The sequence below is a fragment of the Salvelinus namaycush genome, chromosome 5 (genome assembly GCF_016432855.1).
Source record: "Salvelinus namaycush isolate Seneca chromosome 5, SaNama_1.0, whole genome shotgun sequence".
Lineage (NCBI taxonomy): Eukaryota > Metazoa > Chordata > Actinopteri > Salmoniformes > Salmonidae > Salvelinus > Salvelinus namaycush.
Genome location: NC_052311.1, coordinates 30,496,076 through 30,553,266, shown reverse-complemented (window position 1 = coordinate 30,553,266; position 57,191 = coordinate 30,496,076). Strand labels below are relative to the sequence as shown.

Sequence of the window (57,191 nt, the reverse complement as noted above, 5' to 3'; positions counted from 1 at the left end):
TTTATAAAATAACAATAGCTGTAGTAAATCATAAAAATACTAAAAATAAATAATACGCAAATGGATACAAAACATATTAACTTTATAAAAAAGAGTGTGCTTGATTGACAATGACGCCAATGGACTTGGCAAGAGCACAAACAGATCAGGAAACAAGACTCCCTGTAGATATGCCTACTTTCGAACAAAAATGTTAAAGCCTTTAACAAAAATTATATAATAGTGGTTACAAAAAAACAACTATGCCAATACTATAGTAGTCTAAAATAACTGTAACGCTTATAATTATTAGTCGAGTAATTGGCGTAACACTTGACTTTGGCGAGCTCTCTTCATCTAAATGACCCTCTGCTAGAACGTCAATTCTCGTGCGAAATTGCAAAGCCAATATATTCAGCTGGCATTCTTTCTCTGGAGAGATTTGCTCCAGTCCAAAGAAAATGGAACAAAAGACTGAAAGCGTGCGATTTGTTTGAGAAATTACCACTTGATCTGCATAATCGAGGTTCGGGCTCGTGGCACCCGCGGGCTCCATTTTTATTGCACGAGTCTCCACTGTTATCAATTTCACGAGCGGGCTTCTGTCTCTCTTAGGGAAGTGATCGTCCTCTTTTGAATAATGAATGACGCGTTTTTCTGTCGTCACTAAAGTGCCGGTGATGTTAGAATATGAAAAGGCAGCCGTAAGTAATAGTGCATTTAAAGAGGATCTACAAATGTTTTATTATGATATGTAGAAAGAGAGGGAAAACGGGGAGATGAGTGTGGGATAGGAAGGAGAGAGGGACTAGAGAGATGTGTTTTATTGCAATAGAAGCGACAGTGGTAGAGGACGAGATTGCCTCGCAGCCAAATGGAGTTGCTAATGAAACTTTACCGCTCCTAACGATTCGTTTCCTGCCGTCCTCATGAAATATTTAAAGTGTTTAATATACATATTAAGCTCCAAGACATTGGTGCGGGCTATTGGGCAACAGGCCGCTATAGCAATCAATTAAGCTTGAGTCATACAACATTTATTGGGGCTATTTCACATTAGCCTACAATGCTTGACAGAATAAATCTCTGTTTACAATGAAAGAGAAAGATCATGTTTTCTCTTTTCCGTGCTCAGTGTATGGCGTTCCCAGTGTGTGAACTGTGTTGCATGCTGAAATGCTCAGTGGGATGATTCAATAGGTCGGAGATGGGTGGAACGGGATTTTCAGTCTCTTTGGGGACGAGGATAACCCTGCCGGTGACTTACACTGTGTTAGAGCATGAAACACAGGACTATGGGGTGGAAGTGGGTACAGGGCATGCACAAAGTCCTTAGTAGGCTACTATTGGCTAAACTAGTTTTGGAAGACAAAGCCCAATCACAGAAAATGTTTGTTTTATTGTATATATTTTGAGCGTTTATTTTGAGATATTTGTTGAGTATTGTGTTCTTGGTTTGTAAAAACAAAGGGAAGGATTGGGGTTTGGCTGGGATCAAGTGTGTGAGTGTGTGTGTGTGTGTGTGTGTGTGTGTGTGTGTGTGTGTGAGTGTGTGTGTGTGTTTGTGTGCGGAACATTTGTTCTGATGGTTGAATGCACTCTGCCTCTTCATGCTGGTTAGACAGAGACAGCGAGAAAGAAAGAGAAAGGGGGAGGGAGAGGAGGAGGGGGGCAGGAAGGTAACCACACAATCTTGAATTAAAGGGATGGATGGAGAGGAAAAGGATGGACCAGATTGAGATGTAAGAGAATCGGCATTAACACATTAATGAGTATCACATGGCTTTGGTTAGAGTTGTCTGTCTGTCTGTCTGTCTGTCTGTCTGTCTGTCTGTCTGTCTGTCTGTCTGTCTGTCTGTCTGTCTGTCTGTATTGCTACATGTCTACCTGACTGCCTCTCTGTCCGCATGACTGTCTGTCTCTCTGCATCCCTGCCTGTCTATCTGTCAACCAATCTTTCTGTCTGTCTGTCTGTCTGTCTGTCTGTCTGTCTGTCTGTCTGTCTGTCTGTCTGTCTGTCTGTCTCTCATAGTTTTTAGACCCAGACACCCCAATGTTTAAAAAAGCATCACATTTCGAAACGCGTTTGGCTGTCCTTGACAAATGACTAATGAAATTAATTAGTGAGCACGTTAGCGAGTGTGTAGATGTGTCAGACTTGATTTGTGTGTGTGTGTGTGTGTGTTTGTGTGTGAGCAGCTGAGGCGACCTGCAGGCCCCTTGGTCCTGTGTTAATGTGTTAATTCATTAGTGTTCATCTCAGTATCATTGTGTCAGAGCAGCGCTTACCAGCCCTCTCTGTTCTCTGCGCTTCATAAAAGCCGATTATCCTGCGTGTCGCCGTTCTGCCCATTCTTCTGCCTTTTGACCTACTCACCCCTCCTGTTGCCTACCCGCGGGGTGCTGGTGGAGGGGAGAAGGGAGGGGGGGGGGAAGGGACCAGCTGCCACCAGCCGTAGTGCTCCCCTCCCTGATAGAGGAGATACTCCAGTCCCCTGCTTCGCCTGGCCTGCACTGCCACCAGTCCCACCTGTCCTGCCCCAGGCTGCAGTCTGACACACACACACACACACACACACACACACACACACACACACACACACACACACACACACACACACACACACACACACACACACACACACACACACAACACACAAACTTTCATATATTTCCCTGCACACACGTGCTGGTCTGAGGTGTGACTGAGTGAGTGAAAGGTAGTGTGTTAGTGAGTGAGAGAGAGGTAGTATGTTAGCGAGAGAGCGGTAGTATGTAAGTGAGTGAGTGAGAGGTAGTATGTTAGTGAGCGTGAGGTAGTATCTTTGTGAGCGAGAGGTAGTATATAAGTGAGTGAGTGAGAGAGAGGTAGTATGTTAGCGAGAGAGATAGTATGTTAGTGAGTGAGGGAGAGATAGTATGTAAGTGAGTGAGTGAGAGGTAGTATGTTAGTGAGCGAGAGGTAGTATATAAGTGAGTGAGTGAGAGAGAGGTAGTATGTTAGCGAGAGAGATAGTATGTTAGTGAGTGAGGGAGAGATAGTATGTAAGTGAGTGAGTGAGAGGTAGTATGTTAGTGAGCGAGAGGTAGTATATAAGTGAGTGAGTGAGAGAGAGGTAGTATGTTAGCGAGAGAGATAGTATGTTAATGAGTGAGAGAGATAGTATGTTAGTGAGTGAGAGCGAGGTAGTATGTTAGCGAGAGAGATAGTATGTTAGTGAGTGAGAGATAGTATGTTAGTGAGTGAGAGCGAGGTAGTATGTTAGCGAGCACGGAGCTCTGTTTCTCTATTGATTTCCCATTATTTATCAGAGGTAGTCCCTGGTGCGTCATTAGTGTGTATCAGAGAGAGAAGGAGAAACTAATACCAGTCACTCACACCAGCACAGGGCTATCAGCTTACCCTCCCTCAGGGCAGGGAGGAGGAGAGTGTGTGTGTGTGTGTATCTGTGTAGAATGGGTTAACAGATGGGTCTGGATACTGTCGGTAGTGGAGCGGTGGAGAGAATCAGTTTTCTGTTGAACCACACACTTTTCTCCTCTTTTGACTTCTCATTCCATTCTAGTTCTTTGCCGTCTGCCTTTTTAACCATGTAAAGAGAGAGAGAGGGAGAGAGAGAGAGAGAGAGAGAGAGAGAGAGAGAGAGAGAAAGAGAGACAGAGAGAGAGAGAGAGAGAGAGACAGAGAGAGAGAGAGAGAGAGAGAGAGAGAGAGAGAGAGAGAGAGAGAGAGAGAGAGAGAGAGAGAGAGAGAGAGAGAGAGAGAGAGAGGGAGAGGGAGAGGGAGAGAGAGAGAGAGAGAGAGAGAGAGAGAGAGGGAGAGAGAGAGAGAGAGAGAGAGAGAGAGAGAGAGAGAGAGAGAGAGAGAGAGAGAGAGAGAGAGAGAGAGAGAGAGAGAGAGAGAGAGAGAGAGAAAGAGGGAGAGAGAGAGAAAGAGAGAGAGAAAGAGGGAGAGAGAGAGAGAGAGAAAGAGAGAGAGAAAGAGGGAGAGAGAGAGAGAGAGAGAGAAAGAGGGAGAGAGAGAGAGAGAGAAAGAGAGAGAGAGAAAGAGGGAGAGAGAGAGGGGAGAGAGAGAGAGAGAAAGAGAGAGAGAAAGAGGGAGAGAGAGAGAGATAAAGAGAGAGAGAGAGAGAGATAAAGAGAGAGAGAGAGAGAAAGAGGGAGAAAGAAAGGGAGAGGTAAGTAGGTTTCCTAGTCTCACCTGGACCAGTGGGATTTCCCTTCTCTCTCCCTGTGGATTCAAAAGGATGGCTGTATAAGTTAATTTGGAGTGAACATCATTTATCATATTCATTTTACACCCATGTGATTATAGTACCCCCTCTCTCTCCACACACACACACACACGGATGGGGTTGACCCAGGCCTGCCTCCCCTGCTGACCCCCAATCTGTTCCCCAACCTCTCACCACCAGAGACCGGGGCACACCAGGAGAGTGAGATACACACACACACACACACACACACACACACACACACACACACACACACACACACACACACACACACACACACACACACACACACACACACACACACACACACACACACACACACACACAAGCTTATGAGCATGTGTAATTCTGTGTGTGTGTGTGGTTTTTGGCATACAACACGTGTGTGCGTTCTGATGGATATTTTCTCGGACAGGACCATGTGTGTGGACAGAGTGTGTGTGTGGACGGGGAGTCTGTGTGTGCGTGTGTGTCCGTACCCTCTGCCCCCTCCCACTGGTGTTAATTGATTCTCAGTGCACTCTGCTGATTGGTGTGAGGACCCCTAGGGGTGGGGAGAGTATCCAGCTGCCCCCTCCCCATCTCTGTGACCCCCCCCCCCCCCCCACTCACACACACACACCACACACCCTCAATCATTGATACTGTACACACATTGAAACACAGTCTTCAATGGGGATCTCCCACTGCAGTGAAAAGGAGGTTGGCTGACACAGTTCAGCAGATTGTGCTACAAACTGAGAGAGAGAGAGAGAGAGAGAGAGAGAGAGAGAGAGAGAGAGAGAGAGAGAGAGAGAGAGAGAGAGAGAGAGAGAGAGAGAGAGAGAGAGAGAGAGAGAGAGAGAGAGAGAGAGAGAGAGAGAGAGAGAGAGAGAGAGAGAGAGAGAGAGAGAGAGAGAGAGAGAGATTGTATTGCACCATTCAGGTTCTTCATGAATAACTTACCAGAGATGTGTGTGCTCTCACCTGTTTGTGTGTGTGTTTGTGAAGATGCATGTGTGGTTATTAATTTCCAGCAGTGCCCTCTGGGTGAGATGTTATTATAAGTCTGATTACCACTAATCTCTTATTAATTGCCATCAGCTATTACACAATGGCCATATATCCGTCTGATTTGTGTAATGAATTTAGCAATGTGCATTTTTTAATCGCTGCAGGTGGCTCATCAGTCTGTATGCTAATGCAAAAGTTTTGTGTTTGTGTGTCTGTGTGTCTGTCCGTTAGGCTTGGGCGGTATACTGTATATACCGTATACCAGGGTATTTGGAAATAGTTTTTCAATACCGTCAATACTGTTGAAACTATTTTTTTTTTAATATAAATGTGAATATTTGTAGCCACTTTTTAAGTAAACACCTGCAGTCCACTTGTGCAATGCTGTATTCCTCATTTCACCTGTCACATCATTTTGAATAATGAAGCTTACTAGTTGTTCCCAGTCATGTGGTGTTTGTTTACAAGAACACAACAACAAGAGACCAGAGCCTTGTGAGTCACTCACTGTTGTGCAGCGGTCGCCAGGTGATCTAGTTACTGTATGGAATTCAGAACTAAATCTTTGCCGGCTAGATATCTTATAACTATTTAGTTAACTGTCTAAAATGTGCTAAATGCTCTGCAGTTGTGCATTTGGTCTGCTAATTTAGTAGCTAGTTAGCTACCTAGCTAGTGGTTAGCTTCTTTCAAAATCATGCTTCGCTTGGTATCAGCAGAGAATCCCCTCCTGGATCAAGAGCCTTTCTGTCTAATAATGTTTTGTGCGTGCAGAAAACTGTTAGTAGCATTTTTGAGTAAATTGTATAACTTTATGAGCTGGGATGTCTGTCCTGCAAATAGTTTAGGTCAGACAGTATAAAATGTTCACAATGCACTTGATAGCATTTAGTTAGCATTCTCTATGGGATTTTATATGTACTTTTTAACATTGCTAACCTTTGGATTACAGAGGCTCAGTGGGGTTTGAAAATAGTGCCCCTTGTGTTCAGGGTCTGTATTACTGAAAATCCCGGGATGGCACAAGGTCAGTATGACAATCTGGGTACCACCCAAGCCTAGTCTCTGTGTGTGTGTGTTTGTGTTTGTGTTTGTTTGTATGTGTGAGTGTGTGTAGCCTACGTGTGTGAGAGGAAGGGGACATTCAAGAACAAGTATAAAGACACTAAACTTGTTTTCTTTGTTTTTTAAAGTCTTGACTTTAAACATGGTTGAAATGACCAGTGTTGCTGGATAATGCAGAATCCCAATCTCCAACACAGAGAAGCCCTCTGGACAGTGATAGCTCATCGTTCCAGTGATTTAATCACACGCTGGAATGTATGAGTAGAATAAAGACAAAGAGAGAAAAGGAGAGAGAGGGAGAGAGGGAGAGAGAACGAGAGAGAGGAATGTGCAGAGAGATAGTTGAGAGAGAGAGAGAGAGAGAGAGAGAGGAATGTGCAGAGAGATAGTTGTGAGAGAGAGAACGGGAGGGAAGAAGAGAGAACAAGAGAAAGATGGATAAGTAGAGAGATAGAGTGTGAGAGAGAGAGAATGGGAGAGAGATAGTGAGAGAGGAAGATATAGGCTTGGCTTTGCTGTGATAAATAGCCCAGGCTCTCTCTATTGCATTAGCCCGGCTAACCGATAGATTGCAGTCCGAATGGGCAGAGACACATACAATAGGTTTCTCATATAAAGTTGCATATTAAATTCCTTCACAGGACTGCACCCTGTAAGCATGTTTCAGGGAAAAAGGGAAAGAGAGACAGATAATAGTGGAAAAAGAGGGGGAGAGGGAAAAAGAGAGAGGAAAAAAGAAAGGAAGACTGAGATAGAGAGACTGAGATAGAGAAGCACAGGGTGGGAGGGTGAGGGGAGAAAATATTCTGTCTGTAACTTTCTTTCTTTCTACATCTTGTACATACCGGTATGTGTGTTTGTGTTCTCTCTAAACACCTATGTGTGTTCCGAGCTGTTCTGTGTTATTGCTAACAACCTCTTAATTGCTTTCTAACTCATTAAGATGCTGATGTTTTAATAGTAATTAATCCATCATTTGTCCGTATGCAAATATGGACCATAGAGAGTTCTTCTCCAAACAGTATCTCTCCCATAATCCAGTGTTAATGCAGAACCCTAGTGGAAGGAGACAATGTGAAGCTGCTTCACTGTTAATTGCTTACTAACTACATTTAATTACAAGGCTATGACTGTGGGAGTTGGCTCATCAGAAAATAGCTTCTTGAAGTTGATTGGAGTTAAACTAAACAAACCATCCTTCTAAATCTTTCAAGGGAATCCATCCGAAATGTTTTGGAAGATATCTTGGTGTTTGTAAATGTTCAACAAATGATGGAGGCAAGTGTGAACTGTGCTACATAACTCCACTATCTGATCTCTGCCTATGTCCCAATCTATCTTTTTGTCTGGTCTCCTTTCTTTCTCTCTCTCCCTCCGTCCTCCCATGCTCTCCACCCCTCCTCTCTCCAGATCTTATTAACTCATTAACTTTTTTCATTATTTTTAATAAAAGATGAGTTATGACTCCAGCCTCTCTGGGGCGCCGTATCCTTCCTCTTTCGCTGTCTTTCACTTCTACTGCTCTCCTCCTCTCGTCCCACTCTTCTCCTGCTCTCCTCCCCTCTTCCCACTCTTCTCCTGGTCTCATCTGCTTCTTCCTCTAAGGCCTAGATTCAATCAGATCAAGCATTAACCGGCGATAGCAGACACCCGTATAGCGGATGTTTTTGGCGGTGTCAGAGGTGGAATTGCGTTGGAGTCGTCAAATCGGTGAGCAGTTGCTCTTGGGCCGTCACCAGTTACCACAGCCACAAAGTCATAAACCCCGCCTATTTCCACAATTTCTCTTTTTTATAGGGGAACTGCACCCACTGATTTGGCCTTTTTTGTTGTTGTGTTTCTCCTCATGAAATGCTGACGGCCATGACAGAAGCCAAACTAGAGTTGGTACAGCCAAGAGGCACCCATCTGTTAGAACGTTGCCCTCAGCTGTTTCCCCCCACTCAATCACAACAAACAATCACAACAAACACGTTCAATAACTACAGGCAGATGTATGGCGATGTGCTGGCGGAAGCTTTCAACGGGTCAGTATCCTACAGAGTAATATGAGAAGAATGCAATTGCTGAATTTATGTAGGTATTCTAAACTACGTGATTCGATAGTTTTCAAATGTAGTAACAGGTCCATGTAGGATAAACAACCCTTTACATAATACCATGGAAGCAGGGTTGTGCTAATAGAACTAATGTGCACCTTTCCCATTTCATTGACATTCCCAGCTAGCTAGTTAGGTAGTTAGCTAGCTAGTTAGGTAATGTCAGCTATGCTAGCAATGATAGTGATAATGATGATGAAAATATACAAAAGCAGACACTTAATCAGCAGTCTATGGTCTAGCTACCAGTATACTCACCACCATTAGGGACCAATGGATTCCAACCACCTATTCCGTCCGCATGGTAGGGTACTAGGGTCCTTCCGCAGGGCATGCAAGCCAGAGTTGGCTGTGGTCAAGCCCTATAGGGCTTTTCAGTCTCAAGCGGCCGTGATCCTTTGGGGGCAGATGAAACAAAGGAGCCCCAATCATGAGGCGAAGCAAAGGGGCCCGAGGTGCGATTTGCACATGGAGGTTGGCAAAAGGGGGTATGAATTGTTGACATAATTGTAATCCCAACCTTAATTTACTCATTACTCCAAACTTCCGACAAGACTGACTTAATGACCAAAAATGATCCTATTTACACTTTGTAGTCAATTTTGGCATTAGAAAAAATTATTCTGACTCATATCGATGCCACATAGGCTGTTTTTAAAGGGATTAGTTGGATTTTAGGGTCAGTCGCTCTTTAAAAATCAGATTTTAAACCGATCCCTAACCTTAACCCTAACGTTAACCACACTACTAACCTTATGCCGAACCCTAATCTTTAAAAAAATAAACCATGCATTTTTACGATTATAGTCAATTTTGACTTTGTGGCTGTGGTAACTAGTGACATGGCTCTGGAGATCATTGTCACAGAAGCCACACCCGCCCCACTCTCGTTAGAAGTTCAGAACAACAAAGTGTAGGCTATATAGAAATGATTAGGGAGTGAATGTTATTTACAGTATTATAAGGGTTACATGGAGAATATCGGACCTCTCTGAAATGAAAATGGATGACCCTCCCGTATACCCCAAATAATAATTAAAACATAAAGTGGATAGCAGAGAACATGTCTACTGTTTACCCTCACTTCTTGGACAGACCAGGGCCTAGGATATGCCATTTTAGAAACTGTTCTTCGTCCTGTAAGCATTTCATGACAATGCAGGAGTTTTTATAGCACTCGTGGCTGCGGGCCAGAAGGTTGTGGGTTTGCAGACCACCGTGGACAAGAGTAGGGGTGGAAATATCTCCTTTATAGTAAAAGCATTGCATGAATCTATCATTGTATTTGCAGGTCCGAGAAAAAAATGGCTTTTCATTAACATTCTATGTAATTTTACGTATTAGTGGAATCTTTTTTAATACCACACAAATGACTGAAATCACAGAGAGATAGGCCTATGTGTTCATCTATTCATGTTTCTCCGATGCCAAATCTGTGTGTCTTGTTTGCAACGAAACGGTCCCTGTTTGCAAATAACAAAATCTGAGACATCATTAGGAATCTGAGCGTGGTCATTTCAAAAGTTAGGCCTACCTTTCCACCTCAGACAGAGTAAGCCTACCAACGCAGAAAAACGTAAGCTTTAATTATCTACTGGCTACTCTTCTTCAGTGGTTTAACCCAACGAGAGAAGGTCACACGTGTTTCCCTAAAAGCTGTCTGGGTTTAAACATCTTCTACTGTACAGAAAGTGAATAACTTAATCAATTGACAGTGAGAGAATTAGATTACTTCCCAAGCAAAGTCATGTTTTTGTCTCCTCGGCTATTGAACGTTGTAGCTCAGCCTCTGAATGCCAAAGAAATTAAACAGTGATATTCCCATATACACTGGAGTCACAACAGCTTGTTTTTAGCATAAAGCATCGCGGACCGAAGCGCTGTTATAAATCACTTTATATTTTCGGATCCGTTTTATTTTCTTTAAAAAATTAAGCTGACAAGGGGTAGGTAGGTCTGTACAGGTCTATGGCATACCTTCTCATACTCCAACAATTCCAGTCTTGGTTTTCACTTAATAACAGCCTAATTTCGTCTGTCAAACAGGTTATGTTCTTCCTTATGTTCTTAAATAGGAAGAAATAGGCTCCAACACAAAGCCCTCCTGTTGTTCGTAAAGTCTAAAATAAAGACGGTTGAAATGCCTTCTCAGCACCATGAGCTGTCCATTTCTGATTGAAGTTTCAGCACCATGAGCTGTCCATTTCTGATTGATTGTGCCGCGGCTGCTTCTTCAAGTTTCAGCACCACAATGTAAATTACTCAAATCTGACTTTTTGGGAGGTCAATAACTCTGATAAATAATCCCACATCATGGGAAAGAATCACACATCGATATATAGCCTTATAAGCAACTCCTTCTAAAACACTGAGACATATTAACATCTCATCAATTACAAATGACATGACCCTCCCCTGGACTAGATAAAATACTAAACCCTCCTCTTTAACACTCCTGAGTGGCGCAGCGGTCTCTGGTTTGAATCCAGGCTGCATCACATCCGGCCGTGATTGGGAGTCCCATAGGGCGGCACACAATTGGCCCAGCGTCGTCCGGGTTTGGCCGGAGAGGCCGTCATTGTAAATAAGAATTTGTTCTTAACTGACTTGCCTAGTTAAATAAAGGTTCCATAAAAAAAAACATCTAAATTGACTGAAATTGAAAAATCATGACCCTCCCCCATTTTCCTCCGGGTACCCATTATGTACATTTCAATCCATCTCTTACTCAAATCCTAATGAGGTGTACATTACAACTCAAGTTCCGGTGTTGAAACTTGTAAACAAGGCTGCATGGGATTTCTGTTAATGCAACTCCGTGCAGACGTTGGCAATGTTCACTTTAGGTGTAATGCCGGGAGCCACTTGTGGATTTGACAGCTCTAAAGCAGTTCCACCTTTGACACACCAAAACAACTGTTATGCGGGTGTTGGCTAAAGCGGATCTGATTGAATAAAGCTCTAAGACCCAAACTGACCTCCATATTGTAGGTGAGAACAGACACTCGTATCTGCCCATTCTCCGCACTTGCCTCTATATCAGTAAGCATTCTTTAGATAGGATTCATGTGCTTTGTTGACTCGATGGATGGATTGTGGAAATGGAGAACACTGACTGTAGCCTGCTGTGGTTAGAAAGGAGATGACACATATCAGATTCCAAGACAGTTTCTGCCTCATCAGAACGCTTGTAAACACATCTCACTCACAAGTCTCCTCCTTGGGACAGTCATTAAGGTTGATCGAGTGCCCGGTTTCTTTCCTTGAGTTTTGTAGGCCTAACATTGATTTTAGTTTCAGTTATCGTATATTTCTACAGACTGGGCGAGAGGGGGGGAGGGGGGGGGGCAATTTAGTTAGAATTTTCAATATAACTTAGTTTATTCTAATCAAGAATGGTCTATTTTATTTTTTGGTAAATGATATTTGCTATGTAAAATTATCCTTACTGTATAGCTGCCTCTGTAGACCTAGCTATGAGGTTAGCACTAGCCTACTAGCATACCCGCTAATTCTTAAACAGTGTATTTCTTAAAGGTATTTCAGTGCCAGCTCAATGCTGCTTCTGTAAGCGACGGGAGGTTAATGTGTGCAGACCGGTGTGGCGGTAGGCTACGGATGGTTTCTTGGAACTGATGGCTTTTATGGTTGTCTGTGAATGGAGTACAACTCCATCGAGTTGTCGCGTCGGGGACAACTGTAGCATTTGAGCTTTTCCTAACCTTATTCCAATTCTCCTAACCTGCTATTTTAAATTTCCTAACCTGCTGCGTTAGTTCTCATAACCTGCTGCGTAAAGTCACTTTCATCTAACCACAACCGTATAAGCCATCAGTTGTGAGAAACCATTAGTACCACCACACACACACGCAGGTGGGCCTAAGCGACTGGCTGTTGATGTGTGCAGACCAGCAATATGCTACATTTCTTTACAAACTAAAAACCTCTGTTAATTTGTCCTAAATAACAAGTTATGTCCTTTTTTTTCAAGAACTTTACTTTTATTTTTCATCATTTTTGTACAAAGTTCTGATTAGGCTACCATGACAGAGCTCCTGAAGCAAATACATGCTATACTATTATTAGAATCCTTGACTACTGGTAAATACCATTTATTGCACCGCTCCACCACCGGCATTCAGTACCATCCCTGGATGTAGGGGGCATACCTTCACAACCTTACAAGAACAGAGTGGTTAGAAATGACAAATATTGGATTCCAAGACCTTCTGAGGCATGTTTCAGTCCAGTACGTGTACACATACAATACATCTATAACAACATCACAGAGGACCCATATACAGTAGCTGCACAATCAAGCAATTCCTCATAAAGATCAAACACTGTCAAAGATAGTTTTTATTTTTCTCTCAGAAGACTGATTATTTTGATATAAATTAAATAATTGCTAAGCGTCTAGTCTCCTTGTCAGATTGTGGTATCATATTCCATTGCTTGGGGGCAAAGTATCTGCTACATTGGAAGGTTACACTCAGGTTCATATGAATAACACCAGTGGTTAGAGTCCACTACCAGTCTGGGGAGAGAGTTTTAGTCTTTCTGTCTCTCTGTCCATCCCGTGATATTTCTTTCCAGGTATCAGTGTTCGAGAACAAAGTGACTCGTGTCTTTCCCCAGTCACTGCTCATTGGTTGAAGGGATAAATGTTTTTTTGGTTGAAAGTCCTCTGTATCCTTGTTCTGGATTGCCTGTGATATTTTGGATGAGTTCCTTCACATCCGTAGCCTGCTCTCCTTTCTGGAGATGGCCAAATAGTCCCTGTGTCCTGGAGGAGAACATAGAGTAGTGGTTCGTTTTTTATGAACATTTTATTGGAAAGGAAAAAGGCGCCACGTTTTCTCACCGTAATAAAACATCTTATGTTATTTGTGTAACTATTACAAGATTGAAGTTTTAGCTTTCATCAATGGCCTTCTTAGGAACTCATGAATAACTTCAGGGTGTGTCTTACTTGTCAGCGATGTGATTGACCCCTGGGCTAGGTGTGTGGGTCAGGCTGGCTGGGCTCAGCGTTCATGACTGGTGGGACACTGAATCCTCCTCACAGTTAGACGCAGGGTCAGCAGGATCTGACACACAGGACACATAATGGTATAAGGTATCAACTGTGTTATAATACAGATTATTATACAGATCATTTGGTACTTTTTGTTTAGCTCAGTAGTGATCTCTCATTACCTGTCGTTGCCGTTGGCGACAGCGGCCCCATTGCTGTGCTGAGGAGACAGCGTGGCCGTTCCTCTGCTGACTTCCTGTAGCGTCATACCTGTCTCACTTGGCCCCGCCCTGCAGGAAGAGGTGTGTCCACACAGCAGATCCACCTCCCCTCCACATACTTTCCCCCCACCTGAGAGGGATACAAGACCAGAAGACAAGAATTGTATATTTTGTCCACACAGTCTCACCATTGACCGAGTCTGTAATAAATGAAATGGATTTTTATTTGGATTTCATGTAATGGACATACACAAAATAGTCCAAATTGGTGAAGTGAAAATAATTATTTGTTTCAAAAAATGTGAAAAAAATTTAAACGGAAAAGTGGTGTGCCCATATGTATTCACCCCCTTTGCTATGAAGCCCCTAAATAAGATCTGGTGCAACCAATTACCTTCAGAAGTCATATAATTAGTTAAATAAAGTCCACCTGTGTGCAATCTAAGTGTCACATGATCTCAGTATATATACATCTGTTCTGAAAGGCCCCAGAGTCTGCAACACCACTAAGCAAAGGTCACCAACAAGCAAGCGGCACCATGAAGACCAAAGAGCTCTCCAAACAGGTCAGGGACAAAGTTGTGGAGAAGTACAGATCAGGATTGGGTTATACATTTTTTTCTTAAACTTTGAACATCCCACGGGGCACCATTAAATCCATTATTAAAAAATGGAAAGAACATTGCACCACAGCAAACCTGCCAAGAGATGGCTGCCCACCAAAACTCATGGACCAGGCAAGGAGGGCATTAATCTGAGAGGCAAGAAAGAGACCAAAGATAACCCTGAAGGAGCTGCAAAACTCCACAGCGGAGATTGGAGTATCTGTCCATAGGACCACTTTAAGCCGTACACTCCACAGAGCTGGGCTTTACGGAAGAGTGGCCAGAAAAAAGCCATTGCTTAAAGAAAAGAATAAGCAAACACGTTTGGTGTTCACCAAAAGGCATGTGGGAGACTCCCCAAACATATGGAAGAAGGTACTCTGGTCAGATAAGACTAAAATGGAGCTTTATGGTCATCAAGGAAAACGCTGTCTGGTGCAAACCCAACACGTCGCATCACCCCGAGAACACCATCCCCACAGTGAATATTGGCGGTGGCAGCATCATTAAGTGGGGATGTTTTTCATCGGCAGGGACTGTGAAATTGGTCAGAATTGAAGGAATGATGGATGGCGCTAAATACAGGGAAATTCTTGAGGGAAACCTGTTTCAGTCTTCCAGAGATTTGAGACTGGGACAGAGGTTCACCTTCCAGCAGGACAATGACCCTAAGCATACTGCTAAAGCAACACTCGAGTGGTTTAAGGGGAAACACTTACATGTCTTGGAATGGCCTAGTCAAAGCCGAGACCTCAATCCAATTGAAAATCTGTGGTATGACTTAAAGATTGCTGTATACCAGCGGAACCCATCCAACTTGAAGGAGCTGGAGCAGTTTTGCCTTGAGGAATAGGCAAAAATCCCAGTGGCTAGATGTGCCAAGCTTATAGAGACATACCCCAAGAAACTTGCAGCTGGAATTGCTGCAAAAGGTGGCTCTACAAAGTATTGACTTTGGGGGGGTGAATAGTTATGCAAGCTCAAGTTTTCTGTTCTTGTTTGTGTCACCATAAAAAATATTTTGCATCTTCAAAGTGGTAGGCATGTTGTGTAAATTAAATGATACAAACCCCCCAAAAATCTATTTTAATTTCAGGTTGTAAGGCAACAAAATAGGAAAAATGCCAAGGGAGGTGAATACTTTTGCAAGCCACTGTAGCACTCTCGTCGGTAGTCATGAACTTCTTTGAAAGGCTGGTCATGGCTCACATCAACACCATCATCCCGGAAACCCTAGACCCACTCCAATTCGTGTACCGCCCCAACAGATCTACAGATGACGCAATCTGAAATACACTCCACACCGCCCTATCCCAACTGGACAAAAGGAACACCTATGTGAGAATGCTGTTCATTGACTACAGCTCCTCGTTCAACACCATAGTGCCCACGAAGCTCATCACTAAGCTGGGACTAAACACCCCCCTCTGCAACTAGATCCTGGACTTCCTAACAGACCGCCCCCAGGTGGTAAGGGTAGATAACAACACGTCTGCCATGCTGATCCTCAACACTGGGGCCCCTCAGGGGTGTGTAATTAGTCTCCTCCTGTACTCCCTGTTCACCCATGACTGCGTGGCCAAACAAGACTCCAAAACCATCATTAAGTTTGCTGACGACAACGGAGTGGTAGGCCTGATCACCGACAACGATGAGAAAGCCTATAGGGAGGAGGTTAGATACCTGGCAGTGTGGTGCCAGGACAACAACCTCTCCCTCAATGTGAGCAAGACAAAGAAGACAAACCCCATTAATATCGACGGGGCTGAAGTGGAGCGGGTAGAGAGTTTCAAGCTCCTTGGTGTCCACATCATCAATGAACTATCATGGTCCAAACACACCAAGACAGTCATGAAGAGGGCACGACAAAACCTTTTCCCCCTCAGGAGACTGAAAAGATTTGGTATGGGTCGCCAGATCCTCAAAAAGTTCTACAGCTGCACCATCGAGAGCATCCTGACTGGTTGTTTCACCGCATGGTCTGGCAACTGCTCGGCATCTGACCATAAGGTGCTAAAGAGGGTAGTGTGTATTGCCCAGTACATCACTGGGGCCAAGCTTCCTGCCATCCAGGACCTATATAATAGGCGATGTCAGAGGAAAGCCCATAAAATTGTCAGAGACCCCAGTTACCTAAGTCATATACTGTTCTCTCTGCTACCACACTGCAAGCGGAACTGGAGCGCCAAGTCTGGGACCAAAAGGCTCCTTAACAGCTTCTAACCCCAAGACATAAGACTACTGAACAATTAATCAAATGGCCACCGGACTATTTACATTGACCTGAACCCCCCCCCCCCCCCCCCCCATTTGTTTTGTACACTGCTGCTACTCAGTGTTTATTATCTATTCATAGTCACTTCACCCCTACCTACATGTACAAATTACCTCAACTAACTTGTACCCCCGCACACTGACTCGGTACCTGTACCCCCTATATATAGCCTCGTTATTGTTATTTTATTGTGTTACTTTTTATTATTCTTTTTTACTTTAGTTTATTTAGTAAATATTTTCTTAACTCTTCTTGAACTGCACTGTTGGTTAAGGGCTTGTAAGTAAGCATTTCACGGTAAGGTCTGCACTTGTATTCGGCTCATGTGACAAATAAAGTTTGATGTGATTTGATTTGATTAGACCCCAGAAAAAAAGGATTTTGGAGTTAAGAGTTATTGTGTATGTTCCTTCCCAGTGTATGTTGTCTTTTCCCTTGTTCCTTTTACCTGTCATGAATGAGTTGGGGGATGGTGGCCGGCCCCTCCCCCTGCCGTATCCGTAGTAACCACAGCGCAGCAGGCGGGCGTAGGCGGACCTAAAGTCTCTGTTTAGGGCAGCGTAGAGCAAAGGGTTCAGAGCAGAGTTGATGTACCCCAGCCACTGCACCACGGGGTAGGCTGCTGGGTAGTTCTGCTTCTTCAGACCCATAATGGTAAACAGGGTGAAGTAGGGCAGCCAGCACACCACGAACACCCCGATCACTGCAGCTAGAGTCACTGTGGCTTTGTGTTCCCGTAGAGCCACCGCTGTTACTGAGGTCAGCTGACGAGGGGCTGACGAGGAGCTGTTGTTGTTGTTAAGTCTGGGGTGTGCGCGGATGATGCGCCTTGCCTGCGCCCGGGCGATGCGAAGAATACGGTGGTAGGTCCAGCACATGATCAGCAGGGGGAGGTAGAAGGTTAAGGAGGAGTCCACAACAGCGTACGATGGGTTCAGCTCAAAGTTACACTCTGTCATGTTGTCCCCCTGGCCGCGATTCTGCACGTTGCCGTCCACAGTGTTCCATCCCAGGTGGATTGGCAGGAATGACACGGCTAGCGACACCGCCCACACCAACGCCATAGCAAAGGCAACTCGCCTCGGCAACACCAGTGAGGAGTATCTAAGGGGCGCGGTCACGGCCAGGTAGCGGTCCAGGCTGATGGCCAATAGCGTGAGGATGGAGGCGGTGCATAACATAACATCCAATGAGATGTAGATGTTGCAGATGGTCGGCCCCAGAGGCCAATCGCTGAGCTGGAGGAGGGCGGAGAAAGGCAGGACAAGCATGCCAAGCAGCAGGTCAGTGATGGCGAGGGAGACGATGAAACAGTTGGTGAGGCAGCGGAGACGTCGTGTGGCGCAGACGGCCAGACAAACCAGGACGTTACCACACACTGTCAGCAGGATGAGCAGGGACAGGAAAACACCGAGTATCACCATAGACAGCATCCTCGCTGGTGTCCCAGTCCCAACCCTAACCCCTGTTCTACACCCAGTCCCGACACTTACCTCTGCCCTACACCACTGTGGAGTCCCAGTCACAACCCTAACCCCTGCCCTACAACAACTCAGTCCAGACTAGTGGATAAATCCCTTAGAGAAGATTCATCTTGGTGTGGCTGTATCCATACTGATGTACGTGGATGGACATTCATCTGTGTGTTTGAGCTATTTTCCTTGGTATGTTTGTGTATATTTGATATATGTATATATCCGATTGTATTGGTTTCTGGATGGAGAGGTCAGTGTATCACAGGTCCTCTGAGAGAAGGGGCGATGAGGAGTCCGATGGTTGGTCCAGTATGTGGTGATGGGCTGTAGAACACCGCCCTCTGTTGGTGACTGGTCCACACTGCTCCATGTTATCCATATCACTCAGCTGGCTTTCACATTCAGGTCACAACTTCATCTAGAAACACAGAGCAACAGAAAGTCAGACAGCCCCAAAAACAAAGTAGCATGGCCTCTATACGGCAAGGAGATACTTTACCGTGCTACTTACAAGTGCAGGTACTTCCACTATCAGAAAACAGGAAGCAAATTACAGCAGATGGCAGCAGACGAATATTGCTCACTTACTAAGCTATCAAGATTAGTGAGATGGAAAATGAGGGCAGCAGTTACACATGTCTAGTGGTGGAATATTCAATAAGAGAGACTGATAAGATAACCTGTGTGTGTGTGTGTGTGTGTGTGCGTGTCTGTGAATGTGCGTCAGTAAGTCGCAAGGGGTGTTTGCTCTCCCTCCCTCTTATGCTTTAATGGACATTTGGGACACGCTCCAGGTTTGGAATGTAGAAGTCTAATCACTCAAACAGTATATAATTTACCACCACATGGCGAGAGTGTTAGAGAGGGGGTGGGGGAGGAATAGAAATGGGGGGGCAAGGGTGGTGGAGAAAGATGGAGAGGGTAGAGAGGAGGGTGGAGCGAGAGAGAAAGGGGAGAGAGTAGAAAATAGGAAGAAAGACAAAAGCATATGCAGAGATTCTGTTTGCCTTGACTCTGACCACATATGGAAAGGCACCAAATTGAAGACTCATCTCTTCAGACAGACTTATTTCTCAGATCCCCCAAACACACACACATTCTCACCATAACATATACCTCTACCGATCACACACACACACACACACACACACACACACACACACACACACACACACACACACACACACACACACACACACACACACACACACACACACACACACACACACACACACACACACACACACACACACACACACACACACACACTTTCTCGCTCTGATTCACCCACTTTATGTTTTACTGGAGGACTTTTGGCAAAGCTTCGTTCCCATAGTGTATGTCCATATCTGGGCAGCCCCCAATGTCTATTGCTGGCGTGACATACCCCCACTACAGACTGCCTTCCCACAGACAAGGCACAAAGGGGTGTGTCTGTATGTCTGTTTGACTCACAGTCTGTGAGAACGCATACAGTGCCTTCGGAAAGTATTCAGAGTCCTTGAATTTTTCCACATTTTGTCACGTTACAGCCTTATTCTGAAATGGATTAAATAAATAAAAATCCTCAACAATACACACAATACCCCATAATGACAAAGCGAAAACATTTTTTTTTTTAAATGTTGCTAATTTATTAAAATGTTATAACAGAAATACCTTATTTATATAACAATTCAGACCCTTTGCTATGAGACTCGAAATTGAGCTCAGGTGCATCCTGTTTCCATTGATCATTCTTAAGATGTTTCCACAACTTGATTGGAGTCCACCTGTGGTAAATTAAATTGATTGGACTTGATTTGGAATGGCACATACCTGTCTATATAAGGTCCCACAGTTGGCAGTGCATGTCAGAGCAAAAACCAAGCCATGAGGTAGAATTAATTGTCATTAGAGCTCCAAGACAGGATTGTGTTGAGGCACAGATCTGGGGAAGGGTACCAAAAAAGATTCTGCAGCATTGAAGGTCCCCAAGAACACAGTGGCCTCCGTCATTCTTAAATGGAAGAAGTTTGGAACCACCAAGACTCTTCCTAGAGCTGGCCGCCCGGCCAAACTGAGCAATCGGGGGAGAAAGGCCTTGGTCAGGGAGGTGACCAAGAAACCGATGGTCACGCTCACAGAGCTCTAGAGTTCCTCTGTGGAGATGGGAGAACCTTCCAGAAGGACAACCATCTCTGAAGCACTTCACCAATCAGGCCTTTATTGTAGAGTGGCCGGACAGAAGCCACTCCTCAGTAAAAGGCACATGACAGCCCGCTTCGAGTTTGCCAAAAGGCACCTAAAGACTATCAGACCATGAGAACAAGATTATCTGGTCTGAAGAAACCAAGATTGGAGGAAACCTGGCACCATCCCTACAAGGAATTATGGTGGTGGCAGCATCATGCTGTGGGGATGTTTTTCAGCGGCAGGGACTCGGAGACAAGTCAGGATCGAGGCAAAGATGAACGGAGTATAGTATTGAGAGATACTTAATGAAAACCTGCTCCAGAGAGCTCAGGACCTCAGACTGGGGCGAAGTTTCACCTTCCAACAGGACAACGACCCTAAGCACACAGCCAAGACAATGCAGGAGTGGCTTTGGGACAAGTCTCTGAATGTCCTTGAGTTGCCCAGCCTAAGTCTGGACTTGAACACGATCGAACATCTCTGGAGAGGCCTGAAAATATCTGTGCAGCAAATCTCCCCATCCAACCTGACAGAGCTTGAGAGGATCTGCAGAGAAGAATGGGAGAAACTCCCCAAATACAGCTGTGCCAAGCTTGTAGCGCCATACCGAAGAAGACTTGAGGCTGTAATCGCTACCAAAGGTGCTTCAACAAAGTACTGAGTAAAGGGTCTGAATACTTATGTAAAAGTGACATTTCAGTTTTTTATTTGTAATAAATTAATAATAAATAATAAAATAACATTTTATTAATAATAAAAAACAGTTTTTGCTTTGTCATTATAGGGTATTGTGTGTAGATTGATGAAAAACAACAACATTTAAAGCATTTTAGAATAAGGATGTAACCTAAGAAAATGTGGGAAAAGTCAAGTGGTCTGAATACTTTCCGTAGTCACTGTATATCTGAGATATTGTACCTTCTGCAGCCCTCATCCTCCACGTACAGTACAACCCTCGTTCTGTCAGTCACATTCTGTTAAAGGTCCCCAAGGAACACACATCCCTGTCGCTCCTCTTTTCACTTTGCTGCAGCTAGCGACTGGAACGAGCTGCAAAAAACACTCAAACTGGACAGTTTTGTCTTCATCTCTTTATTCAAAAGCTCAATAATGGACATCCTTACTGGCAGCTGTGGCTGCTTCACGTAATGTATTGTTGTCTCTACCTTCTTGCCTTTGTGCTGTTGTCTGTGCCCAATAATGTTTGGACCATGTTTTGTGCTGCTACCCTGTTGTGCTGCTGCCATGTTGTGCTGCTACCATGTTGTTGTCATGTGGTGTTGCTACCATGCTGTGTTGTCATGTGTTTCTGCCTTACTATGTTGTTGTCTTAGGTCTCTCTTAATGTATTGTTGTGGTGTCTCTCTTGTCGTGATGTGTGTTTTGTTCTATATTTTTATTTTTAATCCCAGCCCCCGTCCCCGCAGGAGGCCTTTTGCCATTTGGTAGGCCGTCATTGTAAATAAGAATTTGTTCTTAACTGACTTGCCTAGTTAAATAAAGCGTAATTATAATAAATGAATACAAATACATGTTCAGTACATCTGTGTGTTTAAAGAACTATGGTGTTCACGTTTCTCTATGTGTATTACTGAATTGATTTGACTTCGGTATCTTATCGGTGTGTGTTGGAATTTGAGAGAGAAAGTGTATGATATGATTGTCTAAGATATGAACACAACACCTCAATACAATGTAGAACCAGGAACAGATATAGCCCTTGGTTCACTCCAGACCTGACTGCCCTTGACCAGCACAAAACATCCTGTGGCGCACTGCATTAGCATCGAATAGCCGCCGCAATATGCAACTTTTCAGGGAAGTTAGGAACCAATATACACAGGCAGTTAGGAAAGCAAAGGCTAGCTTTTTCAAACAGAAATTTGCATCCTGTAGCACAAACTCCAAAAAGTTCTGGGACACTGTAAAGTGCATGGAGAATAAGAGCACCTCCTCCCAGCTACCCACTGCACTGAGGCTAGGAAACACTGTCACCACCGATAAATCCACTATAATTGAGAATTTCTATGAGCATTTTTCTACGGCTGGCCATGCTTTCCACCTGGCTACCCCTACCCTGGTCAACAGCCCTGCACCCCCCACAGCAACTTGCCCAAGCCTCCCCCATTTCCCCTTCACCCAAATCCAGACAGATGTTCTGAAAGAGCGGCAAAATCTGGACCCCTACAAATCAGACAGGCTAGACAATCTGGACCCTCTCTTTCTAAAATTATCCGCCGCAATTGTTGCAACCCCTATTACTAGCCTGTTCAACCTCTCTTTCGTATCGTTTGAGATCCCCAAAGATTGGAAAGCTGCCGCGGTCATCCCCCTCTTCAAAGGGGGAGACACTCTAGACCCAAACTGTTACAGACCTATATCTATCCTACCCTGCCTTTCTAAGGTCTTCGAAAGCCAAGTTAACAAACAGATCACCGACCATTTCGAATCCCACCGTACCTTCTCCGCTATGCAATCTGGTTTCCGAGCTGGTCATGGGTGCACCTCAGCCACGCTCAAGGTCCTAAATGATATCATAACCGCCATCGATAAGAGACAATACTGTGCAGCTGTATTCATCGACCTGGCCAAGGCTTTCGACTCTGTCAATCACCACATTCTTATCGGCAGACCCAACAGCCTTGGTTTCTCAAATGACTTCCTCGCCTGGTTCACCAATGACTTCTCAGACAGAGTTCAGTGTGTCAAATCGGAGGGCCTGTTGTCCGGACCTCCGGCATTGTCTATTGAGGTGCCACAGGGTTCAATTCTCGGGCCGACTCTCTTCTCTGTATACATCAATGATTATGCTCTTGCTGCTGGTGATTCTCTGATCCACCTCTATGCAGAGGACACCATTCTGTATACCTCTGGCCCTTCTTTGGACACTGTGCTAACTAACCTCCAGACAAGCTTCAATGCCATACAACTCTCCTTCCGTGGCCTCCAACTGCTCTTAATTGCAAGTAAAACTAAATGCATGCTCTTTAACTGATCACTGCCCGCACCTGCCCGCCCGTCCAGCATCACTACTCTGGACGGTTATGACTTAGAATATGTTGACAACTACAAATACCTAGGTGTCTGGTTAGACTGTAAACTCTCCTTCCAGACTCACATTAAGCATCTCCAATCCAAAATTAAATCTAGAATCGGCTTCCTATTTCGCAACAAAGCATCTTTCACTCATGCTGCCAAACATACCCTCGTGAATCTGACCATCCTGCCGATCCTTGACTTCGGCGATGTCATTTACAAAATAGCCTCCAGCACTCTACTCAACAAATTGAATGCAGTCTATCACAGTGCCATCCGTTTTGTCACCAAAGCCCCATATACTACCGACCACTGCGACCTGTATGCTCTCGTTGGCTGGCCCTCGCTTCATATTCGTCGCCAAACCCACTGGCTCCAGGTCATCTATAGGTCCTTGCTTGGTAAAGCCCCACCTTATCTCAGCTCACTGGTCAACATAGCACCACCCACCCATAGCACGCGCTACAGCAGGTATATTTCACTGGTCACCCCCAAAGATAATTCCTCCTTTGGCCGCCTTTCCTTCCAGTTCTCTGCTGCCAATGACTGGAACAAATTGCAAAAATCACTGAAGCTGGAGACTCATATCTCCCTCTCTAAATTTAAGCACCAGCTGTCAGAGCAGGTCACAGATCACTGCACCTGTACATAGCCCATCTGTAAATAGCCCATCCAACTACCTCATCCCCATACTGTTATTTATTTTTTTGCTCCTTTGCACACCAGTATTTACATGCACATTCATCTTCTGCACATCTATCACTCCAGTGTTTAATTGCTAAATTGTAATTATTTCACCACTATGGCCCATTTATTGCCTTACCTCCCTTATCTTACCTCATTTGCACACACTGTATATAGACTTTTCTATTGTGTTATTGACTGTATGTTGAATGAGAACTTGTTCTCAACTGGCTTACTTGGTTAAGTAAAGGTGAAATAAATGTAAAAAAGAAAACGTGATACGGCCAGTCGGACACACAATGGTTGCGCTCATGTAAGCTGATCCACAATGGCTGACGTCATTGACACATATTGTTAGTCAGACCTATAGTAGTAAGACACAAAATGGATACTCACTGTGATACACAGAGTATCAGTCACACCTGCGGTAGTGTACATCCTGTCTGTGGTGGATTGCAACTTTGAGGAGAATTTCAGACTTGTATATACAGTTGAAGTCGGAAGTTTACATACACCTTAGCCAAATACATTTAAACTCAGTTTTTCACAATTCCTGACATTCAATCCTAGTAAATATTCCCTGTCTTAGGTCAGTTAGGATCACCACTTTATTTTAAGAATGTGAAATGTCAGAATAATAGTAGAGAGAATGATTTATTTCATCACATTCCCAGTGGGTCAGAAGTTTACATACACTCAATTAGTATTTGGTAGCATTGCCTTTAAATTGTTTGACTTGGGTCAAACGTTTCGGGTAGCCTTCCACAAGCTTCCCACAATAAGTTGTGTGAATTTTGGCCCAATTCTCCTGACAGAGCTGGTGTAACCTAGTCAGGTTTGTAGGCCTCCTTGCTCGCACACGCTTTTTCAGTTCTGCCCACAAATGTTCTATAGGATTGAGGTCAGGGCTTTGTGATAGCCACTCCAATACCTTGACTTTGTTGTCCTTAAGCCATTTTGCCACAACTTTGGAAGTATGCTTGGGGTCATTGTCCATTTGGAAGACCCATTTGTGACCAAGCTTTAACTTCCTGACTGATATCTTGAGATGTTGCTTCAATATATCCACATACTTTCCCTCCCTCATGATGCCATCTATTTTGTGAAGTGCACCAGTCCCTCCTGCAGCAAAGCACCCCCACAATAACGATGCTGCCAGCCCCGTGCTTCACGGTTGGGATGGTGTTCCTCGGCTTGCAAGCCTCTCCCCTTTTCCTCCAAACATAACGATGGTCATTATGGCCAAACAGTTCTATTTTTGTTTCATCAGACCAGAGGACATTTCTCCAAAAAAGTACAATCTTTGTCCCCATGTGCAGTTGCAAACCGTAGTCTGGCTTTTTTTATGGCGGTTTTGGAGCAGTGTCTTCTTCCTTGCTGAGCGGCCTTTCAGGTTATGTTGATATAGGACTCGTTTAACTGTGGATATAGATACTTTTGTACCTGTTTCCTCCAGCATCTTCACAAGGTCCTTTGCTGTTGTTCTGGGATTGATTTGCACTTTTCGCACCAAAGTACATTCATCTCGAGGAGACAGAACGCGTCTCCTTCCTGAGCGGTATGATGGCTGCGTGGTCCCATGGTGTTTATACTTGCGTACTATTGTTTGTACAGATGAACATGGTACCTTCAGGCGTTTGGAAATTACTCCCAAGGATAAACCAGAGTTGTGGAGGTCTACATTTTTTTTCTGAGGTCTTGGCTGATTTCTTTTGATTTTCCCATGATGTCAAGCAAAGAGGCACTGAGTTTGAACGTAGGCTTTGAAATACATCCACAGGTACACCTCCAATTGACTCAAATGATGTCAATTAGCCTATCAGAAGCTTCTAAGGCCATGACATAATTTTCTGGAATTTCCAAGCTGTTTAAAGGCACAGTCAACTTAGTGTATGTACATTTCTGAGCCACTGGAATTGTGATACAGTGAATTAGAAGTGAAAGTTTAGAAGTTTACAATCTGTAAACAATTGTTAGAAAAATTACTTTTGTCATGCACAAAGTAGATGTCCTAACCGACTTGCCAAAACTATAGTTTGTTTACAAGAATTTGTGGAGTGGTTGAAAAATGAGTTTTAATGACTCCAACTTAAGTGTATGTAAACTTCCGACTTCAACTGTATCTTCGAAGACCAATTGTTGTTGCGTCATACAGAGATGAGTTGACCTGTTATTGTTAGATAGACTTGGTCTTTGCCCCAAATTACACCCTCTTCCCTACACGCACTACTTTTGACCAGGGCCCTTTAGGAACCCTATGGGCCCTAGTCAAAAGTGGTGTACTATATATGGAATAGGGTGCCATTTGGGACTTAGACAGTATTTTGAGACATTATAAATAGTGTTTAGTATTTTGGGGGGGTCTGTGTATACATTGTGTCACGACACAGTGACAGGACAAGGATTTATGCTAAGTGGAAGTGACCTCACGTGACCTTTTAGATGATCTACATTCCAATTCTCTTGACCTGAGTTTACTTGTGTTATTTCAGGACCATTGAAAGGTGAAAGGTCTGCATGGGCTTGAACCAGTTGTTTTAAGGGAAGCAAAGGAACGATTTATCTACCTAACCGTCCAGCTAAAGGAAGCCGTTCTTGCATAGCAAGTTGGAATCCAGACAAAGAGTTTCAGCTGTGTTTTTTTCTCTAGAGCTGGTCCTGGAATGACTAATGAGACTTTTTCATTTTATTTATCTAGGCAAGTCAGTTAAGAACAAATTCTTATTTACAATGACAGCCTAGGAACAGCGGGTTAACTGCCTTGTTCAGGGGCAGAACAACAGTTTTTTACCTTGTCAGCTCGGGGATTTGATCTAGCAACCTTTCGGTTACTGGCCCAATGCTCTAACCACTCGGCGACCTGCCACCCCAAAGTGCCAAGACAGTATGATTGGTGAGATGCTTTGAATACCAATTTAAAAAAAATGTTGTTAGTGTGATCAAACACCTGTGTCTTAACAAGAGATTTGCCTGAGAACCGAGCTGTCAGGTAAACTGTTTGGAGTGTTTATCCAACTGGATAAAAAAAAAATATTTATAACCAGACGTAGTTGTTTCTGTTTCTCTTTCAGCCAAATCTGTTTCAGCCCATTTCTACTGAAATAGAAACACAAACAGATCCGTCGGGTTTCACTCTATAGACAGATCATCCTCTCACACTCCCTCATTCTCAGGTCCAGAGAATTGGTGACCTCTGTGTTTGTCATTGTGTTCCCAGTTACATGCAGGTTACGTGTACACTGTATAACAACAGTGCATGTGACTGGCTGAGTGAGTTGAAAAGTCCTTTTTGGTAGCTTATTAATAAGCTTCAGAACAGATCACCTATAAATGGGTTTTTGAACTTGGTCAAAAACAGGTATTGATAGTAAAGGCATTTATGTATTCAGCTCCTGAGGAAGTTATGTGGTAGAATTTGACCGTTTAATAGGTTAGCATTTTTGTTACCGGCATTAAGTATAGATCTGACGTCACCTGGTACAAATGTACTCACTTGTCACTGACATTGGAATAAGAGAACGTGTAAAACTCACCGCAGTCTCAGTGGTACTCCAACTCCTGTACTGTGTCATCTCTCTCTTCTTTCCTCCTCTCTGCTCTAACGTTACTCGACTCCGTCAGACTGTATGGGAACCAAAGACTCGTTCATGATGCGGGTGCGCGCATGTGTGTATGACTCATTTTCTCTTGCCCCCCCCCCCCCCCCTTGTTCTCTTTCTCTCTTCCGTGGTTAATATACTTTGACAATAACATTAATAGTCTTCCACTTGCATATAAATACAATTTATAATTTAGTTTCATACCTGTTCACAATGCATGGTAAACAAGCTGTCCTCCAATTAGGGAAGCCTTTCAAAACAAGATGCCAGTTAGCATACAGATCTGAATTAGCCACGGTACTTTGGTACAACTCGCCCCCATGCTTAGCAAGTTAATTCGATGCTAGCTCTCATGCTATCCTTCAACGTCTCTTTTCTGTCTTCCTCATATACAGCATTATACTACTTTTCACAAGAGCTCACCATAGAGTGTCCGTCCTTATTTGAGATTTGCCCCGGGACTTTTGAGAGGACTGGAATGTTCTTTAATGGGTCATTTTAAGGAGTCTCAGACAGCTGTTGTGTATTTTTACTGGTATTAGATGGTATTTTGTTAGTCGAGAACACGCAGCTTTCAGAGTTAGCAGAGTTGTTCTCTCTGGAATCCCTTTTTGCTGATCTTTTTCAATATTTTCATGTGGGTCTCTTTTTCTCTGTCTTGCATTCCCTATCAATCTTTTATTTACCTTTTCCCCTCCTCTCGTTTGCTCTGTCTGTCTGTGGCTGTTGCTCTCTCTCCCCCACAACTTATTTTCTATCCAAGTGTCTATGCCTCACTTCTCCTGCTTACATATGGGTTCACCTACAAACACACATCTCTGTCCCTTAATCACCTTACCTGACGACCTCTCTCCAGCCCCACCAGACCCCACACACCTGTAAGCTCCACCCTATTTTCTCCTTGTGAGTCGCAAGGTGTCTGCCTCCCTCCTGTTATCAGGTCAAGGTGATAACGTATCACAGTGCACACACACACACACTGGACAATTCAGTCCCATTCAAAATCCTATTTTCCCTAAACCCTAACCTTTTACCTAACCCTAACCCATACTCTTACCCTAACCCTAACCCATACTCTTACCCTAACCCTAACCCATACTCTTACCCTAACCCTAACCTTACCCCAAAACCTAACCTTAACCCTAAACCTAGCCCTAGGTCCTAACCCTAAACCTAGCTCCTAATCCTAACCCTAAAACTAACCCTAGCTCATAGCCCTAACCCTTAACGCAATTCTAACCCTAACACTAATTCTAACATTAACCCTAAACCCCCTAGAAATAGCATTTGACCTTGTGGGGACTAACAAAATGTCCCTAGTTGGTAAATTTTTTGTTGGTTTTCTATTCTTGTGGAATAGTTAAACATGTCTGCACGCACGCACGCACGCACGCACGCACGCACGCACGCACGCACGCACGCACGCACGCACGCACGCACGCACGCACGCACGCACACACACACCACACACACCACACACAGCCACTTCCTGTGCCCCAGATTAACCACATGATAAATCAGCTAAATAGTGGAAACTTGTTTGAAGTGTTTTTTGCAAACCTTGTTTTTATTTATTTATTTATTTTATTTTACCTTTATTTAACCAGGTAGGCCAGTTGAGAACAAGTTCTCATTTGCAACTGCGACCTGGCCAAGATAAAGCAAAGCAGTTCGACACATACAACAACACAGAGTTACACATGGAATAAACAAACATACAGTCAATAATAAAGTAGAAAAAGTCTATATACAGTGTCTGCAAATGAGGTAAGATAAGGGAGGTAAGGCAATAAATAGGCCATGGTGGCGAAGTAATTACAATATAGCAATTAAACACGAGTGGTAGATGAACAGGATATATATATAGATATATATATGAATGTGCAAGTAGAGATAATGGGGCGCAAAGGAGCAAGATAAATAAATAAATACAGTATGGGGATGAGGTAGTTGGATGGGCTATTTATAGATGGGCTATGTACAGGTGCAGTGATCTGTGAGCTGTTCTGACAGCTGGTGCTTAAAGCTAGTGAGGGAGATATGAGTCTCCAGGTTCAGTGATTTTTGCAGTTTGTTCCAGTCATTGGCTGCAGAGAACTGGAAGGAAAGGCGGCCAAAGGAAGAATTGACTTTGGGGTGACCAGTGAGATATACCTGCTAGAGCGCGTGCTACGGGTGGGTGCTGCTATGTTGACCAGTGAGCTGAGAAGGCGGGGTTTTACCTAGCAGAGACTTGTAGATGACCTGGAGCCAGTGGTTTTGGCTACGAGTATGAAGCGAGGGCCAGCCAACGAGAGCGTACAGCTCGCAGTGGTGGGTAGTATATGGGGCTTTGGTGACAAAACGGATGGCACTGTGATAGACTGCATCCAATTTGTTGAGTAGAGTGCTGGAGGCTATTTTGTAAATGACATCGCCGAAGTCGAGGATCGGCAGGATGGTCAGATTTACGAGCGTATGTTTGCATGAGTGAAGGATGCTTTGTTGCGAAATAGGAAGCCAATTCTAGATTTAATTTTGGATTGGAGATGTTTAATGTGAGTCTGGAAGGAGAGTTTACAGTCTAACCAGACACCTAGGTATTTGTAGTTGTCCACATATTCTAAATCAGAACCGTCCAGAGTAGTGATGCTGATCGGGCGGGCAGGTGCGGGCAGCGATCGGTTGAAGAGCGTGCATTTAGTTTTACTTGCATTTAAGAGCAGTTGGAGGCCACGGAAGGAGAGTTGTATGGCATTGAAGCTCGTCTGGAGGTTTGTTAGCACAGTGACCAAAGAAGGGCCAGAAGTATACAGAATGGTGTCGTCTGCGTAGAGGTGGATCAGAGAATCACCAGCAGCAAGAGCGACATCATTGATGTATACAGAGAAGAGAGTCGGCCCGAGAATTGAACCCTGTGGCACCCCCATAGAGACTGCCAGAGGTCCGGACAACAGTATTTGCAACAGTATTCATAGTATTTGCACAAAACAAACAAATAATAATATTAATAATAAATAATTAACATTTCTGTTACATCTGTGATATTGGGCTCCCGAGTGGTGCAGTGGTCTAAGACACTGCATCTCAGTGCAAGAGGTGTCACTGCAGTACCTCGTTTGAATCCAGGCTGCATCACATCCAGCCGTGATTGGGAGTCCCATAGGGCGGCGCACAATTGGCCCAGCGTCGTCCAGGTTTGGCTGGTGTAGGCTGTCATTTTAAATAAGAATTTGTTCTTAACTGACTCGCCTAGTTAAATAAAGGTTAAATAAAAAAATACAAAATATCTGTCTACTGAAGGCTTTATCATGCCAGACTGTAATGTCAAAGATGGGTGAGCCATTCAAATGACAATCTCCTCTTTAACTGGCCACAATCTGCTTGGTGGTTGGGTGTGGTAGGCCTATCATTTCACAATCAAAGAATGAGGATTGTGAAAGCTTTCCCTGAAACTTGACAGTAAATCTAACATTTTAGCAGTGATGCCATTTCGTCAAGGAGGTGCAGGAAGTTCAGCAAGCACTTCTGGGGGATTGGGGGAACTGATTGGTCTGCAGCATAAACTGATGAGGCAGATGTTGGCTAACCAAGGAAGTAATCCAAAAGTAATCAGATGACGTTACTCATTTTGAGCAATCCAAAGGATTACTTTACTAATGACCTTTATTGTCATGTAATCTGTAATCAGTAACTGATTCGAAATACCATATAAGGCTAGGTACTGTATATGTAAAAGTTATACGGATTAACTTTAAAAGAGGAGTTTTACAGTAGTTCCTGGCCCCAGCCTGTTTAACTCCAGACTATACAGTGAGGTATATACATCCAGACCTCATAACAGGATGAAACGACACAGAGTGTCCTTACGGGAGAGAAGGATGGTATGGAACATCATTGCTAAACATGTGGATCCATACATACGTTGTGACCCACTATTCCCAGTCTGTGAGTTCTAACGCGATTACAAAAATACACACACAGTATGCAACACACACTGAACCCAAAGGTCTGATGGCACTGATCGTTTTTTTTGGGGTGGGACGTTTGAGTTGCGTATTTAGGGTTGCAAGGGGACATTGATTTGCTTAATTGAGTGGAATGGACCAATTGTGAACCAATTATAATGTATAAATGAATGTGCGTTAGTGTGTTTGTGTGTAGTACTGGGGCTGTTTTCCGGCGGCTCTGCAAACATGCACCCAGACACACATTCAAAACTAGATAAATGTGTTATCATTTATATTCAGTCCTTTTGTATGTTCCATTGTGGTTTCCTGTCTGTCAGTTTGAAAGAAAAGGTCTTCGGCAGTGGTTTAAAGTACCTAAGTAAAAATAATTGTAAGTACTATTTATATTTTTTACAACTTGCACTTTTACTCCACTACATTCCTAAAGAAAATATGTACTCTTTACTCCCATACCTTTTCCCTGATACCCAAAAGTACTCATTACATTTCGAATGCTCAGGCAGGACAGCACAATCGTTCCAAATCATGCACCTATCAATATAACGTGTTGTCATCCCTACTGCCTCACTAAACACAAATACTGCGTTTGTAAATGATTTCTGAGTGTTGGAGTGTGCCCCTGTCTGTCTGTAAAAATAAATAAAAAAATAACATTGTGCCATCTGGTTTGCTTAATATAAGGAATTTGATGTGTAGCGTTTACTTTTACTTTGTACTTTTACTCAAGTATGACAATTGAGTACTTTTCCCACCACTTTACTTTAGTACATTTGAAACCAGATACTTTTAGAATTTTACGGAAGTCATATTTTACTGGGCGACTTTCACTTTTATTGGAGTCATTTTCTATTAAGGTATCTTTACTTTTACTCAAGTATGACAATTGAGTACTGTTTTTCCCACTGCTGGTCTTCTAATCTCTCCATTCTGTTCCCAAAGGAACATGTAAGTAATGGACCATGGATGCATGCTGTGGCGGACCGAGCATGCTGTGGACTGTGCATGAGAGAGGTCACTTGAATGAAATCGGGTGTGTTATACAGAAATCAATTTGACCATATTTGGATAGTTTTATCTCATAGACAATCGATTATTATGTTATCAAGTAAATTTTTTAAAAATAAAAGGTTCATCATTTATGTGTGGGTCTGTTCAGTTCTCATGTTTCTAAAAAGCGAACACTTGCTTGTACTGTGCAACTACTGTATATAGTTATGACCTCTTGTAAAATGTAACGTATACTACCCTCTTGTGGATAAGTGAGGCAACTACATGCTACACATCAATTTTACGGTCCCATCACTCATAATGAGAGATTGGTGTAATAGTAGTAAGCTACATCTAGCCTCCTATTGCCTATTGAATCCGTGCAGCGGAACAGATTTGTTAGCTCCCGGATGGTTTACCAAGATTAGGCTACATCCACAGTGGGAGTGGACTGGCACAAGCTGTTTTAGATCCAGGGCTGGCTACATCACTCTGTCTGGTCACTCCATCACGCATGCAAAGGAGCAGAAAGAGGAGAGAGAAGAGGAGCTTGTGTTTTTAGGAGCGCTGCCCAAGCAGGAGCTGAAACATGTTGCCAAGTATCTGTTGTGTTTTATATCGAACATAGTAGGCCTATGAAAAAATGTGTATTTCAGATAGGCTGCCAACAAGTTAGTAAGATCATTTGTCACTTTAGACTAAACTATTGCCTCACGTAGTACACTCACGCTGCCCATTGAACACTCATTGAGAACAGGTTCATCGTTCGGACTACACAAAAGGGGCTATCTAGAACCTAAAAGGGTTATTTGGCGGTCCCCATAGGAGAACCCTTTGAAGATCCCTTTTTGGTTCCAGGCAGAACCCGTTTGGTTCCAGATAGAACCCTCTACACAATGGGCAAAAAGAGTACCTGGAATCAAAAAGGGTTCTACCTGGAATCAAAAAGGGCTCTCCTGTAGGGACAGCCGAATAACCTTTTGGGACCCTTTTATCTAAGAGTGAGGTCACATAGAGAGCTACAGTTAGTGAACAGGCCTCTACATAAACAACTACTGAGACGGTTATCTCACGACAGCTGCGAAGAGAGCAAGAGAAGAGAAAGTGAAGAGGAAGGAAGGGGAGAGGGGGAGGAGTTATCTGCTTTCACATACAGACAAGAAAAACGCAGAAGTGAGAGGTAGAGCCGAAAACGTATCTCAGACACCCAAAGAAAGAGAGTACGGGAGAGAGGTGGAGAGAGAGAAAAGAAAGGCAGTCATGGCTCCTTGGATGACGACCACAACGGAGCGATATGGCATAGGTAAGTAACCCACACGCACCTGTGCAGTCCTAAGTGTGTGTGTAAGTGTTTGTGTGTGTTTTGCTTGCTTGCAGAGGGTGATCTCCGATCGCCCTCACTTCCTCCTTGACAGGAAGTGGGCAGACCTCAGGTAACTGACTAACATTCTGACTGTCTGCACAGACTTGATAGAGAGAGATGAGGTAGAGATCGCTGATAGACCTGATAGAAACAAAATGGCTGCTCAGAGTGTGTCAATGGCTGCATCACAAGTGACTTTGTGACATGACTGTCAGGAATCACTTGACACACATGATAGCAGTTGCTCTGTCTCAACCCTGGCATGTTTCCTAATCAGAAAGACTGATTCTATCACTGTCACTTTTCATAAACATAAACATATTGATAGTCAGAGCAGGGTTTGTATTTGTTGCAGTAGTTCTACAATGCATTAGAACAGTGATGGGCCCCGCGGGCTACACGCACCCCTTTTGATTTTTAGGAACTCAGTCGGGGTCTCAACTTACTGTTGAGAGTTAGAATAGTATACAACTGCTGATGCACAACCAAATGTTTTTCCTTTCACCTTGTGTATTCTACTATTCTAACTCTCAACAGTAAATTGAGACCCCGAATGAGTTCCAAAAAAAAAATGGTTAGTTAGTCTAAACGTGTAGAAATCATGGTCGAATTACAGACTGAAGCACCCCCGTTGATTTTGTTAGTCGAACATTTCTCTCCACCCCAAGGAAAAATTAGTAGAATTGCATGAAATTAGTGTAAAAATTGCAAAATCGTCTCTCCGCCTAGGGCTGTCATGGTAACCTTATTACCTCCACGCTGGCAGTCATGAGTCATGACCCGCAGTCCAATTCCCGGTGACCATTGTTCAATGTAATCCCATCCCAAACTGCGTAAATTAATGGAGCTGATGGGTAGCCTAGCAAACTTGATAACGGCCCTCGCTGATGGCCTGGTACTCAGCACTCTATTGTCCCTCTAATCACTCTCTAAACATTTCCTGATTGAATTTGAATAATCTGAACAATGAGGACAAATGGTGATGGGAGTTACAGGTCCTGTTCCAAAATGGACACGCGAAAGCCCCGGACCCAATATGTATAAATAAACAGTTTTAACTCGTTCCGAAAGTACCTAAAGGACAACCAGACCCGTCACCTTATGGACCCGGTCCGATCCGAGTGAGGGAAGCAGCAGAAAAGCCAATTGTTTTGCTACTTTGGAGCTATGGAGAAAAGGGAGAGAGAGAGAGGCACAGAGCGAGAAGATGTAGGCTATGGGGAGGTGGAGGCTGTGCAGTGTGTGTGTGTGAATGTGTGTGTAAGACAGAACACTGGAGCAGGCACAGTGGGAGAAACTGCAACCGCTGTTAACTCATGCCAGACTAACTACTTGCTAGTTATTTATTATTCCATCCGATTACATAGTACCTGTCTTGACTGCATCACACTGAGAGAAACTAGCTAACTACATTACTGCGCTTCTCACCATCCTACACATAACAACAACTCCATTCAGATTATAGCCTAAATAGCAGTTTTTGGTCGTTGTAGCCTTTCTTACACAGTTCACTTTTCATTTTGTCATCTTCCATTGATTAGATATACCATAACTTGCTTGGTATACAAGATCACTCGTAGAAAAAAGGATTCCAAAAGGGTTCTTCGGCTGTCCCCATAGGAGAACCCTTTCTGGTTCCGGGTAGAACTCTTTTTGATTCCAGGTAGAACTCTTTTTGGTTCCATGTAGAATCCTCTCTGGCAAGGGTTCTACATGGAACTCAAAAGGGTTCTACCTGGAACCAGAAGATGTTCTTCAAAAGGGTTATCCTATTGGGATAGCTGAAAAACCCTTTTAAGTTCTAGATAGCACCTGTTTTTCTAAGAGCGCAGAGCAGTAATGCAATTGTCTCTCTCTCCGCTGGAAGCGCAAGGATCAGAGTGCATGCCTGTCTTGCATCTTTTTTCCAAACCCTCAGTATAAAGTCACATCACGCAGTCCATATGTTTGAATCTAAGACATTCCCAGGTTTATAGTCCTATCACAACTAAATCAATAATTCATGTTATTGTGATGGTGTAGGCTATATTAAATGGATTTATTCAACTTTTCTTCCCCGAAGGCTTGCATCAGCAGCTTGTATGCGTGGAAGCCTGGAAGCCTGTATGCGTGGAAACCTAAACATGGAAGCCTCTAAACATGGAAGCCTGGAAACCTAAGCCCGGAAGCCTGTATGCGTGGAAACCTAAACATGCTAAACATGTTTAGGTTCATTAACAGTCAATTACCGTGAGACCGGCAGCATTTGCACAACAATTACCAGCTGACAGAATGTCGTGACCGCCACAGCCCTATAGTCTCCGTCCCATGACGAAATGTGTAGAAGTGCAGCAAACTTGCTTTAAAACTGCAACATTTTCTCTACATCCCAGGGCAATGGATTCTAAAATGGCTAAATCTTCTTTCATGTTAGATTGAAAACACAGGAAGTGTAGAAGGGAGGAAGTAACATGAGGTTTCTGGGTGTCACAAATAGAGCAGCAGCACAGTGGCGTGAGTAGGTTTCCATTTCTAGCATCATGTGTACACAGACCTGTAAAACACCAGAACAATGGAAGACAGTGTACAACCATGTTATCACTGATGAACAAGAACGTTTTTGGGGCCGGTATAACTATTGTTATTGGACATATTAAAGAAGGCACACAATTCTTGACATAGTCGCACCAACATGTATCCTTTTTTCTTTATGTAATCTGAACAAGCATTTATACACTGAGTATACCAAACATTAGGAACACCTTCTTAAATATTGAGTGTAAAACAAGTTCTTTGTGGATGTTGCTTCAAAGCCTAACGCAGTGAAGCGGACAGAGCTTTCTTTCTAAGGTGATGATTCATTCAAAACACCCATATGTATTTTAGAGCTTATGCATACGACACGTGGCAGAAAAAACAGAAAACCGACTAAAGATGCCTTTCGTACATAATTGGTATACTCCCAAATGAAACACATTTGAGTAATCGCCTTTGAGTGTGGACTGCATTATTATGCATACTGGGTGGACTGGTTGCTTGATGCTACACTCCAAAATGTCTACCCACAAGTCTGGGAGAGAACATATAGCCCTGGGTGATGCTGTTGATTCATCGATTGTGAAGGGCGGCTTACAGTTCGCCTACAATTATAGTGAATTTGTATTTGATTTTGATTAGCTTAGTAATAGGGAATGTGCATAATTAACTGGGTGACACATGACCTTTAGCTATACAGAATATCTCACCACCGTGCGTTTCCTTCTCCTCCTCGCTCTCCTTTATTCCTATCTCGAGGGGGGCAGAGGGGCTGTCAACAGTTTAGTGAAATGTGTTCTGTTGCGAAAACATGTCACTATCGATGTGCCCCGAACAGTTACAGTATACAGTATATATGTGTGTGTGTGTGTAGCAGTGCAGACAGACAGCTGCCAGCAGGGTGCCCCTAGGATGGCAGGAGAAGGAAGAAGAGGGGGATGAGGAGGAGGTGGGGTGGGATAGATCAACTACGAAATTTGCAGATAGAATTGGAGTCTATCAAATGACATTACTTACATAATTTCTAATCCACTTTCTATGTATCCACTGACTACCTTCCTAATATTGAGTTGCAATCCCCCTTTTGCCCTCAGAACAGCCTCAATTTGTCAGGGCATGGACTCTACAAAGTTTCAAAAGTGTTCCACGGGGATGCTTCGGGGTTGACTCCAACGTTTTCCACAGTTGTGTCAAGTTGGCTGGATGTCCTTTGGGTGTTGGACCATTCTTTATACACACAGGGAACTGTTGAGCGTGAAAAACTCAGCAGCGTTGCAGGTCTCGGCATTTACTACCATACCCCGTTCAAAGGCACTTAAGTCTTTTATCTTGCCCATTCACTCTCTGAATGACACACATACACAATCCATGTCTCAGTTGTCTCAAGGCTTAAAAATCCTCCTTTAACCTGTAATCCCCTTCATCTACACTGATTGAAGTGGATTTAACAAGTGACATCAATAAAGGATCATAGCTTTCACCTGGATTCACCTGGTCAGTCTATGTCATGGAATGAGCAGGTGTTCTTAATGTTTTGTACAGTCAGCGTATACGCTTGTTCGCCAACAAGCAAAACAAAAATCGAACATACCCTCCCTCCCCCGAACAAGGAACGTTGATGGTTTTTGTTGGGTTTAAAGTGTGGCAAACAAAAGCTAATGGTTCGTTTCGGTTAGGTTTCTCTATTCTAGGGTCTCTCAACAGCATACGTTGTGACCCTCTCTCTTACTGATGTGACATTCATTGGCCATCTCTCTGTGTCTCCCCTAGTAACATGGAATTTCATTGGCCTTGGGGTGAAGCAGCTGTCTCTGGAGGTTGGGGACACAGTCCACATCCAGGAGACCTGCGATGGTGAGGGAGATGACCGGGAATGTTGTGGTTTGACTGGGAGTAATGTGTGACGTAAACTGGGAATAATGCCTGGGTCTGGATGTCATTCTTTTAGCTGATTACTACTAAGACCGTTTTACAGTGTGTGTAGGTGTGTGTGCTGTGACTGGATGTGATATGTGTATATGCTGTGACTGTGCCCTTTGTTCCCTGGTTGCAGGCTGGTATAAAGGCTACCTAGTCAGGAACAAGGATCGACAGGTAAGACAACAGCCGGACAGGTTAAGACAGGATAGATGCGTTGGGCGAAAGTGCATGTTATTTTGGTGAGGAAGTGAGCAAATAGGATTTGTACTATGTACTCTCTCCCTCACTCTTTATGTCTGTCCTTTCTCCCCGCTCTCTACCTCTCTCCCCCCTTATCTTCACAGGGAGCGTTCCCGGCCAGCATAGTGCAGCTGAGGAAGGTCATCATTGAAAAGCAAGGGTGAGTGGTGTGTGTGTGGGTGTGTGTGTGTGTGTGTGTGTGGTGTGTGTGCGTGCGTGCGTGCGTGTGTGTGTGGTGTGTGTGCGTGCGTGCGTGCGTGTGTGTGTCAGTAATATATGGTATTAATTCCACAGGGACCAGGAGGTGGTGTTGTCAGCAGAGATGCCCCTAGTGAAGGAGGTGACCACCACTCTGAGGGAGTGGGGAAGCATCTGGAAACAACTCTACGTGGTAAACACCCCAACACTTTTTGTGTGTGTGTGTGTGTGTGTGTGTGTACGTGCACATGTACAGATGAAGGATCTTAATTTGAGCCAGTTCGCTCCAGCAGGAAAATAATCCTGCAGCAACAGGACATTTAAATTATTCTGACATTAGTTTGACATAGTCTGACATTTTGAAGTGGAAATGACAAACTTTAGAAGCTGTTTTAACCACTACAAGTTTGCATTTCCTGTTGTGCAGGAACATTTGCAGTAACTAAAGAGTGATCAAATTAAGATCCCACATCTGTACGAGTGTGTGTGCATCTGTGTGTGCATGGTGTGTGTGTGTGTGTGTAACCATTTGTCTCTGTGTGTAGGCCAATAAGAAGAAGCGTGTGGTGCAGGTCCAACGGCTGATGTGGGATCTGATGGAATGGCGTTCGCAGCTCCTGTCTGGCACATTGCCTAGCGACGAGTTCAAGGAGCTCAAACAGAAAGTCACCTCCAAAATTGACTATGGCAACAAGTATGGCCCGTAGACTCTAACAGAACTACACTCTTAGAATGAGTGGTGACTCGAGAAACCCTGGAGTTCCTCAAGGAACCATTACTATTCAATGGATAATATTTTCACCTTCGGTTAGTTGAGGGGGTTCTTGGAAGAACATTTAATGGTTCATTGTAGCAATGGGTTCCTCAGCAAAGGAGGCATGGCTTGGTAGGGGCGTGGCTTTAAGATATATATATTTTTGGCCACCCGTTAGAGTAAATGTAATTCCTGTTCTTCTGTTCTGTTGTATTGTCGTCACATGTTAAGGTTGAACACTGAGTAGCTTCAGTGAGGGCAGTTAATGCAATTATTGTTGATAGTCAGATTAAAATAATAGTTTGATTTAAACATTGACATGCTTTGCAAGAAGAACGATTTCCCTAATAATTCTGTTTCCATGGACACATCTGAAATCAGGCTACCTGATTGGCCCTCTGATAAATGCAGAAAAGTGACAAATCAAAATAAACGCTCTATCACAGCGAACACGCGATTTTTGCAAAGTATATTTGATTCTGAGTTCGGACATATGACATTTGTATTTGAAAACTACTTCTAAGAAGAGTACATTCAGTTGTTCCGAACACACTTCACTCACACTAAAGAGGGAGGCTCGCTCGGCTGGTGCTAGCACATGATCAAATACACGGCTGGAACGCCGCCTAAGATGTCTACATGTTAATCACTTGAAAGATTGCTCCGAAAACCAGTGGTTTTAATCGGCATATGATTACTTCGATTTTGACCTTAATGCCGATTAAGATAAGCAGAGTATGGCGTTTACATGACTGTTACCCTCATTGACTATGTTTACATGCACACTAATAATTCGATATTAAACTGATTATGGCCGTAGGCAGATTATGCAATAGAGGTGTGTGAGTTCCTCAAGAGCCTGTGCAAATCCCAAAGTTGAAATAGTTACCACTTTATTACTGTATGTAATCAGCATCGTTAATATTATTAATATTATATGTAATATGCATAAGTATTCAAGGAACATTTTAATTTGCAGTGTACAAACTTGAAGAGGAATTACATTTACAGGTGACCAAAAATAAATATCTGAAAAGCCATACTTCCAATAAACCATGCATCCAATCTGATAGGCTGTCACCTTGACAATATATTATTTAAAAGGTTCATAACTGAACCCCTTCCATCACAGAAAGGTTTTTCTGAGGGGTTCCTCAAGGAATCTTTCTCAACTGGAAAGGTTCCGCCTGTGTGGCAACCCAAAATGTTATTCCAGGCACCTTCACTTCTAAGAGTGTACATTATCACTAAAATAGATTATTCTCCTTTGGGAAAATTCCATCTCTGCATCTGTCTGAGAGATAAACATTTCTCTTCCTCCATCTGCTCCTTCTCCTCCTTCTTCCTCCTCCTCCTACCTCCTCCACCTCCTCCTTCTTCTTCCTCCTCTTCCTTCCTCCTCCCTGTCCCCTCCAGGATCTTGGAGTTGGACCTGGTGGTGCGGGATGTGAATGGGAACATGCTGGACCCAGAGAACGCCAGTGTGATCAGCCTGTTCCGAGCCCACCAAGATGCCACCACCAAGATCAACGAACGCATCAAAGAGGAACAGGTCAGGTTTTTACAAACCTATCACAATGATACATCTTAGCGCTATAGTTTCAAGGGGCTGTTAGAAATATTTTAGCTATTTTCACAACTGGAATTATGGGCGCAGTAGCTGGTGGTGGCATGAAAGGGCTGTGTTTTGATGAAAAAACAAGTTGTTGGTGAGTTGAGGCTTGGACCCTCACTGGGCAATCAGAACATGCCCCATGGCTAAGTATATGGTTGCTTCAAGTTGGGTATTTCTTTTTTTTAATGTATTGCATTGTCATCAACTCCAATTTGAATGTTAGTCTATTATAGCCTAGTTCGTTAAATAGCCTGCACCATATTTACTAAATATGATGAATATATTTGCAGTTCGCATTGTTCTAATTTCACTTCTTCAATATGAAAATACATTCTTAAACATAGATTATAGCATTTGCACTGATACAGAGGCTAGGCCTACTGTAAATTGCAGTCTGGACATGCCAACCATAGTCAATAAGCATGAAGATTAAATTCGCTACGCTATTGATAAGGCCTAAAAAGACTGATCATTCTAATCGATTTCTAATAAAAACGAAACAACTACTTGTTTTAAATAGGCTACAGATGTAGGATCTCATTTTGAGCCAGTTTGCTACAGCAGGAAAATAATCCTGAAGCAACTAGAAATGTAAATGATTATGTGGATTATGATTAATGGACATTTGTGTAGGGGTTGATACATTTTTCGTAAGGGACAATCAAGTCTGAAATTTCAAAGTAGAAATGACAAACTTCAGAAGCCTTTTTTACCTAAAAAGTTTTATATTTCCTGCATTGCAACAGGGTGATCAAATGAAGATCCTACATCTGTACGTCTGAAAAACAGTTACAGGCCATAATTGCTCCCCGTGGGCGTATAGTACAGAGAAGACAACTTGGAATATGGACTATGGAAATTAGTTCATGGAGAGTTTTACACGATCCAAACTTTTCACAGGAGCTAGATAAAGATCCAATATAAAGAGAAAGGGGGAATGTCCACTCACCTTTATACTGCTCGCAAATGTAATGTTTTTTAAACATGGAACCATTTTACGGATCATATTTGCACTTCTCCAGATTGCATTGCATTCGAGCCATGACATGAACAAATAATATTTTTTAATACGTTTGGTTTTTTAAACAAAAAACAGTCAATATTTTTTAAACCAACAACAATATTTCTAAATAGGATCCGGTCGGAAACATGATGCCATAAATCGCTTCTCTCGTTCCATGGCACTGTGGGGCCTAAATGTCTTTACGCATAACATTCGCACGTCTATACAAAATTCTAGGCTCCTATCAATTGTATCGTTGCCAATGTGCAAGGCTGATTCTAAAAAAAATCTGCCGTTGATATGGCATTATAGAATGACTGAATAGGAGCGCGTCTTCGATAATCGGACAAGGGGCACTCATCGAACATGGGGATGAATAACCTACTTGAACAATCGAAGTGAAGTATACAGGTATGTGGATTGTGAATAAGGGAAAAGTATGAGGGCAAAAACCTCTAAAATATTTCAAAACATTCTCAGTAGGCCATTTTAAACCCCATTAGTCTTAGGCTACTTGGCTAATGGACATGGATAAAAAAAGACACACCTACTGTATGCGATGCCGCTAAACCCGCCTTGATTAAGGGGAGGGTAGGCTACGCTTGGTTTTTAATCAAATTAAATAAAATGGGGGGGAAACCAATCGTTTTTTATGGTTCTAAATATGATATTCACCTTCACAAAATGCACATCTCTCTTCCATGGGCACTGTGCGTCATGGCTAGATAGGCTGCGTTTCCGCTCTCAAAATCCATGCCATTATCAACTGGGTTACGGTTACGTCCTGTTTTTTGTGGATCTAAAAACGTCCAATTAGCGCTGCATAAAATGGTGGCTTGCGCATGTTTTTAAGGACACACCTCAAATATTGCCACCCCTCCCACCTCAGCACAAGGGAGCTGATGTTAGACAGGTAAATTGCCAAACCTGGCGTTAGAGCTGGAAAATGCATGTGCACCCGTTTTTACATTACGAAATTACAAACTAACGTGCATTTGACACGTGCGCCTCCTTAGCCATAGCCGAAAATAGAGCCCAGAGAGTAAGAGAGAAATAAAGACCGAGAATAAGGGAAAGTGGGGACAGGGTTGAAGAGGTGGAGTTACAGAGATTGGGAGAAAAGTGTGGATGAAGTAAGATTGAGAGAGTTGAGAAAGTAGCGATAAAGAGAATACAAAGAAGACATTGGCCAGGCACCATATTTGATATCCAAGAGTATAGGCATAGTCAACAAGCCCCTTACATTTAAGTATCTCTCTCACCCTGTCTCTCTCTCTCTCTCTCTCTCTCTCTCTCTCTCTCTCTCTCTCTCTCTCTCTCTCTCTCTCTCTTCTGTAGTCCAACGTTCAGACGGGCCACTCGGTAATCTCGGCCCGGATCCAGTCCTCTCCCACTCACAGCCTCTATGTCTTCGTCCGGAACTTCGTCTGTCGGATCGGAGAGGATTCTGAACTCTTCATGTCCCTATACGACCCCAACAAACAGACCATCATCAGGTCTCTATCTAAACATCCCTCTATCCAGTTCTCTTTTTACATCTATCTTGTGCTTCGGTCACCCTTCCTCCCTCTGCCTCTATTTATTTCTCTCTCCTCTCTCTCTCTCCCGTTCTCTTTCTCCTCTTACCCCACTTTCCACATGTTTTTATTCCTGTACTGTGCTGTACTGTACTGTGGTGTACTCTGCTGCACTGTACGGTGCTGTGCTGTACTGTAGCGTAGCACTTGACATAGAACGCTGCACATAGAACGCTGCACATAGAACACTGCACATAGAAAGGCAGAGTTTGACTGACACCAGTGATGATGATGATGGGTACCTGCCTCTCTCATTCTCACTACTTTTCTCTTCCTCTCCTCCTCTTGTTCCCATGTCACCCTGTTCTCAATATGGTTGCAGTCTTACATCCTGTACATACTATTTAATTATGAACATAGTAATGCAGAACATATAGAGGAGCAGAGCTTGACTAACAGCTAATGGTGATAGCTGTCTATCACTGTCAAACAGACCGATCTATACTCCTCTCCCTCCTTTCTCACCCAGACCAGAGTATTACAGCTGGGATGTGACATTCTCCATCATGCCCACAGTGTCTGTCAAACTGTGACAGGGATATTTTTGGAAGGTGTGGGCTTTGGATGGCTCGGCAACATTTCCCCAATGTACATGTAGAGCAGATTGATAGGGAAGTCACCGTCAGTCTCTGCTGGACAAGAAAAGTTATATTTAGGAGAAACGTTTTTTTGGACGAGCTGAAAGCAATGGATTACCAATTATTTTTGTTTATGTCCCCCAAAAATTGTTAACATGTGCATTCAATGCATTTAGATTCTTATTGAGGGTTTATTATGTGTTTATAAGACATGTTCTGTTAACCCTTTCCATACCCCCCCCCCCCCCCCCCCCCCCTCCAGTGAGAACTACCTGATCCGTTGGACCAGTAAAGGTTTCCCTAAAGACGTTGACATGCTGAACAACCTGAAGGTTGTCTTTACAGTAAGTCACCACTAGGGAGCACTGTTTGATGCCGAAATGATTTCCGAATCCCAAGTTACTGAGGTAGCCACCGTCGTGTCGTTTAGGTCAGTGGTTCTCAACTGGTTTTGCCTCGGGACCCCATTGATATTTCAATTTCTCCTCCCTCATACCCCTCCAGGACCTGGGTAATAAGGATTTGAACAGAGAGAAGATCTACCTGATCTGTCAGATAGTGAGAGTGGGTCGTATGGAACTGAAAGAGACTAGCACCAAGAAGTGTACCCAGGGCCTCCGCAGGCCCTTTGGAGTGGCAGGTAGGTACTAGTGTATGGCATAGGGTAGTGGGCAGTGTTAACACGATTTTGAATTGGGGTCCACTGATAGTGGTCATGGCTTGACGTACAGTACATGCCTATTTTTTTACTAGGTGGATCCCAGAAAATGTAAAAAAGGCAATTCTTTTCTTCTTCTCCGCAGTGATGGACATCAGTGACATCATCAAAGGAAAGATAGAGTGTGACGAGGAGAAGCAGTATTTCATCCCGTTCGTTCCGTGAGTCCTGCCTCCTTCTCCCTGTCTGCCTCTCTCCCTCCATCCCTACCTCGTTTAGTCATTGTAATGTAGTTGAAATGTTGTTAGTTTGGAGAAAGAAAATCCCCCCATTTTTTTCGGGGGGGGGGGGGAGTATGTAGTTGAAATGTTTGTGTGTGTGTGTGTGTGTGTTTACAGGGTTGTGGCAGAGAATGACTTCCTCCACTCCCTGCTGAACAAGGTGACAGCATCGCGAGGAGACAGTGGAGGACAAGGTAGCACACACCCCACAGAGTAGCCCAAACGACCACTTCATGGCTGATGTCTCTACTGGCTGTCGTTATCACAGTACTATTACTGAATGGACTCTTCACACTATTCCAATGACTTTGTTATCAACGCTTACCCCCTTCCTTCCTCCAGGTCTGTGGGTGACGATGAAGGCCCTGGTCGGCGACATCGTCCAGATCCGTAAGGAGTACCCCCACCTGGTGGACCGCAGCACGGTGGTGGCCCGTAAACTGGGATTCCCAGAGATCATCATGCCGGGGGACATCCGGAACGACATCTACTTGACTCTGTGGACCGGGGACTTTGACAAGTACAACAAGACCACCCAGAAGAACATGGAGGTCATCATGATGGTGTGTGATGAGGAGGGCAAGGCCGTGCCGGTGAGTTGGGGAGGACACGGTGTGTGTGTGTGTGTGTGTGTGTCACACCAAATATAAAAACTCTGTCACACAAATAGAACATAACAATATTACAGCCAAGGCCATCTGGAAGTAGCCAAGAAGGGATACTGTTTCAGCACTGTATCATACTTTGTATTTCATATGTCATCTACTGTTTAGGGTTGTTGGGTTGGATGTATCTAGGTGGACGGGAGTTGGTTGAATTGATTGTCATCTCTCTTTCTGTCATCTCTCTTTCTGTCATCTCTCTTTCTGTCGTCTCTCTCCTGTCGTCTCTCTCTTTCTGTCATCTCTCTCTATTTGTCGTCTCTCTCTTCCTGTTGTCTCTCTCTTCCTGTCGTCTCTCTCTTTCTGGCGTCTCTCTTTCTGGCGTCTCTCTCTTTCTGTCGTCTCTCTCTTTCTGTCATCTCTCTCTTTCTGTCGTATCTCGCTTTCTGTTGTCTGTCTCTTTCTGTCGTCTCTCTCTTCCTGTTGTCTCTCTCTTTCTGTCGTCTCTCTCTTTCTGTCGTCTCTCTCTTTCTGTCGTCTCTCTCTTTCTGTCGTCTCTCTCTTTCTGTCGTCTCTCTCTTCCTGGCGTCTCTCTCTTTCTGTCGTCTCTCTCTTTCTGTCGTCTCTCTCTTTCTGTCGTCTGTCTCTTTCTGTCGTCTGTCTCTTTCTGTCGTCTGTCTCTTTCTGTCGTCTCTCTCTTCCTGTTGTCTCTCTCTTTCTGTCGCCTCTCTCTTTCTGTCGTCTCTCTCTTTCTGTCGTCTCTCTCTTTCTGTCGTCTCTCTCTTTCTGTCGCCTCTCTTTCTGTCGCCTCTCTCTTTCTGTCGCCTCTCTCTTTCTGTCATCTCTCTCTTTCTGTCGCCTCTCTCTTTCTGTCGTCTCTCTCGTTCTGTCGTCTATCTGTCGCCTCTCTCTTTCTGTCGTCTCTCTCTTTCTGTCGTCTCTCTCTTTCTGTCGTCTCTCTCTTTCTGTCGTCTCTCTCTTTCTGTCATCTCTCTCTTTCTGTCGCCTCTCTTTCTGTCGCCTCTCTTTCTGTCATCTCTCTCTTTCTGTCCTCTCTCTTTCTGTCATCTCTCTCTTTCTGTCATCTCTCTCTTTCTGTCGTCTCTCTCGTTCTGTCGTCTATCTGTCGTCTCTCTCTTTCTGTCGTCTCTCTCTTTCTGTCATCTCTCTCTTTCTGTCGTCTCTCTCTTTCTGTCGTCTCTCTCTTTCTGTCGTCTCTCTCCTTCTGTCGTCTCTCTCTTTCTGTCGTCTCTCTCTTTCTGTCGTCTCTCTCTTTCTGTCGTCTCTCTCTTTCTGTCGTCTCTCTCTTTCTGTCGTCTCGCTCTTCCTGTCATCTCTCACTTTCTGTCGTCTCTCGTTCTGTCTGTCCTGTAGAACTCTATCTGTCTGGGAGCCGGGGATCGGCCGCTGAATGAGTACAGATCTGTCATCTACTACCAGGTCAAACAACCACGCTGGATGGAGACATTCAAGGTCAGTGTGTGTGTATGCGTGTGGGTGTTTGATTATCTAGTTGTTGTATGCTTGTGCATGTTGATCAACTGTTGCCCTCTGTGTATACCACTATGCATAGTCTGTTTAATATGTGGTATTGTAGGGCATTGGTTTTGTGCATTCATGTGACATTGCAAGATTTCATCCTGTATTTTGAGCCTTATCCAGAAAGAATAATTACACCAAAAATGAAAGCAATTGTCTGATGATAGTGCTGGATCATCTGATAATAAAAAGAAACTGGAAGGTTTGAGGAAAACGTTTTAAATAAAGGTTCAAATCCAGGCATGTCACATGATTGCGCAAAACACAGGGCAATAACAGGAGATGTAATGTGGTCCTCCGTCCTGTAGGTGGCCATCCCTCTGGAGGAGATGCATAGGAGCCACCTGCGCTTCATGTTCAGACACCGCTCCTCTCAGGAGTGTGAGTACACCCAACTCTGGCCTCCCATATCCTCCCATTGCATCCTTACTTTCTTAACCACTGAGCTGATTGGACTGGAGGGATGAAAGCAATGTGACAGGGGGCAAAGTCATTGCGTTCCTCTACTAAATGAATTCTCTTCGGTCTGTCTGTCTCCCCCCGTCGTCTCTCTTTCTGTAGCTAAGGATAAGAGTGAGAAGAACTTTGCCATGGCGTTTGTTCATCTGATGAAGGCGGACGGAACAGTGCTGCAGGACGGACTTCATGAACTGGTTGTCTTCAAGGTCAGAACTGAATCAACTCTGATTCACATAACTACAGAACCACGGAAACCACTCACATTCATATGGAGAAATGAACCAGTACAGATTCACAGTCAAATAGCCAAGGGAACTGAATTATTATTGATTCACAGCTGAAAGAACTGGAGAATTGAATCACGTCAGAGTCATAGCCAAATCACCAAGGATACTGAATGATTATAAATTCACAACTGACTGAATAGGCTAAACTAAGTCATTGTAGATTCACTGCCAAATGAACTGGAATTATTGATTAAGCGCCAAATTGAATGATGATTAATTACTGTTCATTCACTCACTTCCAAACTAAACTGTGGCCTCTACTCACCCCTCCCCCCCCCCTCTCTCTCTTAGGGGGACAGTAAGAGGATGGAGGATGTGAACTCGTACCTGCCCCAGCCCTCGACGCGAAACCAGGGTGACGTTCCAAAGGGGGGGACACTGAGTCGCAGCAGTGTAGGAGGCCTGTCTGTCAGCTCCAGAGACAGCTTCACCATCTCAACCCTCGTCTGCTCCACCAAACTCACCCAGAATGGTGTGTGTGTGTGTGTGTGTGTGTGTGTGTGTGTGTGTGTGTGTGTGTGTGTGTGTGTGTGTGTGTGTGTGTGGGGTGGGGGGGATGACTCAGAACAGACTGAGTATGTTCTAGATTAGAACAATGTGAGAGGGATGTCATAGTTTTGTCCTACACACACACACGCACACACACACACACACACACACACACACACACACACACACACACACACACACACACACACACACACACACACACACACTTCCCCCATACACAGTCATGGTCTTGCCATACAGGTGCGGTGTAACAGCTGTTGGTGAGGAAGACAGTCCATCATTGTAATGATCACTGTGCTGCAGTATTAATCACCAGTCCAGATGCAAGTGCTTATACCATTTTTTTAAACACAAACACAGGCACGCAAGGACACACACACACGCACAGCGTCATGCTGGGGAAAAGTTTTATACATGGAGGCCATTGAAAGGTTCTCCTAGCGAGCAGTTTTAATTAAAAACAACACATTTGATTAACAAACAAGCTGTAAAATATTGTCATACCAGCATCTGCCAATTCTTTGTTTTAGTTAACCATACCTTATAAATGTCACAAAATGTTAAAACTAGCCCAAGCTAACCAAATCGCTAATATCGCTAGCTAGTTCAACTTTGGCAGCTAGCTATATTAGCAATGTCGCTAAACTTTCTTCTCTTTGAAAGACACTAGAGATCTATTATTTACTTAGCGAATGCAAAGTACCTAGGCCAAGCGGTTGCTTCCGCTGAGTTTATGGATATGAAAGACTTCAAGAATGGGGTGGATGGTTTGCTCCACCCCACAGGCACTTAGGGGGCTTACTTTTTATGCCCCATCAGTGGAGGCTGGCGAGGCATGGGCCGTGGCCAGTCCTGAACCTATTGAGGGTGAACCATTCCTTCCTGGGGAGGTTGAAACCAGGGGGCTGTTGTGAGGGGGTACTGATTGGGTGCTTATTTGTCAGGTCGAGTGACTCCCATTCTTGTGTCCATTTTTGTTGAAGCCTTTCCAAATTGGCTTTTCTTGCGGGGAGGTGTATCTTTGGTGGGTTGAGGAGGTCCTCGCGGAGCGGTAGGTGTGGGGCATTGCAGACTTTTTCAATCGTTTTGTGGGTAGTTTCGAGTCTCCGGATATGTGGAAGGGGGGATGTTTGCCAGGACAGGGAGCCAGAGAAGCAGGGTGGATCGTAGTGTTCCAGTGATGATGCTCATGGTGGCGTTTATTTGTGTGTCAACTCTGTGTGTGGGTGTGTGACAACCTTGACCAAACAGATGCACAGTAGAGAATGAGATTGCTAGTGCTGAGGCACGAAGGGTGGTGGTAGCGGAGCCCCATGTTCAGCCCTGCTTTGTAAAAAACAGGTGTAGACTAACAGTGAAATGCTTAACGTGAACTAACTCACTTTTGTACATCGTGCTGGTCCATACGATTTACTTTATTTTAGTAACCAAAAAACACAATCCTTCCAGGTCAACTGTAATATCAATACCATTGTGAAGCACAATTTCTCCCCTTTCCAACAAAATCAATGACGAGACCTTCATGATGCCCATCTCTGCATGATTCAAGAAGGCAATGAGCTCCGTTGGGTATTTTTTTAAATGGCGGGTGGGGAAGCTAAACCTATTGCGTGATAGTGAGAAGGAGAGTTGTCGTGTGGGGAAACGGCTTTTTTCACTCGATCTGTCCAACTTATCAACCTACTCTAAAATGTAAATAAAACACGATAAAGAGTTTATATAATGTGTCATTACATACCTATTTGAAGGTTTGTGTCGAATTTGAATCGGGTTTTTAGGGCGGTGCTAAAGTGATCTTCAGAAGTAAACAGCGGCTTTTGAGAGTCTTGATAGCTTGCAGTGATGACGCAAAAAATTACTAGGTATCCCCCCCTTACCCTGTCCCTGTCCCTTTCTTGTTTTTAAACGGTGAGAGAAGGGCTACACCTGGTGGAGAGAGGCTGTAAGACAGAATTAGTTGCTTTATGCGTGCTGTACGTTACGCCATGACACGTCACGATGTAACGTACAGCGTCGGGGAGGTCCGTTTTTTAAACTTTTCTCCAATACTATCGGACCATTACCATGTCAATCAACGCTTGAATAGAAACGTAGTTCACGCGCCAGAGTTTGATGTCAACAGTCTCTACAGTCCCATTGTTTTTTTTGCAGCCTCGTTTGAATGTCGCGGTTGGGCACATTTGTACGGAATGGGGTTAGCGTACGTTACTTATGGGCCCTTCCCAACAATGCAGAGAGAAAACTCTAAATATTATAGAAACAATTTTAACTCAAGGAATAAATACACAATGAGTAAAAATAACATGGCTATATACATGAGGTACCAGTATCGACTCGATGTGCAGGGGTACGAGGTAATTAAGGTAGCTACTGTATGGATCTATACTGTAGGTTGGGGTAAGTGACTAGGCAACAGGATAGGTCTAAATGCATATTCCCATGGAACTGAGATCAAATTATTGGCATGCATATACAGTTGGGATGTTTCAGCGCTAAAACGAGAAGTAGGCTAATATTATCCACGATTGACAGATGGCGTATTTTGAAATGAGGTATGCTCAATTTAGTGTTTGAGGGTTTTAAAATGAGAAACATTTATTGAGACAATATGTGTGGGCGTAGGCAGACATTGCATTTGAAGGATGCATTTTATGCATTTTCTAAAATGACAATAGGCTACTTCTGTCGGTACAAACTTTGATTGAGAAATTATTTTTTAAATTTTGGGCGCTCCGGGCACCAAACAAAACAGCACTACACCACTGCAGCTAACTGAACTTCCTGTGCTTAGTTTATTAGGCTTCGAGCCCCACAGAACAACGAATGATTGATTCAATGACTGTTGCAGGTGTGCTGGCTGGGTTATGGTGAATCAATGACAGGTAGGTGGATGGATAGATTGATGTTTTTCTCTTCTTCTTTCTCCTGCTCAGTGGGTTTGCTGGGCCTACTGAAATGGAGGACTCGTCCTGAGCTCCTCAAAGAAAACCTGGAGAAACTCAAGATCATCGACGGAGAGCAGGTTGTCAAGGTGTGTGTCGTTCGTGTGTGTTATTTGTGTATGTGTGTGTTTGTTTGTGTGTGTGTGTGTGTGTGTCATCTTATGGACTCGTCTCCCCTCCCTGTGCAGTTTCTCCAGGACACTCTGGATGCTCTGTTCACCATCATGATGGAACACTCCCAGACTGATGACTATGACATCCTAGTGTTCGATGCCCTGGTGAGTGGGGTGTGTGTGTGTGTGTTCTTGTCTCTGTCTGGTATTCTCTGTCACTCTTGTACCTGTTCTTTTCTCTGTCTGTCAGTCTGTCAGTCTGTCCTTATGGCTCTGTCATTCTCCTTCTGAATAAACATGTCTTCCTGCTTGTCTGTGTGTCATTTTGCCAGTGAGGCACATCTCTCTCACCTTATCAATCAATTAATCTCTCTCTCTCTCTCTCTCTCTCTCTCTCTCTCTCTCTCTCTCTCTCTCTCTCTCTCTCTCTCTCTCTCTCTCTCTCTCTCTCTCTCTCTCTCTCTCTCTCTCTCTCTCTCTCTCTCTCTCTCTCTCTCTCTCTCTCTCTCTCTCTCTCTCTCTCTCTCTCTCTCTCTCTCTCTCTCTCTCTCTCTCTCTCTCAGATCTACATCATTGGTCTGATAGCAGACAGGAAGTTCCAGCATTTTAACACGGTGTTGGAGGCCTACATTAAACAGCACTTCAGCGCCACGCTGGCCTACAAGTCAGTACTACTTCCTGTGTCCAACCCCTCCTCTTCCTGTCCGCCAGTCTCACTGTCTCTCAGAGGCAGCCTCAGGAGTGTCTGAACTCCTCTTTCACATTGATAGTCAGACTGTGGCGGTAAAGCAGCAAGGCCTATCGATAATGACTCATCATGCCACACTCATAGTGACATTTCCACAGGAGATGACGTACACATTGATTTTCCACTGTTGAGTGACAGTGCATATACAGTATGTCATCATTATCACAATGGTTACAGATGATGGTAGGCCTCACGGGGGTGCTGGGTTCAGGTAAAGTGTCACCGTTGAAGTAGCTGTGCTGATGTTGGGTGTAGTGCGTTAATCGTGTGTCATTGTGAATGCTGTGTGCCTGTAGGTCATTAAGTAAGTAGCCAGAACGGCTCATAGGACCTGTGCCTGTAGGTTTGCAGTAGAAGTCAATGGACGGATAAGCCAGGATAAGGTGGATTACTAGACTGTGGTACTTTACTCAAGGCTGGCCAGAATACTTATACTTGGCTCACTGAGTCTTAACTCCAAAACCCCCGGGTTTACCTTCGCCTCTGCTACTCAATTCGATTTCAATTGCTTCATTGGCACGACGTAACAATGTACACATTGCCAAAGCAATATGTACTCCCTCTCTCTCATTTTCACTTTATCCCTCTCTCGTTCCCTCTTGACGTCTCTCCCTGTCGCTCTTAAAATCACACACTCCACCTCTCCCTCTCCTCTCTGTTTCTCTCCATGCTCTCAATCTCTCTCTCCCCGCCCTCGTCCCTCGTCCCCCCCATCTCGCTCTCCAATCTGTGTTAAAACAGAGGATTCTCCCTCCTTTTTATTTAACCTTTATTTGTCCAGGTGGGTCTCATTAAGATAAAATCTTTTTTTCGAGAGAGACCTGGTCCAACCAAGACTGCAGCAGGGGGGAACAATGTTTCAGACAAATATCAGACGCACTGTAACAACTTACAGACAGAGACACACCATACAAAAAATCTATAGTGTATGTTTTGACATAGAGACACACACAATTCAATTACAAAAAACATACAAGCGTCATAGATAGAAAAACGTCTAGCATATATACAACCGCGTCAAGTCCTAATGACAATCGCATTCCTCAGTAACATGTGAGTCAACCAAACTTTTAAACAAGACCCTGGTGTTTCCAGCTGGTCTGGAGAGAATTCCAAGACCACAGAGCAGAGTAGCTAAAACACTTTTTTGCCATGATCTGATTTTAGGAACCGTTAAATGTCAGTAAGAGTGAGACCGTGACTGGTATTTCTTTTTAAGACCTTATCAAAGAAGAACAGAGATAAATCTGCAGTTTTCCCAAAATGGCCTAATAGATCTTAGTAGACCAACGTTTAAGCCTACGTAGAGTCAACGAAGACCAGCCAACAGCACTTTAGAGATCACAGTGGAGTGTCAGATGCTTTTGGTTGGTAATAAACCTAAGAGCTGCATGATACACGGAATCAAGTGCCTTCAGGGTAGTGCTTGGGGTCTGCATATAAATTACATCACTGTAGTCCAAGACAGACAGGAATGTACTCCATACCAGCTCTTTTCTGGCCTCAGAGGAAAAACAAGCCTTATGCCGGGAATATAAACGTATTCTTAACTTGACCTTCTTTACCAGGCTCTCAACATGATTAGTGAAGCTCAGCTTCTCACCCACCCAAACTCCCAGATATTTGTACGTCTTTGACTTGCTCTATGGAATTTCCTTCCAAGGTAGTAATGACATGGTTTACCAACAAGCTCTCACAGTCTCACGTCAGAATTAGACATTCGGTCATGTTTCTCAATCGTCAAATTTCGAAGTGGTTCCAAACCTCAAGTGTTTAAGGTTAGGTTTAGGCATTAACTCCGAATTTGTAAGGGTTAAGGTTTGGGATAGGCTTAAAACAAACATCTCAAAAACAACTTTCTATTGCTGGATTCGAACATGCAACCCTTGGCACCAGAGGCAGACATGAGACTGTGAGAGTTTGTTTGGAAAACCATGTCAGTACAACCTACTTGAAGGTAACACTGCTCACTGTTGTCCCTAGTGGTCGGTTTTCGCGTCATCACCCGACGTCCTCAGACATGGATGGACACGGAATTCTGACTTTATGACAGGTGACCTGGCTGGGTTTTCAGAGTGTTTAGCGTTGGAAAATACCATTTATTTTGTTTTAGAGGGATTCAGAACAGGCCGTACAGATTCTGGTCAATGACGTTAAAAGCTGTTTTGAGCTTTTTCAAAAGTCAAAGTCAAACTGCTGCTACTTGAGTAGAGAACAGTGCCATCCTCGTAATAATTTACATCAGCTGGTTCAATATGTCTCCCTAAGGGGTCAAAACAGAAGCTTAACCAGTGCTTGCCATGCCGTTATATAAAACTCTGTTGTCTAAATACCAGGCCACCCAATGTCATCCTCAGATTATTTTACACTTATGGACTTTTTTAGTCTTTATCCTTCTGGGGAAAAAAACGTTATAAAAGGACTGTTATTGTTTAAGAGGCTTTGATTGTTTTTAATCCAGTTAGCCGACAAGCCCATGCACATTTTTGGGAACACTATGGGACATAAGCCTCGTCCTCTGGGCCCAGTGTGCTGTGGTGTGTTTGTGTTATGAACATTTTAATTAACACTTTGAAATTAAGATTTGTCTCCTCTTTTTTTTCTCTCCCTCTTACCCCCCCCCCCCCCCCCCCTCTCAGGAAGTTGATGTCGGTGTTGAAGAGGTATCTGGATGTGTCCAGTCGAGGGGAGCAGTGTGAAAACTACCTCCGCACCCTCAAAGCCCTGGAGTACATCTTCAAGTTCATCGTTCGCTCACGCATGCTCTACTCCCAGTGAGTCTGCGTGTGTGTTTGTGTGTGTTTGTGTGTGTGTGTGTGTACGTGTGTGTGTGAGTGTAATCTAACTCTTAAAAGCATACACACAGTCCACACACGCACACGCACAACACACACAAGGCACAAGACACATACACACATGGACACTCTTGTTTACGCTCTTGTACATTACCTCGCTAATTCCCAAAGACAGCTTGATCTGAAAGACGCTGATTGCAGCACTAATGTTGCTCACAAGCGTTGATGATGAAGTGGCGTTCTCAATGAACGCTAATGACAAAATGGACCCAGTGCCGAACGAGCAGCTGCGATAGAGAGACGCTGCCGCACAGAGACGTACGATACGTCAACTCTTCTGAAGGCTGCTCCATGTGATAATCATAAACAACATTAATTAATAACATCACATCATTTGATCCTGACAGACTAGTCGCAGAACACAGGCTCTAAGGGCTTGGGCTGTGTTGCTTGTTTCGGGAAGTGTGTGGTGTGTGGTTATCTGTTGGCCTGTCAAATTGTCTCAGAAACCATATGCAATGCATATGTATTCATCACTGCTCTCCCTGGAGGGACGCTAGAACGATGGATTGCTCCAGTTCTTCACTCTCAGGTCTGCCAAACTACTTCAAAGAAAGTTGAAACTTTCTGAATTTCAAGTCTACGTAACTCTTCTCATATGGGTAGCCTAGACAGATACTCAGTATTCAAGAGCAGCTCATGCAGTACTGTCCTGCAGTAGCTTAATCTGTAGTACCGTTCATATCCTACACTCATCAATGATTTATCAGTTTGAATCTGAAGTTTCTCAAGTCCCTAGTTCAGATAGTTCAGATTTCTATAAGTAGAGAATGTATTAGATGTCTCTCTCTCTCTCTGCCCTATCCCTTCTTTCTTTAAACCTTGCTTTTACCTTTCTTTCCCTTCTCTAACTTTCCACCGGCCTCAGTCACACCTCTAATTTATCCCTCATTGTTAATCTTACCGCCTCTTTCTTAGCTATCCATCTCCCTCTGGCCTCTACTCCCTCTCTCCCTCCCTCCATCTCTCCTCGTCTCCTGTCCATCTGGTGTGAGTAGCGCATTCATTTTGTTGTGTCATGGTGGTGAATGGTGCATGGGTAGCAGTAGAGTTACAGTAGCTATCAGGGTGAGCAGGTTTAGGGTCAACTCCTGGTCCCAGGCTGTTCTCTGATAGGGTCCATTGGGTTTTAGGCCCAGGATTATGAAGCCTACTCTACTGTACACTCCACTCTACCACTATTCTACAGGAGCCTGCATGGATCAAAGGGTGCAGAGATCCAGACAGGAACATGCCACTGGGTTCAGAGATATCTGTTGCGTACATGTACGTTGTGTCGTTGGGATAGGGTTAGCACAGGATTGCAGTGTGTGTACCCTGTATCCGTCTGTCATGATTTTCTGTGGTGGAGTCTCAAATATATACTGTTTATAGTATGTGTTTGTATGTGCATGCGTGCGTAGCTACAGTGGCTTGCGAAAGTATTCACCCCCTTTGGCATTTTTCCTGGTTTGTTGCTTTACAACCTGGAATTAAAATAGATTTTTGGGGGGGGTTTGTATCATTTGATTTACACAACATGCCTACAGCTTTGAAGATGCAAGGTATTTTTTAATTGTGAAACAAACAAGAAATAAGACAAAAAACTGAACTATTCACCCCTCCTCCCCCAACAATTACAGCTGCAATTCTCTTGGGGTATGTGTCTATAAGCTTGGCACATCTAGCCACTGGGTTTTTTGCCCATTCTTCAAGGCATAACTGCTCCAGCTCCTTCAAGTTGGATGGGTTCCGATGGTGTACAGCAATCTTTAAGTCATACCACAGATTCTCAATTGGATTGAGTTATGGGCTTTGACTAGGCCATTCCTGTCACGTTCGTCAAAGAGAGGAGACCAAGGCGCAGCGTGATGTGAATACATTATTTTTTAATTAACGAATGAAACACTAAACAAACGAACAAAACAAAACGAACGTGACGCTATAAATAACTGAGTGCTGACATGCAACTACACAGACAACTACCCACAAATACAGGTGGGAAAAGGCAACCTAAGTATGGTTCTCAATCAGAGACAACGATAGACAGCTGCCTCTGAT

The 57,191-nt window shown here is 43.8% G+C and overlaps 2 protein-coding genes across 2 annotated transcripts; one reads left to right on the top strand and one right to left on the bottom strand.

Annotated features, from left to right (window-relative positions):
- Nucleotides 1-13,451: 13,451 nt before the first annotated feature.
- On the bottom strand, nt 13,452-17,922 carry LOC120047073 (histamine H2 receptor-like). The gene is made up of 3 exons (XM_038992621.1): nt 16,938-17,922; nt 13,571-13,739; nt 13,452-13,461 (listed from the first exon to the last, which is right to left on the bottom strand). The coding sequence occupies exons 1-3, from the start codon at nt 17,920-17,922 to the stop codon at nt 13,452-13,454; spliced, it is 1,164 nt and encodes a 387-aa protein (XP_038848549.1).
- Nucleotides 17,923-33,623: 15,701 nt separating this feature from the next.
- LOC120047072 (dedicator of cytokinesis protein 2) lies at nt 33,624-55,074 on the top strand. Its single transcript, XM_038992620.1, is given in 21 exon segments — nt 33,624-33,698; nt 38,043-38,126; nt 38,326-38,366; nt 38,537-38,599; nt 38,734-38,823; nt 39,176-39,324; nt 40,801-40,936; nt 43,341-43,498; nt 44,420-44,501; nt 44,662-44,797; nt 44,961-45,036; nt 45,214-45,290; nt 45,439-45,689; nt 47,073-47,171; nt 47,546-47,618; nt 47,799-47,902; nt 48,275-48,455; nt 51,427-51,524; nt 51,624-51,713; nt 52,112-52,212; nt 54,936-55,074. Coding segments are annotated over 21 exon segments (2,271 nt in total). The 5' UTR covers nt 33,624-33,655.
- Nucleotides 55,075-57,191: the final 2,117 nt, after the last annotated feature.

Coding starts and splice junctions, on each gene's coding strand:
- LOC120047073 (XM_038992621.1), bottom strand. CDS start 17,922: ATGCTGTCTATGGTGATACTCGGTGTTTTCCTGTCCCTGCTCATCCTG. Junction 13,740..16,937: donor CCCCAACTCATTCATGACAG/GTAAAAGGAACA, acceptor TATCCCTCTCAG/GTGGGGGGAAAGTATGTGGA.